This window comes from Dermacentor silvarum, chromosome 8 (assembly GCF_013339745.2).
Source record: "Dermacentor silvarum isolate Dsil-2018 chromosome 8, BIME_Dsil_1.4, whole genome shotgun sequence".
Lineage (NCBI taxonomy): Eukaryota > Metazoa > Arthropoda > Arachnida > Ixodida > Ixodidae > Dermacentor > Dermacentor silvarum.
Window position 1 is genome coordinate 120,700,915 of NC_051161.1, and position 72,089 is coordinate 120,773,003.

Below are 72,089 nucleotides of genomic sequence, written 5' to 3' on the forward strand. Positions count from 1 at the left end.
CGCCAATTTTGCGTCATGACGCGGAGAAGTGGTGAACTACGCTCCAGACGCGCCGGTCGGCACACCTACCCATCTAGCCACCGTAGCTAAAGTAAGCTCACACCGATGGCCGGCTACTACACGAAACGAAGATTCTTGGCAGGAAGAGTGAAGCACGAAGAATGTGCAAGGTGGCAATTACATTAAAGCATGCTTGAATATTGTGAACCTAGAAAGCATGGCCAAGCAACAAACAATGCGCGCGTCTCGGGCAGCTGCTTTGCGATCTGCCGCTTAGCGACCCATGTGATGACCGCAGCTTGCATTAAATACGGATTGGCACCACACAAAAGACTAATAACGTGCGGCCCCTTTAGTTGCCTGCACAACTAGGAATTTAAGTTGCAGCGTTTGAAAACGTATATGATTATCTTGAGCTCCTCTTTGCCGATCGCGAGTGAACGAACAGTACAACCAATAAATTCGCGGGTTTTACGTGCCAAAAGCACGAATCATTATAAGGCACACTGTAATGGAGGGTATCAGGAATAAATTTGACTACCGGGAGTTCTTTAACGTGCGCAAAAATCAAAGTACATGGTAAGAACTGTATTCTTGCATTTCGCCGCCATCGAAATGCGGCCGCCGTGGCCGGGAATCGAGCTCGCGTCGTCGAGCTTGGCGGCGCTACACGTATGCATTTACCGCTAAGCTAACACGGCGGATGTCACTGTACAATTCAACTACGCGACAAGTCTAAACGAACGGCCATGCGCTAAATACAGGCACATTACTATTGTGTTGTTATCGAGCGGCTGTGATATTGCACGCGAATGTGAAAGTACGTCACTTACTTGACTTGGCGCACCGCAGTTATCCACGCTTGTCGTCTGTCCTTCTCGTACTACCTCCCCGGAATTCTCTAGGACTTCACGGGCGGCTTTCGACCTTTCGAGGCTCTTGTGGCAATCAACAACACAGCAGTATTGCGTGCCACCGTTCCTGGTTGATAAGGTCGCGCTCGCCGTCGCTAAAACAACGCACGCGATCGCTCGCGCCGTAGAGAACACCGGCGCGCGCTGGCCCAGCGGCGACCTTCGACACTTCCATCCTTCCGCCAGGGGAGTATTGGCGCTGGTGCCGCGCGGGCAAACTTTAGGCTGCCTCGTCTAGGATTATTTGATCCATTGGTCCTATTGTCGCAACATAGGACCAATGGTTCCAGTGGTATCATGCGCTCAGTGGTTCTATGCGTATTACGAAGTAAAAGAAATGCCCATGCTAATGAGCGTCGCTCGCGTCCCTCACTCAATGCATGGCGGCACACGATTGGTGTTGTACAGTGGCGTAGCCAAGGGGCGGGTTGGGGGGGTTCAACCCCCCCCCCCCCCCGAAATTTTTTGCACCCCCCCCCCCCCCACTAACCCACCCTTTGCTCTCGTCGCTTCGCGCTTACATATTTCAAGAAACCGGTGCTACTTTCACACTTTCATTCCTGGGCGCTTCCGTTTGGGTTGGTAATTTACAGCGAATCATGTCTGCATATGGAAAAAAACTGTCACGGTGTTTGTCAAGGCCTTGACACTCTGTGAGGTTTTGGGCGCGATGGTGGCGGCCGCATTCTGAAACAACAAATGCGCAACAAATGCGCAACAAATGAAGCAACAAATGAAGCAACAAATGCGGCAACCGCATTTTAGATGAAGGCGAAAATGCTCGAGGCTCGTTTACTTAGATTTAGGTGCACGTTAAGTCCCCAGGTGGTCGAAATTTCCGGTATACACTTCCGCCGCTTCCCTTCAGGTGCCGGTTAGGCCGCGTTCGCGTAGGAACTTGGTCTCGAAGCTGGCGGAAGCGGCAAAATCTTGCAAAAATCCGCCCGCCTAGGCGGCAAAACAGGCAGAAAAACAGGCGGCGAGCCAAATTGGTCTCGGACCGATTTTTTCGCCATGGCGAAGCGGAAACGTGGCGGAAAGTCGTTCTGCTTGACCGGAAGCTACACTAGCATGTAAACTTCCGGTCGTAACATTGAACATGGCACCAAAAGTGTAGGCTGCAATGCTGATCGACGCGATCAAGAACCACCCCTTGCTCTACGACAAGAGAAGTACTAAAACGTACTGTCAGCAATAGTCGCGATAGAATTCAACGTCGCGCGACAGGAGGTGCGGCAACGAAGCCTTGGCGTGACCCAACTTCTTACACTTTAGCAAAGCCAGGCGAACCCACCACTGCCGTTTCCGAGGTTTTCTTGTCTTCCGTTTATTCATTGTCCATTTCTAGAAAACAATAGGTAGAAGTATAAAAGCCATTTCTTCTTCCACTTCCATGACAGACAATAGTTAGGCAGATTCCTCGTTGGCGCTCCATAATTCTCCTCGCACGTGCACGGTATGTTGCAGAAGTCGCGGGGTGCTTTTCTCGTCGCGACGATAGATTGGGAGCGTAGGTCTCACGTAGGACGCGCAGGCTTCGGCGAGCCTCAACACAAGGGCCAGCCCGGGTTTTAGCTTTGGTGTTCCCGTTGCCGCTTTCGTGTCCTGGAGGCGCCGAAAATAATACAAAATGATGAAATGTTATTACAACTTGTAAATAAAAGCTATTAAAGAAATATAATCACGCCTAGGCAGCAACCTGTGACACAGCGCTACCGCGCCCGTGTGAGGAGAATTACGGAACGCCAACGAGGAACTTACCGAAGGTCGCAGATGACACGCGAAATTGCGCAAGATGATCACTTTTGATGACGGGTGGGTCAGTGAATGAACATACCGCTCGAAATAATGCGATAATGAGCACCACCACGCCGACAAACGTACGCAGACTAGATGGATGTGGACGAAAGCGGCAGCGGCGGCCGCGGTGCCAGCAAAACAAATGTGAACTTGGACATGCGCGGAAAAGATTTTCCGGCCGCTTTGGCCTTTCCGGCCGCTTTGGCCTCTCCACCCGCTTGCCGCTTCCCAAGTGTGAACGTAGCCATAGTCTGCAGCGCAAAACGTCTCTCGTTTGCGATTGCGCCCCTACGGAAGGCTGGTAGTTACTGTCGTGTTGCTGAATCCCAAACCAGCAATTACGAAAGGCTGGTAGTTGCTGTTGTGTTGTGGAATCCCAAACCAGCAATGTACACACGAAAGGGTTGATGCCAGCAGTGAAATTCCACCGACTTGCAACAGAATGCACGAAACAGACAGCCGACAAGCATGGATTACAGCTGTGCGCAGTACAGCGTAAGTAAACTCTTGTTGCAGGCTCTGACAGTTCTCGTCGGAGTTCACGCGTCCTGAGAAATTGATTATGTGCACTATGCACTGAACAAGACCGGAGTTAATTCCTGCATCACTAGTACACCAATCAATCGAGATTCTGTGAGGTACAAGGCCGCTTCCTGTTTGCACCGGCCTAAGTGAAGCAGAAATGACTCGCACGCACTACTTAAAATGCGTACACATGCCATAACTATGCAGTGCGGTGAAATATTCTGTACAATTCTGAATCTGTTGACGTAAAGGCAAATGACGGCTGCACGCTCGCACACAGCGGAAGACACAGCGGCCCATGCACTTGCCGCAGGAAATGCAAGGCGACGAAAGCTTCGTAAAAAAAAGCATTACTCGTTTTTGCGCGTATTTAAGTTTTCTAGCGCAAAGACGCAGCGAACAAGCTATTGCTATGGGAGTAGGTATAGCCTGATAACACGTGCATTTTCACATGTATAGCCGTCCTTGACCTGTGAAACGCACTTCGCCCCGACGAGGACGACGCCATCTACGCTTAACGGAGATTAACAATTAATGATGTCTTCTCCGATCGGGCGGGTCGTCTCAATGATGCGTTTTCGAAGACTGGTCCATTCAGTGGCGCGATGAGAGACGGTTGCTCCAAACGCCCACTGTACCTGTCGTACTTACTGTATTTTACTGAGCGTACATTACTTTTTACTTAATTTCAGCACAAGCACACGCACACGCGAGGGGGGGGGGGGGGGGGGTCCCATGTCTTTGATATACATGTATAGAGTGTGCTTAAACTACCAACATTTATTATCGATCACGTGACCTAGAGGAAAGCAGAAGCTTGCCCCCCCCCCCCCCGGTCGGGCCGATGAACCCCCCCCCCCCCCCCCGAAAAAAATTTCTGGCTACGCCCCTGGTGTTGTACGCGCGCGAGATTCTGAGCACGCTTGCGAGCTAAAATTCCTTGTTCCAGCTCGCTCAGGTCTTCAAAAGACGATATTATTTGGAAATCAAAAGCGCACGCGTGGCTACGGCGACATGCCCGCATATAACGTGTAAAAGCGCCGTTTCACAGAACTTCGCTTGGCTAAAAAAACACCCTTAACTTGTTAATGCGAAAAGCTGTTAGATAGCAAATCGCGAAAGCACGTAGCTATTATATGTGGAAATAATTTAACACTTCAGGATACATGAATCGCAGGACCATCGGCTTGACAGACAAAAAAACTTTTCTCACAGCTGCAACCGCACTTCATCGTCTGCCTTCTAACAATGCCTGCGTACATGGAGGAAGGAAACATTTTCCTTCCTCCATGCCTGCGTATTGACCCTTTTCGCGGAGAAGTTTGTTTTAGAAAAACGAGATGGCGCTCACGGCGGCGCGCCATGACTCTCCTCAGCGACCGCGCACGAATGCGAAACCATTACCGCTTCTGCCTTGCTTCTGTGCGATCAGCTGTCGGAAATGCAACTGAGTTTTCGCTAACACACTGTGCTCCAATCATGCTAGATTGAATCATGTGGATTGAAGACGTGTGCAGTAGTTGGCTGCAAAAATAGTGACTGGCATGTTAAGTAATAGAATGAATCTGTGTGGCCGAGTTCGCGGACCGCTGCTGCAACTGTCCGAACGTGTTACCGGCACTTCGTGATGTACGGCTTTCCTCGAGGATATAGAAATTTGCTCATCCGCCAGCCTTGTATCGCTAACCTTCGAAGAAAGGGCTTCATCGCCAGAACGTCGGCAAGAGTGAGTACCACTCGTTAAACAATGACAAAGGGGTTAGCGCCGCTTCCTGTCATAGTAAGTTTCGCGCATGTTATCTGCACACATCTGTCCCAAATGGCAGGAAAACTTACGCCCACTCTATCGCCGACGATCAAGAATAAGTGAATGGGCGCACACTTGAATGCATGCGCACAGTATACGCACAATAAATGACGGATTACACCTATGGCACACGAATGGTCGAAGCTGAATGTTTCGTGACGGTCTACAAGAGTAAGCGAGTTACTAGCTGTAATATATATTTGCTACAAGGCATTACAATGTACAAAACAGCTACGTTTCAAGCCTTCTGCGCAGCAAGAACAAATCTAGCGGAACTGAGCACACCCGCGAGCGATTAGGCAGAACATAATCAGATAGTGGCCGCACCGAGGAACTTCACTGACTTAGAAACTGACAAGCCACTGCTTCAAAATATTTGCCGAATAAAGAACAAAGAGCAAAACACACTAATCCTGACTGAATTCATAATCGGAAAGCTTGGATAGCTTGGGAATACATATTTAGCCTCGCTTTTAGAACAAGCACCATATACGCTGCTTGCACCGTTTGTACATAGCTTAATCAGCTCCGAAAGTGCTTTTGCATGTTCTCTGAAGCTGTGATCAAAGCTTCGTGTCGTCCACCTAGTCACCGTCTACGATATCTCCGAAAACAGAGGTTTTCTAAACCGCGCCGGCGTCATACACTTCCATTGTAAACAAGGAGGCAACGGAGGCAGTTGAGGCAAGCAATGGACGCGTCACCACGTGATCAAACATGGCAGCGCCCACGGGATCGCCGCGAAAAGGGCCAATAATCGCTATCGCGCTCACCTATCATTGTTGCCAGCATGCTTCCAGTGAACGCCTACTTCCTCACTGCAGATCGAAAAACTCAGAGAAAAAATTCTACACGGCGTTGTCCGTGTTACCACTGCATGATTGAACACACTGACCAGTAAGCTTTCCATTACACTAAAAAAAAAATGCATACCATAAAAATTGCTTGTCAGTGCAAACGCTCAACGTAGCAAGTTTCGATAACGTTTTCAGTACATAAATGGCCCAAACACACGAAAGTACTTTGCAATATGTGATGTAACAATAGCGCACTAACTCCAAGGTTATATCTACCTTGCTAACGGACATGGAATTTTAAAAAAAATGGAATCTTTAGCCTTCATTTCCATTGCTAGTAACTCAACTTCATCTGCCAAAAAAATTCAACTGGAGTCTTGCAAGAATAATTCACTAGTCTAAAGCCAATTAGCGTTGCTCTTCTAGTTCCTTCAAAGTGATTCTTTCCGCACCGCGCCCATTGGGCATGGTTAGCCCTCTATCTATGGTTTGAAATGCCGCTTTCGAGACCTTCCGCGCCGCTCACGGACATACTGCGCTATTGGACATGAAGGAGAACTATGTTTTAGTTTTCTAAGCAGTTCGCTTTTTCTTTTTTTTTTTTTTTTTTCCCCGGGAGGCAGTGATTTTTAAACGCGCTCCGAAGTTTCGCGATCGTCATGGCAGAAAGCAAAAATGTCCGGCTCCGGAAACGGCGCGCGCGCTTCGGGAGATCGTAGATATCGCGATTCCGCTGCATTTGCGGCTGATTTTATCGAATCCGATACATCGAATAGCAGCGAGTCAGAGGACGCCGACTTTGAGTCTGAAAGCGACGACGACGCAAACCAGTCCGGAACATCGGCGGCCGCAGCTCGGCACGCCCAACTGTAGTGCTTGTAGTAAACTTTTTGTAGCAAAATACCTGTTCAATGAAAAAATTTCTATTTTTTCGGAGATAGTGCCTAATAGACGCCAATACGTTTTGTAAATCTTATAATTTCCGTAACATTTTTTTTCTTAGTAAGATACCCAAGCGTGTCTTTACAACCTTTAATTTTATCGCACAATCTCGGTTTAACAATTCATATCTTTTTTTATGACATACATCTCGTTAATAAAACTTTTATGCGTGAAAAGTGCATTCATTTTGCTTACTGTTTATGCATTACATTAAATATTAAGTGCAGCAGTTCCTTCAGAAAAAAACATCTGCTGTAACATACAAAAAACAGCTATTTTGTCCATGGTAGGGAAAGAGTTAAACAAGCATGCAGGCCTGTTTCATGCAGAAACTAGAGAGGTGCCTCATGGAACCGACTAGTACCCGTGAACAACTTGTGCATAATTTCATACCTGTCAGTCTTTGAACTTTCAAGTTCAGAAAATCCCACATCCACAATACCGAGAGGGAGGGAGAGAATAGCACACACTTTTTTTTTTAAGCTTGCCTTGAGCACACGCCTCTTGTGGGATACATATGTGCACTTTATTAACGATGATTTACCTTTGGATGCAGCACATAAGCAGCAGCACACTTGGAACAGTAAGGACTGACAAGCAGCCCATCGCTTTTTGGTCAGTGACCTTTTAGCGAACTTGCTGTGGCCAATTTAGCATGCTTCAGGAACTTGTACTTATGAACTGGCTCGCGGTAGGTGCCCCTCTTGTACCCTTTCACCAGCATAATACTTGCAATGGCCGGTTCGGAGACCGATAAGGTAAACTTTCATGTAAACAAAACTAATTTTTGTAAACATTGGTGCAACAAGGTCATAACAGTAACCCAAATGCATAAACTTTACGGCAAATTCGGGATAGTCGGCAGGTATGTAGTTTTCAGGCTTGTTTGTGCTTAGAGGTGCCGGGATATGGCATTTCACTTGTGGCAGTGCCACATATGCAGCAATGATGCAGCTTTCAAAAGTCAACACATTTATTGACGTGAAACTCTATGAGTTACATTATACTGACTTAGGATGATTGTAAGCCGCCCATGCAACACACAGCTCCTGCTGCCAGCATGCCAAAGCACGGGCAGTCACATGTTGCACAACAAAGTAAAGACAAATAATTCAGTGCACATCAGGAGGCAGTGCTTGTTCTTTGGCAATTCTGTACTGCCAGGCTTTCTGATAGCAGGCATTCCCATGCGTTCCCGTACACTTCATCCATCCACACATACGTAAATAAAACAACCAGCCCACCGGAGAACACAACCTAAACCCAATGCACTAGCAACCAAACCATATAAAAAAAGCACTGCCTAGGCTTCAAGACGCATACAAATAAAGAACAGCAAAATGCAGGCAAGCGACAATGTCCTTCTGCTACAAGCCAAATCTGACAGTGACAAACTTGCACTTCATTTTTTTTTTCGCTGTACCAGTGGCCCCACAGCCAATGGTTACTTACGGCATCGGGAGCAGAGAGCACTCACACAGTCATGCACTTAGGTGGTAATGAACAGCACTGGGGTTGTATTCTGAATTGATCATGTTTAGGGACATCACTTTGAGCGTTGCACTGAGTGGCTAAACAAGTGGGTGCCGTGTTGGGTGTCATCATCATCATCCCTTCGCAATTGAGTGATAGCCAACCATGCTGCATGTAGCAGAAACTGGATCGGAGCAGCCAACAGTGGTGGCGCTGGCTACCTCTCCATCGCAAAAAAAATACCACCAAGCACAACAGTGGGCAGAAGACCCACCACTTGAGTGAGGCATCACATCAGACATTACATCTTGCAAAAGTGAGAATATCCCTGCAATGGACCAATCTAGAAAAAGGCCTAGGCTTTCTGTACATTCAGTGCAGCTCGATGCAACATAAAGCTCATGCGCAGCCTGAAGAGGCTTGCAGCCAAATGCTTAAGTTCTGCAATATGTGTAAGCCCTTTGCAGTTTGCAATTCATGCACCTCAATCAGTAACAAGGAGCATCAGGGACACTGCTTGAAGTAACTTAGCAGTCCCAGAGTTCGTCACCGGGGGCCACGTTTGCTCACACTGGCACCTTCCCATTTTTTTTTCACGCCGATGAACTGTCGCAGGCACAGAGGCCAGGAATGAAGCGTGCAACGTCGGTGTTAATAACGGAATGACTTAGCTGCTCTACCATTACGGCAGGTCCACTTAACATGTGGCAGCTGTGAACATTCCTGGATAAAAGCACTTAAAACCGGATTTTAACTTGTACAACGGTTCCACAAAATTAAAAAGATATAACCACTGTAGGCGAGCTTAAAAAATGTTACGGCTAATGATCACTGAGGTTAGGATACTCTGTGCTAAGGCATGAAGTCATTAACAGAGTGTTGTGTCACAGCCATTTGACAGCGCAATCTGCCATCAAGGGGGGTCTCGTAAAATGCCATACATCAGCAATTGCTGAAGGTTCCCTGCGAGTATACGTGGCAGCAATGAGGAGCAGCACCCTCTGTGAGCCCCACTCCGTGACTGGCATTGCGTGGCATGCGATACAACAATTTGAACAGTACACATTTAAAAGTCACCAAATAGTATGTTACAGTGGTGAACGCGACGATGTAACAGTGGTTCCAGACTTGCTAGACATTGGTTGTTAGTGAGCAAAAGTGCTTCCAGGCGCTCGTAAAAAGCTGGTTAATGTGTAGGCTTATGTTGCACCACACAGGTATACCGACACAAAAAAAAAGCACGAAGGGCCCTGCCCATGTACAAATTGAGGACAAACATATATGTATACATAATATATATAGTATATATATTAACGATGAACACAACTAGACTCCCTGATGCATCAGCACCTGGTCCACACAATGCATGAAGCACAATAAAAACTTGTGCAAAGATTCCACGAGGCTGCCATGTCATTCAAGCGTCACAAAAAGATGAGCAAAACCAGAGACAAATGGACCCTCTTCATAAGAGTAAAGCTAGCTTTCCAGCGAGGCAGTCTGCCAAGCTAATGGTGGCATAGTCATCTTTGCAAACACCACAAACGAGCAGCTCACTTGTCTTATGACATGAAAAATGCAAACATGGCTCTCATGATAAAACCCTGCGTCAATTGAACTGTGACTGGTGCCGCCACTGCTTGGGCAAATGTGCAATGCCATGAAGCTTACTTGCAACTTGCGAAAAGGGTCAAATACAAATCTGCTGCAGAGTGCACGGCGTTTGCAGTTGGACTGAAGAAATCAATTCATCATTTCCTCTCCTATAGAGACACGAGTTGGCCTTCTGACTCAAATGTGTGCCTTCCTAAAATAAAAAAGGTTTACACAAGAAAGCAACAAATACAAGAAATGCCTACGCCACTCTCCAAGAACAAATGTAATCAAAAGTCCTTATGCGAGGGAGCCTGCCAACGACACTGAGCGCTTCAGTGCCCAGAGCTCACTCATCGTCTTGCTGAAGCATGATGCACACAGAGACAGAGAGAAAATATGAATTGAACACCTGTTGCATGTCCTTGTTCAGGTGACAAAAGTCTATTTTTGCCTGCAGAAGTCATCTTTGCTTTTCAAAGAAGAGGCGCAGAGGGAGAAGAACAGCGACAGGAGAATGCACTTGAAGGCTCCGCGAGATGCCGCTCACTGGCACGACCTGGTTGACGGCCACGGGTATGAACAACACACCTTGCAGGGCAAAACAAAAATTGGGGAGCCGGAACACCACACGGGAGAATGGGACAACAGGGCCAGAGTCGCCAGGGACAGAGCCCGGCCAGTGTATTTTTGTTTCTATCTCCTCACTCTTGCGATTCCCTGTAAAGCGCCAGCGGAGGACACACTTTCACGGCCAGCTGTGCTCCTGTTTCAGCTTAGCTAGGACTATAGCAGCCGTTGAGAAGACAACCACAACAAACAACTTGCACATAAACACTTCAGATATGTTACTTCTTAAGCTGCCTGTGCTGTCAACTTTCAGCACTTTTACATTATTTTGATGGCAATGAAGACAACCACATTTCCTTAACCTTCAGCTGAGTTTCACATTCTCTGCGACCATGCGTCTGCATGGTCTTCATGGTGAAATGGCAGTCTCATCTGTGCTGGGCCTTTGCAACCAGCTATGCTCCCATCTCAGCTCATCTTTGACAGTATTGACCACCAAGTACAAGTTCACGCCCTTGGGACAGCCTTCATTCGATACTGAGAATATTTGCATTTGTTTGCCTTCTGTCTATGCCATTCTTGCAATCTTTTACTTTACAGCAAGAAAGACAAGCAATAACTTCTATTGTATCTGATTGGCTTCGCTTGCCTTGCAAATGCGCGCACGCAGGGAGCTCCCATGCATCAAACTGATGGCCACCTCTCACACTTCTGCCTCAGTCTGACCTAAGCTGGACAGGAGTACAGGCTCAGTCACACCGTGAGAAAAAGATAGTCTAGTACTAAGGTGGGACATACGGTGGCGGCTGCCGGTAGGTCGGTGCAGCCTTGGGCCGACGGTCAGCGCGACCCGATGCGAATGGTGGCGTTGGATGCTGGTAAGGTGCAGCACTGTCTGCAACATCAACTCCTCGAGGAGTGATGGCACGGCGTCCCGTCTGTGGAGTGGCCCCACGTGGGTACTCAGGCGGTGGAAGAGGAGGTCGCTCTTCTTTCATTATTACCGGTGGCTTGGCCGGATCTGGCTTGTCTTCCAGTTCATCAGCAAATATGATAGGGATGCCTTTGTTGATGAATGTACTGCTGTCTTGCATGCTAAGCTTCCCTTTGCGCTTCTTGCGGTACAGTAGGCAGGCGATAAGTGCAGCCAGCAGAAGCATTGCTGCAATCACAGCTGCCGGAATGATGGTGGTTATGTACACATCATCGTCATCAGCTGGTGGAATCGTTTCCCCAGGAGGTGGTGCTGTGGGTGCTGCGGCTGTTCCCGCTCCCACGCCGATGGTGGGTGGAAGGCCTTTGTCCATGCACAGTCCCAGAGGCATGGTGTCTGCCTTGAGAACATGGAACTCTGGACGCATTTCTTCTATGAGCCGCTGTGTTAACGTCTGGTTGTCATGTACCAGACGTCGCATGAGCTGAAGGATAGTTTCTGTTGGGCATGGTTCATAACGAAGTGTGTTATTGGTCCAGGCATACACAACTGAGCCTTGACTAATGGTGTTGACTGTGATGAACCTGGGGTCAGGATCGCCATACAGCTGCGCCAACTTCCAGGCAACTAAGACCTTGCGGCTGATGTTGCGACTGAATGCTTCGAAGTCCTCTTTTAAGTGCAGGCTGAACTCAACAGCCCACTTCATTTGCGCACGGGGCTGCACCAGAACAACAAAGACATCCGTGACTGTTGAACCGCCACTGTCTTGGGCAACCATTTGGAACTCGTGCCTGGGAATGTCCACATCCAAAGGCAAGCCATACAGTTCCTGCGTCCGTGGGTTGAACTGTATCCATGAAGACTGGGGCAGTTGGAGACCATCAGCAGAAAGGAAACTCAGCGCCAAATACCGAGTGGTTCCGTCTTCGTAGTCATAAAAAGTGTCATCAGGAATGATGAAACGCAGGATTTCTCCTACAGTGGCATTGATCTGGCCAATAGGGTTGCGTTTAGTGGGCACTTGATTGTTTAGAGGAGGTGCAGCCGACGCTGGTGCCTGGCAGACACCAGAGTATTCTACATGCACAGACTGGAGTTTGAGGTTGCCTAGAGCTTTCTTGAATGCTGGCGTTGGTCCTCCAGAACTGTCAACCATCCGATCATACAGTGCTTCCAGCTGTTCTCGTGGGCAAGGGTGCTTTGGCAGCGAATCATTGGTCCATGCAAGTGTGAAAGGATCGCTAGTTGCTGCCTGCACGGTAATCTGTGATTCATCAGGGTCCCCAAAGAACTTTGCGAGCCTACGCACGGCAGCAATCTGCCAGTCCAGGCTGTTGACATACTCCCACCGCTTGGGTTTAAGAGTGGCATTGAACTTGTGATGGACTGCTCGTGCACTGGTGTGCTGCCACACATTGATCTCAACTAGGTCGTGCACAGTGTCTCCTTCAGCATCCATGGCTTCCAGGCGGAAGTAGTACTTGCCAATGTTGTCATCTAGTGGCAAAGCTGACAGCATCTGCTTCTCAGGGTCAAACTGGATCCATGAGCGGGGTTCAATGGCTGTACCTGCCGAGGTAACAAACATGAGCTTCAAGTTGCGTGTGTCCCCATCCTCCGCATCGTGGAAGGCATCTTCTGGGATCTCGTAGCTCCACACCTTGCCCGCTGTCACAACCAGCTTCTGGAGACGCTTGTTCAACGTGGGCCGTGAGTTGCCGGGCTTTCTGGTCACGGACGGCTGAATTGGCGGGCTCGCCGATGGCTCAGGCAGCCGGCTCGTGGGCTCCACAATGCCGGGCCCAAAGGTTGGCGTTGCCTCCAGCACACCACTTGCCTCCCAGCCAGTGACGGTGCGCGTTGGCCGAATTGGTGGCAGTGGTGGAGTGTGTCCTGGGGGCAGTGCTGTGGGCAGGGCCACCACGGAGAGCGTGGGCGATGGGGCAATGACCCCATGCCTAGCATGGTCACCGTGGTGGTGCCGGTGGGCATGGGAAGAAGGTCCGTTCATCACGGGCGATGCCATTGTAGGCACAATGCGCGTTTCAGGCGTGGCCATGGGCTGTTCGCTCACTTCCATGCTGCTGCTGCTGACCAAGGTGGGAAGCACTGCCGGCAGAACTGGAGTGCCCGCAACGTGATTGCTGTGGGCCCGCGTCTGTCGTGCCTGCACGCTTGACACATGCCAGCCGACAACTGGGTGTCCAAGGATTCTTGACAGCGTCCCGTCTCTCGCTGCAGTCTCCAGTCGGGCCAGTGCAGCTGCATGGGCTGCTTCAACGTCGCTACTGCAACCCACGCGCCACCGTAGTCTAAGACCCTGCGTGTGGCGTAATCGGCTGTCACCGGCTCCGGCCAGAAGAGCTGCTTCATCGTAAGCTGGCTCGCCGGGAGCCATCGGGGAGAGGGTTACTTCGTTGGTAGGAAAGCCAAGAAATCGAGCCAAGCCAGACAGCAGCTGAGCTCGTGCCAGCGGAGCTGCATGGCTGGCATCGGCATCGACTGTGAGTACTGCCACAGCCACGGGGTCTCCTGGCCCGCAGGGACCTCGCGTTGCGACTCGTTCTTCATCAAGCACTTCGACCGAGAAAACGTCCTGGGCTTGTGATTCACCTGTAAACAAAATCATGTTGTACAACTTCTATGAATAAAACCGAGCAAAAGGCACATGAAAAGAAATAAAAAATCACGATCAAGTACGTAACGAAAATTGGCATTCTACTGTTAGCGCATGAAGCAGGTGCACAGGAATGCACACTAACAAATGTTGAAGATGCCAAGGCACAGAAACATGCTTCCTTCTGATGTGCTAGTCAGCCTTTACTAAGATTCGTGCTTTTTTATGTGTTGGTGACCGTAGTTTGCATATATTTGCCAACAGAAATCTCAGGATAATGCATGAGCCTTTAAAACTGTGGAGGCTTTTATGAAAGTGGGTGTCCCAGAATATCCATCTTATATTTGTGACACATACCAAAGAACACTGCACACTGCACGAGGAGGCTGCTTTTACAGGCCACAAAACAATAAAAATATTTATGTTACTGCTTCCTGAGCACTTATAAATAGGTACAAAACCTACAAACTTCTGAAATCCTAGAGAGTTGCATGATGTTTGGTAACATTTAATAGCAATAGGTCAACTTCAAAGAAAAAAAATCAACTTTACAATTCTATATGTAGCTAAGAAAAGGTGCAAATGGAACAAATCTATACTTTTAAAAAGTAGCGTGATTTCCAATAATATGCCAGGTTACCTATATTTTTGAAACAGACTTATTGAAGACCTCCTGTAGTAGATATCACAATTCTGTTACATTAGCTGGATTATTTGAAGCAGACTTGGAAAGCAAACTACGGTTAGCCATTTAAAAAATATCCACGATTACCTTTGTCATTATTCACAGTAATGTACCTGTCCTAACTGTGCAACTTAACCTGAACAGCAATGACATATTATCTATTCAGCAGAAATCCCATGCTTAGATCTAGTTACGAGAAATTTGTCTTCAAAATTTGTGGTGTGCATTGATGTTAACACTTATCAGCACAGAAGATTTGAGTTCGTTGCATTGAGAGATAGCATAATTCATGATTTATTGTGGATCATGAAATTCAGGCCTCGTAACATGATCAAGGAGTCAGCAGCTAATAAAGGGAGAGAATAATGTTGTGATAGTATTAACGGTCAGGGACGGAACTGGGCAAAGCCATTAGGAGCACCTCTGGGAGCAGATAAATCTGACTGGTTGACTGATGAAGTTCAACACACCGCAGCAATGCTGGGGCTATGAAGGTTTTAACCACCTGTAAAAAGGATTTTCCATTGCATGTTCTGTTCTGCCAGGAATCACACCCACGGCCTGATGTTCACCAGCAGAACACCACATCCACTGAACCAGTACCGCACCCAGGATCTCTGCCAGGGGTGGGGGGTTGACCATACCATCTAAACAGCACAAATTTCAATTTCTTCACGGGAAATTGTCAAAAATGCACTTTTTACGAATGTGCAGACGATTGCGCGTCTTACATTTTAGTTGCAGTACTCAAATGCGCAAGGAAAGAAAAGGGGTTAAACAAAAGGGGGGGGGGGGTCAAGTCGGCCTCAGGGGGGTTACAACCCCCCCCCCCCCCACCTTCGGTGCGCCACTGCACTGAACCACCGTAGTCTGAGACTGTCTGAGACAGTCTCCCGAGATAGCGAAAAGCGGGAACTTACCAATTTGCTTCTCTAAAGCCATGTTATACAAACAATACTTAACTTACGATTTGCACACAAATGTCGCACACAAAGTCACTTGTGCTGTGGAATGGTCTTTGATCGCAACGCTAATCCTGAAGGCCTGTGCCATCCGGACTTGAGACCAGGGTGCACCTCTTGCGCTTGGAAGTGCTTTTTCCAAGCTTTTATTCAAGATAAGGTAGAAATGGTCACACCATGGAAGCAAACTCACCTGTATAGATACGTGCCATGCCGCCATCAGCACACTTATATTGCGAATCATGCATGAACATGCACTGCCGGGTGTCCGTTGCAATACCAATAAGACGTTGTTTAAACAGCAGAGTGTCATACATGGCCGTTGTTAACGAGCCAAATGCCAGGTTTCTGAACCAGTTGTCCTCGCTTCTCGACCGTCCTAAAAGGTCGGCGCGGCTACGCTACAACGCCCTTCTCCTCCGGCCTCTGCATCCGGCCTCCACCCTTCTCCTCCGGCCTCTGCAAAATGGCTATTTTTTGACTGCCGACACTACAAACACGCTGCTAGTTTGGAAAGTGGCTTTCAGCTTGCTGAACATACGAGTCCATTCTTACTCACGTGTAACTGTGCAAGCACGAATGAAACACATTCAGCGCAGACCTGTGAATTACACAGCGATGAGTCTGGCGTGCCGCTGCCAAAATGGTCTTTCTGCGAAGTGCGGATGTGGTGCATGGTGGTTTTGCTAAATTCTAACGGTAATGTAAAAATCTGTCTAAGTGGACGTTGAGGTCGGATTTGTCCAGGCCACTAGCTTAATCCTAAAATTCTGTTTGCGGAAAGCACTTCTCTACAAGATAAACACGGCGGCGCCACTCGGTGAACATATTGAGTCTCATCCACACTTTCTTGTGGAACGCGTGTCGGACTGGGACACTATTAGTGCACCTGAAGCAGAGTGCTGATCTACTCTTCCCGATAACGAATGGCAGCAGTTTGCACAAGCCATCCATGTGCGCAGCGAGCAAAACCGAGACGCTCACTTTTCCTCCATGGCATGTACTGCCCTTCAGATTCAATATCTTGTCTGACAGCATCTGCCAAAACAGTGCGATTTCAAATTCGTCAGCATTAAATATTTCAGACGGCACGCGAAGTGATCGCATCTCCGTTGGAAGCGCATTTGCAGGGGTGCGGAGTGGCGCAGTGTTCGATTCATCGAATGTGGCAGTGAACGGGAGTTCGATGTACACGTAGTACATCGCTATACTTTTGTATTGGAAGTTCAAGGGGATTTTTAAAACTTTTCGATAAGGACAATAATTTGATATATCAGAGTTTCATATATCTGGGATCGACTCTACAGCTCAGACCACTTATAATGTAACCACATATAGTGAAGGACCACATATAATGCAGTCTCTTATGACTGGTTTATCTTCCCATAGAACTCAACGTTTATCTATACAGCTTTTAATGGAGCCGCACGAAACAAAATACCAGTTTTATATAATGTGGTCACTGGAAAATCAGTCAAGCGAGGCGGCAGGTTTGAAAGACAGCTCTTGCTGTGTGGCTTAAAAAATGGCTATAAGAAATTGACAGACGTTTTTAAAGTCTGTAAATGAGAAAAGAATGTTTTAGCACACTGGTGGGCAAAGACCACGGTACACTGTTTGCTAAATCTCTCTAATAAAGAGTGATTGGCACCTGCAATACAGTATTCTTCTTGCATATACTTTTTTAGCAGTTTTGGTTTCCAAGTCCTGCAGAGCTTAATTGAGCTTGTAGCTTAATTGAAGCTCCTCACAGCCATAGCCTCCTATATACTTTCTGTGCCCGCGCAATCACTCCGGGAGCGCCGTTCAACCTCCTTGCCTGACCTTCTCACAGATCGCCCGCTAGGGGCGCTGATACCCGAGAATAGTTCGCTAGCCGCCGTGCATAGTTAAAGGCGCGAAAAATTGCGTGTTCGCGTCTCCATTAGTGTCAAATCGAGACAATATTCATTTGCCTTTCCTGCCGACAGTTCGCTGGTTTGCTGAGAGATCACCACCTTTCTGCAGCTGTCCACGGCTGAGAAAAAAACTTGTTTTCTGCCTTCGATTGAGGCGGTGAGCTGCGGCAAGGTATTGAAGGACTGTGGCTGTGGTGACACTGTCGGTGCCTCATTGAGGACGTCTAGCAGCAACACAAATGAGAGCCTTCCGGCCGAAAAGAAGACATCGTGGTCATGAGTGGGTTATGCTACTTTAAGTGATTTGACGGGGCGCTTTGCGAGTTGATACCCAGTGGTATGGCGTATTGTTGTGGACCTGGATGCACCTCGTACAGTAAGAGAAAGGTCCCGGGCATGTTATTTCATGAAATTCCGAGTGATGAAGTACTTCAAGAGAAGTGGCTCAAAGTTGGAATGCATCAAGCGTGGAATGCATCAGATACTTGCTGAGAGAGATGCACTTTTGATGTGTTCCGACTAGAAAGTTCTCGTCTGATGCCATTGAATCTTTTTTTGGGTGGTTTAGAAAGTCAGCTGGAAGCAACGACCAGACAGACGCACGAGCAGTTTTGTGCAGAAGAGAAAAGTCTTCAAAGAAAGGCATTGTGTCAACATCGAAAAGCAGCAATGTGATGGACACGGAATACAGCACATGCTCATCGCTACGCGGGCAATTGAGCGTAAGCAGCACTGGTCAACCATGTTACCCGGCACAAAGAAACACTTCGTTCGCCAGAATGTACAGCACTAGCGATGGTTTCCGGATACCTGTCGAGAGCTGTTAATGAGCGGGTGTCTTGCAAAGAATGCCTCACTTTGTTGACAAAGCCCAAGCCCTCGGCACCATCAGATTCTCTGATTAGGCTTCAAGACAGAGGCGGTCTTGTATCCGTCAGACGAACTCATAGTTGTGCTGAATTCTTTACACAAGTGTGTTGAAATAGTGCTCGCTAAGCGAAGAAATTTTAAGCAGCCGCTGAGGGAGGCTGTCGTGAATGCTGCTGAAGTGCTGCAAGAGCGTGAGCTATTCAAGTGTTCAGTGCCTGAGCATCACGAGAAGCTGTTGGAGATCATGCTGACAAAGTTCCTTCTGCCCTCTATTCACTAATTTTGCCCTGAAGATAACGGTCAAGAACGACATTGCAAAGTTATTTCATAGAAGCCCCTGTCACGAAAGCTCCACAAACTTTAAATCCAAATGATGGCTATAAAAGTGTTTGTTGAGCCGATATTGTTTTTTTTCCACACTGACATACAAAACATATGTAATAATAAGCAGAAGGAAAATGAAGCTTCATAGTAGTGCTGATGAGAGCTCTGGTTTTCCTTTTATCTTTTTTTTTGTCTGCGGCAGAGGCAATTCGCAGTTGCCTGTACGCGTCTGTGTCGACGCTAAACGCCCGCAGATGTTGTAAAATGATAGAATCGGCACCAACAAAAAAAAAAAAATAACGTGACATATAGTTATGCTACAGCGCACGCCGCGGTAGAGCGTCCTATATTTCTATTCTGTGGTAGCACCGCCAACTGGTGGTGAGTGATGGAACCAGGCGCGACGACCGATTCCCTGCGTTCTCTGCGACGATGGGCAGGCATGAAGTATATAGGAGGCTATGTTACAGCTGTTTCGCACGAAAATGTGTATTAAAGACATAAGTTATGTTGGTAGGATTATATGACACCTGGATTAAAGATATTTTCGTGTGGTTCCGAGAAAGTCATATAATCGGGATTCCACAGTAGTATTAAATGCGTAAGCATTTCTATGCCTACCCAACGAGGAAACCTGTCCCTCCGTCCGTGCCATAAGACTACAGCTTTCAAAATAGGGCCCGTAGCAGCAAGCCAATTGGCCTTCGTGCTGCCTCTCGCTTGAACGCAAACTAAGCGGCGAGAACACAGCACACACAAAGCTATCAGCACTTGGCACACTCTGTCCTCATCGCAGATCGCTTTCAAGATAGGGCCCGCACGGCCGCTCCATACACCGCCGGAGTACGATTGATCACGGTTCGACACGGATGCACAAAGCACTAAAGAGTGAGAACGGCTTATAATGATAGGAACGTCACCAGTGCACAGGACGCCGCCACTTGCAGTAGTTTGCTTGCGTCATCAATCCACCTTGCCCTGCCGTCCGCAGCAGTTCGTGTCGCCGCAGCACTGTCGTTTATACTTGTTGGATCAAGTTTCATAACATTGATAATGACACCGGGTTGCGGGGAGATGAGCAAGTGGCACAATGCTTACGCATACTTAGACAACTCCCAGAGGAGTTCCTGCGTGAATTTTTTATCCATCTACAAACCCACATACCCCACCATATCCCTGTCGTCCTTATTTCGTCTTCCAGGGCCGACGCTTTTCTGAAGACAGCAGTTGCCCCCATACTAGACGTGGCTGATCACTTTTGGTTGTAAACATCTTCAAATGAATCGTCTTTCCCACGTGGCAAGCCTGCTTCAACGACTGCTTTGCTTTCAGCAGCTGCCAATAGACGGCGCCACATGTATGTGCTCGCACTGCCTTGGCAACAGCTGGCTTCCCTATTGACAAAGGAAAATTCGCTTTTTTTTTTCTTGAAAACCAGGCAATTAAGAGTGCCAAGTGTTATAATGAACTATCCGGACAATAAAATATAACCTTTCGGCAAATTTTCAATACGGCAAAGCAGATGTAAACATAACATTACTTTTTTTCTAAGCTCGAAGTGAGGCGAGCAAATGCGGCTGCGAGTCCACTCCTTGCGTCCAATGAGGCACACGAAATCAGTCCACTTCTGCAGTTCAGGGCCAAAGCAAAAAACTAGGGGTGTGCAAATACCGAATAGTAAATTTCTAATCGAATATCAGAAAATTTAGCACAACTTTTTATGCTTCCAATTCGTTTGCAGAAAACACAGTGCTGCAGATGCTCAGGAGGCTGATCACATTACGTAACAAGAATCTTGCTTGCTATCAGTAACTTAGGTACCTATGAATCGAGATGCACAGTATGCTCTGCTCTACCAAGTAATATGCCAGCACTGATAACTCAGTGCATATACGAAGGTCCAGAAAATATTTTTTATTGACATAATGTCTGTCAAATAGAATTAATCTGCTTTTTTTCCCCTCTGAAGCTGAAGAATTAGTGAAGTTGTCCTAAATACCAATGGGCTTTTCAGTTTAATAATGGGCTATACTGTGCTTAATGGAAATCTTCTATTACTTAGAAAGTATTGATTCCCAGTTTGCTTCCAGAAAATAGGATGGTTCTTCAATCTTTATGGCAGGTGGTTTCTGTGAGTTATCATGAACTCATTAAGGTCAATGTGTGCAACAGACAAACACAGGAAATGCACATCACGTCACTCAGCACTGCGGGCATCAGCGCGTGCGGTCGGCACTAACAGACGGTAAAAAGTTCTCAAATGGGGAAGCTCATCGAAGCTTATTATGACGTCAGCACCCCTCCCTCCCCCCCTTTTTTTTTGTCCATGCCCATCTGTCGCTTGTGTAAATGCAACTGCAGCCGTGGGTCTGTGCACTGTCACATATTTTCAAGCCCGCCATGTAAATCCACACTTAGTCTTGTGATGGGTTGCTCGAAGCTATGAAAAGAGACCATAGTTCGCCTACAAATGGTGTTCAGTACGAGGAGCCACAGTACAGTGTTTTATTTTGCAAGGATGGCAGCCGCCGTGATCAACAGCCATCCCGTACACTCGCTTTCACTGACGAGGTGGTTTGTCAGCTTTCTGAGCGTCCTGCGACCAATGCAAATAGATCTGCGCTGATTCGGTATGAAGCCGTAACTTTAGTCACCGACATCCGACGAGGCAGCTCTGGTTAAGCCGAACTGGCTAGACAGTGCGGCCAATGGTGTGACCGTGACGAAAATTCGCCGCCGGACGATATGATAACGGACTGCAAAACATTGCGGAAAGCTTGTCACTAATATGTTCCTACAAGTGCTTCATTAGTTATTGGTCGCAACACTGATTGATGGCCATTGAAGTGCGTTCGGGTCTGTGCTCAACTACTGCAAGCACGTATGCATACTTTGCGTGTGGAGTCGTGGGGGGAAGACGACCCAGTGCCTTGCGCGCAGTGGAAGACTGCGCTTTCTCCATGCCTCCTCCCTTGCACGCGCGAAATCAAGCTATGATCCTTGGCTCCCCCTCGCACGCTTTCACTCCCACCTACAGCACACAGCGCGCGGCCACGGTGTCATCGCATCTAGACTCTCTGCGGAACATCACGGCAATGGCGGAAATGCGCCTGGAGTCTCCATATAATTGCTATCGCACTAAAAAATGGACGTTCTAAATAACACAACAGTACTCTTTCAAGACCTACTTGGCATTCCAGGGGTGTAATCTGCCAACCTAGCTTAACTGGGCGTCTTCCTGGAGTGTCTCTTCCATAGATACATAATTCAATATGCATAGAAGGAAGGCATGGTGCTTGTGATGACATAGACGAATGAGTGTTGCTGAACAGAACTAACCGTCGGTGCCTCCAATGGCCTTGACAGCCAGATAATGGGGGCCCACATCAGCGTGCAGGGGCACACCCACCAATCGCGGCAGTGCACCGCTGTCCTCGTCGTGCACCAGTGAAAGCCAGGATGGCAGCTGCTCCTCACCCGCCTCCACCACCTGCGCCAGTGACACAGCCGGACAATCGGGATGGGCAAATGCTTACTCGCCCAATGGCATAATCACAGTTCAACATCAAACACATGGCAAATACAAGGACACCAAAAGGAGGGGCACTGCATCCTGCCATACGTGACTGAAACCTGGAGGTTAAAAAAAATTATTTAAAAGGGAGATCAGGATAAGGAGCCCACAATCAGCGATGCAATGAAATATAATGGGTGTAATGTAAGAAACAGGAAGAAAGCAGCATGCAATAGATATGTAAGACCTGCAAGTGCACTTCTTCACACACTTCATTTCGTTTAACGTAAATGGTGGACCTTGAGCTCAAATCATAATTGAAGTGCCAGCAAATGGGCTGGTGACATCTTTCCTGCGACCTTCCGTTTTCCCACTGTCCAAGCTTTCATAACGTGTCTCAGCTTCAACACGGCTACTAGCGAGAATGTGACCATCTTGGTTAAGGTAAGTTAGATGTGTGGAAAAACCTGCTTAATAAATTTCAAGTGCCCATAGAGAATGAATGCAGCCAGATGATAATCTAGCTAAAGCAGACAAACAAATGGAGGTGGGACAGCTACCTGGAGCTTTATTATAGCAACAGAATGGCTGCCAACAGAAAGGAAATGCAAGGAGGGCAGCAGTGGATTATATGTAGCGATGCGATTAGAAACTTTGCAGACACAGGCTGAAGTCAGCTGGTTCAAGCCAAAGGTAACAGGGAGATTGCACTGTAACTGACCTTCACCCCACAGCTGTCCAAAGATTGATGATGAACAACAATATGATAATAATGGGGCTTTTGTTTAGTAGTACATACCACATACAATGTAGCAACGCTTTGTACCATCGTATACAACTGAAATGCGAACAGCCAAGCGCATTCCCAAAGCATAACTAAAGGTACAGTGCATGTCATCAGCCAATCATCCTTGTCCATATGCACCTGCATATTTCTTTCAGGCAGAGGGCGGGGCTGCCCACTCTACTGCAATAATGTCACCTACACTATATGTTCAATGCTCATTTCTTCACCCGACCTGCTGCAGCACGCGCCATTCCCACCTTGCCAAAGCGATTATGGAGGCTCGCACTGTCGCTTGTGCACTGTGATATATTCCTGGCGCTCCTCCCATTATGATGAGACACTGGAAGCTCCTTGATGGTGGGAGCAAAGCAATGCAGGAGAGGTACTATTCTGTAAGCGTCCACTAGACTGTCCATTTTGGCTGCTGCTGAAGTGCTGATTGGCTGGGTTGGGGTACGAGCGAGAAATGAGGCAGGCACCTTCAACCAGTCCCCTTCTCGCTCATACTGCTCCAGCCAATCAGCAGTGGCCAAAATGGACAGTCCACTAGGTGGACACTTACCGAATACCACCCCAGGTCAGGAAACAGAGCATGTGTCAGCACTACCATGCCGCATGTAGATATTTAAACGTTTGCCCTGATCCTGAGCAAACACATTTTTTGGGATACATACAGGCTTTCAGATGCTGTACACAAGCAGCAGCAAACTGGGAACAGTGGAGACTGACAAGCGTACAATGTTCTCACATCACAGTTACTTTTTCAGCGATTTCGCTGTTGCCAATTTTTTGCCTTCTTCAGAAACATGCCTGCACAAACTTTCTCAAAGCAAGTACTCCTTTTGTGCCCTTTTACCATCAGAAGAATTCCAACGGTACAGTCTGAGACTGACGAGCAAAACTGCATTCGAGCCTTATTTACAGTACTAAATATCAGTTTACATTCAGCCTTACTGTGAGACACTGACAGGATACCAAGTATTCTCACTGCGATCCTGTTGAACCCAGCAAATCTCTCCACCCCTCGTATTTGTCCTACCTGTGTCCACTGTATGTCGTAAACTGGTTCGTTCAATATGTTTCATAAATGTTTATGAGTTTGCAAGTTGAACTGAAGTATAATGCAACTTTTGTAAAACTTAATGTAGTATTCGTAAAATCATGGAATAAGCCCAAGCTTGTAAACATTAAAGGAAAATTTGGGAGCATTGGCAAGCATGCAAATGTATTATTTGTCCGACTGATAGTCTGAAGCAGTTGTTTTCAGCTTTGCAATGTCCTTCCCAGAAGCGAGCACTGTGAAGAGCAGTTAGGAGCCCCAGTCGCCTGGACACATTCAGAGAATTTCAAGTGGTCTTGTGGAAAAGCCACCATTCTCACAGGAAACCCCAGCGTCACTTGGAAAACTTCTGGAAACTTCTTGACAGTGGCTTCCCCACAACATTAAGAAACATGCAGCTTGTATGTAGCAGCAGACGTATGCTGGCAATGCATTTTCTTGAGCATTTGCTTTGTGAGTGCATAAATGTTGCACACAGCAAGTGGAGAGCAGTGCAAGTGCTGGGGGTAAGAAAGAAGAGCGCACTGCAATGCATGTTCTTCACCAACGTGGCAGGCAGGCACCCTTATCTTTATCAACATCGTGGTAAGGTGCATGAAGTGGGCCATACAGAAAACCATCTGTTTTGAATGATAGCATACTGCAATACCTTGTCAAAGGCTCAAGGACTCACTGTACAAAGAGAGCTAACCAGTGGATAAAGAAGCACTCCCCACCAGCATTGCTATTGCAACCAAAATTACTATTGTCTTTAGGAGAGATGACCAGAAGACCCCCGATGCCAAGAGAAAAGAAAGCTGATTCATGAAACCCGATGCATTGCACTGGTATGAAATACTTGCCTTCTGTGTTAACTATGTTGTATAAATAAAACCTCGTTAATACGTACTAATGGCTAAAATGTGGTTACGACAAATCCCTGACCAAGTCTGTATAGAGCTTATTGTATTGGCTAACTGCTTAAGGTGTAGTGGCTCATCGTATGCCCATCAGTTAGCGCATACGACAATCACTTTTAATGCGATTAGCATTCTTTGCCTACTTCAGCCATTTTGTTCTCTATCTATCTATCTGTCTGTCTGTCTAGCTATCTAGATAGCCTCTTAAGCCGACCATTGACCCAAGTTGTCTGTCTGCTTAGCCCTCAAGGTATATGTAGTGGTCACGATGCCATCGTGGTCATTCCGTTATTGTTATTGCAGCGTTGTGAGCTGACTCTTGTCATGCCGTCATCGTCCCGCCTTCTAACCTGACCCAGTGGCCCAAGTTGTATAATAGCTTGGGCCACTAGGTATGTTCATATGGTCATGATGCCATCATGGTCGTGGCATTGATGTCACTGCATATTTGTCATCCGACTCTCGTCATGCCGTCGTCCGTTTACAGTCATCATAAATTCGTTGTCCTACCACTGTCGTGATGGCATGTAGTCGTTCAATTATCATCATGCCAGCTTCATGATCTGACGCGAGAGGTATGCTAGCACGAAGGTCAATTTGCACACCACGCTTCGTCACTCCAGCGTTTTGACAGTTCGTTTCCGTGGTCAACGAACGAGATGTGTTCATGTTTGCTTGTGCATGCGTGACACCATGCTTGTTAATTTATTTAGTAAGCGAATGTTCGCAAGTTTATATGGCCGATAAAACTGCTATCCTTACTTCGTATAGTGGTCTACTAATTTGCTATCGCATTCGATGCTGGACCTTTCGGGCGAAACTACGACTTCTTTTATTCATCGCAACTTCAGTGCATCGGGAGGAAATCTGTTTTTTCAAATGAGAGAAAGTTGTACAGTAAAACCTCAATAATTCGAACTCAGTTAATTCAAAATTTCGGTTAATTCGAAGAATTTGAGCGGTCCCATCATTTTCAAGGCAAATTCTACCGCATAATTTGAATGGCCTGCGCGACTCTGTTCAGATAATTAGAAGTTTCCCGCTGGTAGCAAAGTGCGGCGTCAAGTTAGGGCGGTACAGTTGCCAACCGATTTTCCGAGCTCATGGAGAGTGAAAAATAGTCCGAAAACTCGTTCGGCCGAAAAAAAATCATTAGTGCGACTTAAAAAAAATCTCTAATAATGTCCTGCCTCATACTACGCTTGGAGGGAATTGACTTGCTTGGATTTGCACAGCAGTGACGTCTCCGTGTACAGTCGACACGAACGTCACCACGTTGGTGATCTCCGCCAACTGAGTTCACCATGGAGATCGAAGACACGAGCTTTGCACCGCTTAGCTCTCGCGAAGGCACAAGAGGTAGTGCCGATCACTCCGAGACACCTGCTCAGTGTACACGCCATGTTCAAAATAGCAACCGAAACTTTATAGAGAAAAAAAGAAACTCACTGAATTAACAAGCGCGGTGTCAGCGCACACGAGCGTGGCTGCCGCAGCAAGCGAAGGTTCGTGCGGTCTGTCGTTTCAACGGAAACTGAGCAGCGAAAGCACAGCGGATACAAAGGTCAGAGCCGTCTGGAGATCGCTTTCAAGAAACGGTGCGCGCGAGAACCCGCTCTGGCGCTAAGTACGCAGTTGTTAGAAGAGTAGAAGTCGCCCCCCCCTCCCTCCCTCCTTTCACGTGGGAGATTGTGTCGCCAATTCCCTTTCCGCCCGGTTGCAAGTTACGCATTTGCGTGCCCCCCCCTCCCTCCCTCACTGCCATACCCCCACGGCCTTTCGCATTTGCGCTTCGCCGTGCGTCCGCTCTGCATGAAAGCGCGCGTCCCCCGCGCGCTGTCACTCACACATATGGCGCGCGGCGATGATTTTATCGCCCGTGGACTTCATATGGAACCTCACGGCGGCAACGCCGACGGCAGAAAAAAAAGCATCCTACAATAAATGGTTATGATAGCGCTGAGCGCATATACTAGAAATAAAAAAGAAAGTGCAGTACTCTGGAGCGTTTTGTCAGCCAAGGAAGAGCGGGCATGGCCTCCGAGACTGGAGGATGGCGCGAGCTCTCTATTGATAGCGCGCGCCTTCCAATCTTGGAGGCTATACAGCGAGCCACTGGAATCCAAGCCAGTGCAAAATCCAACATGGCGGCCTCCAAGATTGGGTAGCGTGGCTCGGAAAGAGCAATTTAGTCCGGAAAATCGAACTTTGGCATCTCAATTTATCCAAAAAATTGGGTGCGAAAATGCATGAACTCAATGGGAACCCTGACGGTGCATTTTCGAAGTCCAGAATATCCAGCAAGTCCAAATTTTTGGAGTCAAGCACCGCCATGCTCGCTTTAGCGGCAGTTATCGATTCCGTGAACATCGTCCGCAACTTTGTTGAGTGCAGTGCCGGTGATACTTATATGCTACATGTTGCGAGCCAGCTGGAGAGCATGGCACTTGGGGCAGCGAACTACCGTGCCAAGTAATCTCCGGGATGCATCAGTGATTACTTCGAATAATCTTTCTCGGACATGGAAAATAAAAGTGACTTCTTTTTGCGGCAAGTTCTTGCTTGTTTTCTTTTTTTTATTCATTTTGGCTAATTTGAAAATCCGCTTAATTCGAATAATTTTCGTCGCCCGGCGACCTTCGAATTATTAAGGTTTTACTCTATTTAATTATGGGGTTTTACGTGCCAAAAAACACCATCTCATTATGAGGCATGCCGTAGAGGGGTTCTGTCTTTGCTGCTGCCGAATGTGCCGACGTCATTTGCAAATGTTGCATTCAAGCTCCTGGCAATAGGGCACATATCTACTCCAAATGATGCCTTTAAAATGTATTTGATTTCGTAAAGAAATTTTCAATGCCCATATAACCTCATAAAAAAGATCCAACTTTAACTGTGCAATGTTTCGCTCAAAATATTTATTCCCCCCTGCATATATAGACAATCCAAAATTATTTTTAGCAATTAGTTATGCCTCCCATATTAACCCATATAGCTGACATTTTCAACACCTTGGTGCGTTGCCAGTAACTTTTCAAAGTTTAGACCTTACATGACTGTTATTTATTATACAGCTGCCAATTTAGCCTGTCTGTGATCCCTGTGTCATGCTCCAATTAGAGAGACCTTGTACATTTTGTGTGGCTTACCCAACTGTCTTGCATTTTTGTAAATCATTTCGTGTGGTTTGCTAAGTGCCCACTGCTATTTCTTTGAAGTTTCACTCCAAGTTAATTTATAGAACATTTGCACAAATATCTTTAATACCCCAGTGGGTGTTAATTTGACACTTTGATAGTGCTTTCACTCCCACAATAAACTGAGATGTGCATACTTTGACCTGTGCATTATACACAACACAATTTTCAGAACCATTGCAAACAGGATAGTGGCCCAAGCTTAGACTAACCACATCCAGAAGTGGGAATGCCCTAAGTCATCTTGGAGCAATTTTTGGAGCAACTAAAATTGCGTTTTGGAGCAGTTTGGAGAAGACAAAACTGCATTTTGGAGCAGCTTATTTTAAATTTCATTTGCGAGCAATTTGGAACTGATAGAATTTCATTTTGAAGCAGTTTGGAGCAGGCCAATCTGAATTTTGGTGGAATAACGGAATATGGCAGCATACTCCGAAACCACGACAAAACACAAAATAAACCAACATGAAGCGCGTAGTAGAAGCACACTTTGTAGCTATAACGTACTAGAATATGGAAGACTGGGTCGAGTGGCGGCACACGGTGCATGCTTTCCTGTGAAGCCGAAAACATCGTTGGCACTACGATCAAACTATATGCTCTCGTGCCAATGCTCATGATGATAGCGGACAATGTTCTCAAATTATGCGGTCCAACGGCGCGGTAACATAATTTCTGTGTCCCCATATGTGTCACTGCAGACCCAGAGAGCTGCAATCAACCTTGGGTTCATATAACGTAAAACTATTCCAATCTGGTTTTATTACGATATCAATTATACGACACTCCAGGCACATTCCTGCTGTCTTGGTTGCCGCTATGTTCCGTGTAAAGTCCAGGGGCGATAACATCGTTGCCGCAAGCCGTATGTGCAAGTGAAAGCGTGCCAGGGTGAGCTGAGGATGGTGGCTCAGTTGCGCGTGCAAGGCACCGGTGGGGGAGGGGAGGGGGGTTCTACTTCAGCGGCTGCTGCGTATGGCATGGCCGCGCAGGCCCCATTGACAGTGATCTGCGATGGGGGATAGAGTGAGAGTGCGAATAGCTCCGTGTGCTCTGTTTTTGCCGCTTGGTTCGCGTTGAAGCGAGAGGTAGCACGAAGCTAAACTTGCTCACTGCTGCTGCATTTGCTCACTCGTCCTGCATTCTGACAAGTTTCCGCGGTCATCGAGTGAGGTGTGTTCATGTTTGCTTGTGCGCATGTGACACCATGCTTGTTAATTTAGTAAGCAAATGTTTACAAGTTTATACGGTCGATAAAACTACTACCCATACTTCGTATAGCTGTCTACTAGTTTGTTATCGCAATCGATGCTTCGATTTCGGGCAAAACTGCAACTTTTTACTCCCAATCCACGATCAGCCCTTCGTGATAAGTCAAAATGGCCCGGGCCTCGCCCATATGGGCATAAAGACAGATTGGAATAGTTTTACATTATACCGGCCCTGAGGACCGAGATGCCCACTGCAACCACTGCAACACACACCTCCCTAATGTCTAGTTCGCTCGCAGCGCCCTCAGCCTACCTTTTGTCGTTTTGCGCCTCAACTAGAGGGCACCGCACCACTCAGCCCACTCAACCGTGTTCTAGTACACTTTAAATACAGCCGCCCTATTCGTTCCAACAGCAGGGAGCGGCCGCACGCGCGCCGGCCACTTGCCGGAAGCACCAAAAAGTCCAGTGTTATAAGCGCGAAAATTACGAGAAAGAGTGCAGGAGGCGTCGTCGTGCGGTGTGCAGAATGTGAATGGCTGCACTTTAACAAGAATGAATCTGCTCACTGTTCGCTGCTACTGTCGGAGCGCACATGCCGAAGCCATTCTCGTGCAGCGTGGCACAATTTGGGTCAATTTTATGTGTTTGGCCCAGTTTGGTGCAAGAATTTGTATTTGTATCAAAATGGCGCAGTTGGCGCCGGAGTCCCACCTCTGCACATTGCCAGTTTGTCCTGCAATGCTTGCAAGCATTAAAACACCACAAACTTGTGAGGCTGTTCCGCTTTCACTAACTTCAAAATAACTTTTCAATAACCTTTTATAATGAAAGCAACATGTCATCGTTAACAGCCTAGACAGAAACGTGTTCTACCATTAATGTGACAATGGCGATGACAGTGGGCTGTTGCCAATGCCGGGAATGCGGCTTTATTAAGGCGACAGCCTTAAGTGGCTCGTTGCAATGGCTCCTACTCAAAAAAAGCAGCATGGTGTCCAGTGATGCAAAAAAAAAAGGAAGTGATGCAAGAAATATCATCACCAGCAATGGCTTATGCCCCCGTAAGCAAGCCTAGATGCAATGGCTGAATGTGAATGAAGAAATGAAAGAACGAAGGAAAGAAAGAAAAAAACGAAGGAAGAAACAAAACAAAGAACGAAAGGACAAAGCCAGAACAACGAAAGAAATAACGAAAGAAAGAAAGAAATGCGGAAAGAGAGAACGATAAAAAGAATGAAAGAACCTTTAGGTAGTGCATTAGGTACATGCATGTGTCGTGGAGGAGGTCGACCTACAGCGCTATATGTTTACTTCACACGGCAGCTCGTTATGCCTTACAAGAATTCTGAGCCCCGATCGTATAACCTAATGATTACCACATCTGCAACAGGCTTTTACCTTCATGTGTTACAGGAGTGTAACATGCTGCCAAACGTTTTTGTCTCCAGTTGTAATACACAGGCAATTTTAGTCTAATTTTCTTGGAAGAAGGCTGCCCTTCATAACTCAGTAAGTGTGGTAGTTTTTCAACACTCATCTGAAGGCCAAAAAACATGTAGCTTAATCCTAGCTACTACACAGACTTTTTAAACATTACAGCCCATATTGTGCATGCCTATCTGCGAGTGTGAATGTGCACATATATGTACTATCACAACACTGCTAACAAAAAGCAGCATACATGTGTCACATCATGTTTTTCTTTCTAACACACATGACATCACATTACATTTTGACCCAATGAAGGCGCCCTCCCAATACACGTATGATGCAGATGTCAAGGAACTGCCAGGTGGTTAACTGCTGCGGAAACTTGACCCTCATCTTCAATCAAAGTCGCACACAATCACAGCAATGCAAGGTTAACTTACCTGGAGTTTGGAGACATGTCCTTGGAAAGCATCTGCCGGAATTGAGTAGTTGAAGAGACGCCCTACAACCACGCTCGTGTCTGGTACACCCCATTGCCGCCGTACCTCCCCACTGGCTACAGCAAGGGCCACAGCAAAAGCCGCAGCCACGACTAGCCGCAGCAGCGACCCAGCCGCCATTCCTCACCACCTGAACAAAACAAAAGGCAAGACATCGAGAAAATCTGCAAGCACATGACAAGGGCAATCATGATATTGCTTATGTGTGCTTGTTTTGGCGAGTGTATCCGTGCATATGAATCCCAGATCTTGTGTTCCATTGAATTAAACCTTAAAAGAAACCCGCAACACTTTTAAGCATGGTAAATAAGACTTCTAGTCACTACACAATGCTCCATGAATATCTGAGCCAAGTATTAAAGCAATACACCCGGTAGGGAGCCCACAATTGCGCTTAAAACAATGTATGCTTTTTTATTTTTTTATTTCTTTGGATCCTCACCACTTTTTATGCTTTTGTGGAACTAAAAGGCCTCATTACTATTGGCTGGATTTCTTCAGACATCATGACAAAGCCGTACCTCTAGCATGACCAAGAATGGCTAAAACACGGAAGTAATGAGGAGGTGGCACCATCTGGTGGCAGCAAACAATACCACTGTGCCAATACCACAGTCTCTCAGATGGGGCGCCAATAAAACCCATATATCACGATCATCAGATGGTGTGGCTAGATAGATAAATCTCAGAGGCCTTGCCAATAACAAAGCTCAGTGTAATTGTGGGCAGAGCAATGTGGCCATCACTCTTTATCGGCACAACAGCATAGCTTCAAACACAGCAGAAACAATAGAATAGAGAAGAACGTCACAAAAGCACAACAGGGAGCAGCATTTCATTGCTGGTAAGTCTGCTCATTTCAGATGCATTCAAACAATTTTTTTTAAGAATCTTGAGGTGATGACCTTTATAATGTGAAGCATATCTATTCAGGGGCCCGAATGATGACACGAGCAAACTACTGCCCAAAATAACAAGAACCTTTATTGCTGTCCCAACTATCATGCACCAAGGTTTAAAAATATGCAAATGCCACGTAGCTGGACAGAACCAAGGTAATGTTGTTTGCCATTGCTTGGAGATATTCAGAGATTATTTTTTGTATTCGACCTAATTACATAATTAGCCTTAGTTATTCAACTTCTTAATTATTATAATTAGATTAAGTGTCAATGAGAAAATTGTAGAGCAACATGAAAAACTCCTGTTACAGCTTGCTGATGCTTAATGCGTGCTACATAAAAGTGCTTTTCCGAGCATGAAAGAAGCCTGCGAATACACAAAATTGCCGCATGACCGGCCGCTCGAGGAACTTTGCGTGTAACTAAACTCTATGCCATGGCTACATTTGCTGCCCTCTGTAACTTTGAGAAGTCTTCAAAGATAACATATTGCCTCGAGGTATAACAAAACACGTGATCTCGCATGCGTCTCACTTCACAAAATGAATTGCACCAAGGATGTCCTTCAGCTGAATGGCTTCCTAAATATAAGCCGTGTTGGGTCACCTGATATTTATCTCCAACTGCTGTGCTTCATTACTGCAGCCTTAAACTTTAACTCGGGGAACAGAATTGTTTTGATTCTTCCATTGCACTCCTATTAGGTGCCATTTCATTTGTGTTTCCGGGGATACTGTTTTATTTTTTATGGAGTAGGGGTTGCTCAAACAGTGGAAGAGTGGAAAAAGGCACTGTTTGCTGAGCTGCTACGAACGACATTTCTAGGTCATTACAAGGTGGGGAAGCAGGAGGAGAAGGAATGAAGCTGCAGGTGTATCTAGAACCAAAGTCGGCCTACTGGTTATTTCCTGCAAGCTATTCTGCATTTTTCACAACATGCAATCCTGTTATAAATGTTTTTTGACTCCAAAGCTGGCTTTTAAGGGGAATACCACAATGATTTTCGCGGGATAGAGATGAAGGCTCGGAGCGATGAAGGTCAACACGATGTGGCAGTCATGAAACATCAATAAAAGAACAGCCAGCAATGCAGCCTCCCTGCATTGGAGTCATGAAGCAGCCATATGTGAAAACGCGCAGTTAGATGCCGGTGTCAGTGATGAGCTATTGCCAAGAAAAGCTGGCAACGCAGCCCTATCAGGCCATTGGAACACACAACCAGATGCTGCCATCGGTAGTGCCAACGCAGCATACAGGAATATATGCTAAATGTTGCAGAGGCTATACAAGTACTAACCTGGGATATAATGAAGCAATTGAAAGGCTCAGCTATAGCCTGAGCCGTTCGAAGAAATTGCACCAAATATAAAAGCGTTTGCAATAATTTGCGTAACTTTTGGGCAGTGGCAAAACCGAACTCTTGGACCTCTGATGGATGCGAGAACTCCCTTATACAGCTTTGCTGCCTTTGATGTATGAGTTCCCCAGATCGGTATACATCTGTTAGTTTTTAAAAGTGAAGTTTTCCTTTGCGGAACCTCGCCAGGTTTCGTGACTGCAGCTGCAGCCTGGCTGTTCCCTTGCCGAATAGGCCAACCAATCACACCGGAGCATTCGCGCCGCTGGGTTCGTTGCAACACCAGCAGATGGCACTCACTAAATGACGCCTCACTAAATGACGAGTGCTAGATGCTCATTCACCTATAGGTCGTACTGTGAGCAATGAATAGGCGACGTGACAGTGTGTGCTACACTTGTGCATTTATTTTTTATGCTTTTATTTGTCTATTCGTACCAGGGTAACAGTTTACCCACCCATTACAAAGTTAAGTCACACATCATCATCATCATCTGCGCCAGCGGTGGCGCCAGCCTTGGGGGGGGGGGGGGGGGGGAAAGAAAAGTAATGAACCAGAAAACTCGCTTTCGCGCATCCACGGCTGCATGGTAATGAGGAAGTAAACACTTCTTGTAGATAGAATCGATTCGAATTGCGCTATGTACGTATGTGCATGCCACCTCCGACACTGTGATGCATTCTAGACGTCCATCATACTTGCTAGTTAGTCAGCAACTCTGCTTAACAAAAGGCTAGGTAAATTTATGTGCGCCTGCACTTGTGTGCGTATGTGAGTACTCGTGTTACGACTCTTTATGCACCCACACAAAGCTTTACTGTTTATAGATTCCAACCCGTTGGACAGTAGCACACCCAGGATCTGTGCCAGGGGAGGGTTGACAGTTTGCCAATACCATTTACACAGCACTAATTTCTATTTATTCACGGTAAATTGTCAAAAAATGTGCTTTTTGAGAGTGTGCAGACGATTGCGCGTCTTACATCTTAGTTGCAGTACTCAAATACGCAAGGAAAGAAAAAGGGTTAAACAAAAGGGGGGGGGTTAAGTCGGCCTCAGGGGGGGGGGGTTTACAAACCCCGAAACCCCCCCCCCCCCCCCCGTCGGTGCGCCACTGCCGTTGGATCTGCTGCATTTTTTCTTTCTTCATTTTTGCATACAATAGAGCCTTCACTTTTTGACAGTTTCTTGGATAGCTTCCTTGACATTTCTCTGTGTCTAAATATCCCTGACGATTCCAGGCTTTCCCTGCTTTTCACGTCGCCAGACCCTATGTAACATATATGTATTACATACAGTAATGCATGCCAGTGTCACAATTTGATAGGTATCTTCACTCGCACACAGGAGTGGTTATGATTTTTGTCTCATCTGAACAGCTGTTGACCTTGAGACTTTGCAAGAATAACCACTAGCACATTGATTAGAAACTGTCTTATGGTATATACTGCTAAACATTTGAAGAACCAAGATCAAGCAACAGAACTGTTTTTTACTTTTATCGAATTTGACTTTCTCTAGCAACTTTCGGGGCTGATTGCAGCTGCATCTTTCCGACTGATTCTAGCAGCTTTTGTTCCACAACACTGACTGAAACCGTGTGTATCTGTGTTCTCTTTCCTTTATTAAACTGTCTTGTCAGAGCGTCTAATCGATTCTGTAGTGTCCCCACCACCATGTACTTTTTTTTCTTCCCATATGTTTTTTCATTAAAGGGTTTCTGTCGGCGATTTAAGAGAAACGAAAATGAAATGCTTCTCTGTTTCCTGCCAACTAACACAGCAGCCGAAGAATTGAGTAAGGCCACTGGTTGAACAGGCAGGACAAACCTGATTTTTACAACTGTGCTTTGACTCCCACCACTACTCCTACCGTTGTTATCAATCGATAAGTGAACGCGACTAATATGACACATCAATTCAACTGGCCAGAAACAGACACAACACACTTTTTGAACAAACTTGAAACAGACACAACACACTTTTTGAACAAATCTACACCCACTTTTGAAGTCAACGAGTGCTGTACACGACTACCAGCGAGCGAGAACAACGGAAAAACCAATACAGCATGTACATCCGCACAGCCACTACAACTTGGAACTCCGCCAATAACGGCCTAGTACCATAAATAGAACAGTGGCTAGCTTTCTCAAGGACATTTCAAGCAGCAAAGCAAGATTTAACAAACAACTTCAGTTATTGAAGTGGCTGCTTCATTTGACACTTTTTGTTGAGCTTTCCTTTGCTGCAAATGCAATAAACAACCAGTAAAGTAAGGACACTGCCTTTAACTGCCATGTCAATGGTCAACAAAATTGTTCCAAGGCCTATTCCTTTAATAAACAATAAAGAAGAATGTTAAGCTGCATCAGTAAATTTATGCTAGTGCCACATGGGCACAGAAAATGACAACTGCTTCATGCCTTACAGTTCAATGTCATTCATGTGGTGGCATACAGACATGCTTAATTTCATTAAAACATAAAGCCATTTCAGAATTAACATGTCCTCGCAACTCATTCAGCGATTGAATGCACAATCTCACTCCAATTTCAGCAGTTACGGCTGCACTTAAGACATCTCTGAAGTAAACTGAAGTAATTTTGCATACAATAAGTGTGATATTGCTTTTGGTGTTATTTCTTGAACTTTTGCTCACAATATGTATTTATTTTTATTAGAAGTGTTAAACAAACTCTTTTCATTCACTGCAGCTATCACCATCATCGTAATGTTTCACATAATTAAGTGTGAGTGTGTAACAGCAACTTCAAATACAACAGATACAATGGCAGTAATTTCTCATATGTGGCATGGGCATAAACCTCTGGTATAGCAGGAACAGTCTTGGCAGGCCGCAACAGGTGCAAACTCTTATACCAAGATATCTTCTCGTAAAGTTAGAGATCTGCTAGGGACTAGTTAATAGTATGTCGATAAACGAGCAGTACATTGCATTCCAAAGGAACCAAAGTCGCAACCTAGTTAGCTTTGACAACTTTTTCTAAACAAGAATAACCTAATCATGTCAGAATACTTTGAAATCCACGATGTCATTCTAATGTGCCAGCACTGTCATATGGGCGCACATTTTGATAAATGAAAAACTTAGTCCTTTGTTTTTATTTTTTCCGTTTATAACCATTCCATCTTCTGTTAAATAAGTGCAAATAAATTCTTCACCAGACTAAACTAACGTAGTGTTTTTCCTTAGTGTCCCTTTAACTCACAACATTCAAGCTCCTTGTTCCCGATGAATTGGACACAGGCCTGTGAATTGAAGGTAAACATTCAACTGAAATCTGTCTAATTCAGGAAGACTTGAAGTTAGTCTAATTTAAGTGTAAAAGCTGCAATGTAAATGTAGATTTATGTGTAGCATGTTCAGTGCATCAATCAGACATTGTAAAATTTCTACTGCCTACGGTATTCCCGCCAGACTCACAGGTGCCTCTTAAGAGAGAGACAGGAGGGACCACAAACCACACTTATACAAATGTCACATGGGCACACATGAACTCCTTTTACTCCTTCCGACTTATCTCGATGCACTCCGTGTCCCACTGTTGTCCTTGCGCTACAGGAGCTTAAAGGGGTCCCCCACCAAGTTTGGGCATTGCAAACAGACCAGCATGGTGCAAAGATCATGCACTGATTATTTTGTGTGCAAAGCATCAAACCGCTGTACGGTGGGAAAACAGCCAAAATTTCAAATCAAAACCTGCGTGCCTTTCCTCTTGAGGCAGCACCGCTTATTGCTGAGGAATTAACGCCACACCCATAAATGCCTCCACATCAGATGCACTGCTCTCAATGGCAACAATTATGGTATGTGAATTCGATAAATACTCTAATGCAGGACATACACAGAACCACCAATGGAAGTGTGCCACGCATGAAGAAAGAGAATACTAAAAAAGAATACTTGTTGTCATTGTCATATGGTGCTCCCAGATAATTGAAAGCACTTGCTTATAATTTACAAGCTCCTCAGTTGTACAGATGTTATTTGAGAATGGTGTTACATGCATGTGTCTGTATATAAGCTTGGGTATTATTTTTACCAAACGAATTCTGGGCGACCATCATATTTCAGGTTGCTCTAAAAGTGAGGAAATATTCTATAGTTGGCGGTTGATTCTCTCAGATATTCGTATTGCCTCGATCATAAAACTTCCCTATCTGAACACTCCCAATTTTCATTGAAACAACAATAGGCAATAGCCTAAGGCATAATTAAAAGTGAAATTTTTGTGCTTACATAAACTGAACATCAATTAATGTGCCCCTGTGTCATTTGTTGAAAACACGCTAGTGGCAATGTGACATGATTGCAACTTCATACATGTCGAACTCCTTTAGGATGTCTTGCACTCCATAATATTAATGAAGTTCACTGGTGCCTTTGTAACACAGGTATTATTCATACTCATTAAGCCATGTCCTGCACCTTAAAGCAGATAAGGGCCTGCGCCCAACGCACTCTGACCTTAGCACTTCACAAACCTAGCTGATCGTGTCATTCCATCACCAACCCTCACAGTACTTCTAATTTCTCCATTTCTTTATCCCAATGTAAGGCCAGAATCATGATCCTCTATTTGACCTTTCTGTCTTTTTTTGCTATAAATGCTGTTCTCTCTCCCATGACTGATGAATCGATGCAGATTCCTTTTCACCAACATTGAGGACATCGTCACCTTGAAAATGTTTAACCGAATCAGCTACGAATGTCTGTAAAAAAATATATTCGGGCAAGAACATAGCGGATTTAAATTCCAAATAAGGGATGGGGGCATGTGGAATTCCACAAATGCTTTCTTCCAAAAATGTCTATACCGACCATGATGGCGGGCTGCGGTCTAGAACAGGAATAGACTGGTGTCACCACATTCAGAGAACGTTTACAGTTGCCTCGCCGGTGCCACGATGACAGCAGTCCTCAGCACTTTCCCACTTTACTTGGGTTCAAGGCAACATTTAGGGCGATGCCGATGACGCGTTAGTGACATTGTGAATTTTTCCAGTGAATTAGAGGGGGAAGCAGGGGGTTGCTTCACCTCAACCCCACATCTATTTTTATTTTCACCTCCCTGTCTTTTGATCTCGAAGCCTAAGCAGGTTTATCATGGCACAAACACAAAAAGCATTTTACCATAGTTGTCCTCCATCTCACCATGGACTACTATTACCGGCATGCTTTGCGGCAGCGTAGTGAAACTAGTTGAGAAATCAGTCTATTAAGAGGTTTCTTCACTTTGAGGTCACAGTGCCCAGAAGTGCCCAAGCTGCTGCTTTCAGCCAGTGAGGGTTGTCATATGCAACACCACGGGCAGTTCTGAATGACAAACTGATGAGACCCAAGGTATCAATAGCTACTGGCGGCACCGTTACAGCCTCTCTCTCAATTTCTCGCACCATCAACGCATTTAGAAGACGCCTCTCAGCTCTATCAGCAGTGCGTGTAAACGTTTATCATCGTCAGTGCCATAAGTTGGCAGGTGGTGCCCTCAGTGTTTTGTATATATGTATTGATTGAAAGCAATCAAGAGTAAAGGACAGTTAATTCCTAGCTGTCTCAGTGGTCGTATCAGTTGTCTGAGTTGCCGCAATGTGCTCACGCAGCCTAGGCCTGCTCGCTGTCAAGCACCAACATGGTGTAAGAAGCGAGATCCCATTTTCAAGCGACTGGCAACTAAAGCATATCTCTGTCAGCGGGACAAATGGAAGGTGTGACTATCTCGGCGCAAACGTGAACGGTGTGTTAAATACGCTTTTCGGAGATAGAGGGAAACTGGAACAGCGGTTACTTTAACGAAAACAACATTTATTTAGGTAAAAGTAAGACGGGGAGACTGGAATGCGGCGTCTCGCTCGGTGCGTAGCCGTCCCTCTTCTGCCCTTCTTTCCCGCGCACACCCACGCGCACGGGAGGGAGTTCACTCCGGGCACTCCGGGTTCAAGTTACACGGCCGCCGAAACCGCCGGCCGGCCCCACTCGCACAGAACAGGCACCATCTATGAGTGCCACGCACACCAGAAGCGCACACACTCGGCCGTCCTGCAACTACCGACCTCGGAATCACTGTCGGAACCTTCGGAGTCGATCTCGTCCTGGCCCCAACGCTTTAGCTTGTTCACTGGTGTGATGCTGCTGTATGCTTTCCTCCCGCGCTGTGCATTGGGCAGCGTTCCGATGCGATATCGGTCGTTGGGAAGTTTTTCCGTAATGATGTACGGCCCTTTGTATTTTTCCTTGAGTTTTCTTGACTCGCCACACACTGTCGGCTCTTGCTCGACCAAAACTACATCTCCCGGCTCGTAAGTCGGCGCTCCCGAACGCTTGTTATACCTTGCCTGCTGTTTCCGTTGATCTTCGCGAATTCTCTCTGCCGCAGATGTACGCTTGGCCTCTATTTCGCGGTCAAATTCCTCGGCATAAGCGTCATCCACGCAGTCGCCGTTGATGTTTCGTGGCTTAAAGTTGAACAGCAGCCCAAACGGTGTGGTCTTCGTAGCTTGGTGAAGCGTATTGTTGATTCCCCACTGCACCTGAGGTAAAGTCATGTCCCAGTCTTTGCCGTCCGTGTTCTTCGTCAAGCATGCGACCGCTGGGGTAATCATGCGATTGTATCGCTCGACTTGACCATTAGCTCGTGGTGTCGCAGTGGCGATTTTCACGTGCTTGATGCTGAAGGTTTCACAGGTTGCCTTGAATTTGGCGCTCGTGAAGGCAGTCCCGCGATCGGTGATCACCATGGTTGGTGGCCCAAAAATGCTAGCCACATCGCGAAGAAACTGGGCGGCCGGTCCTGCCGATGTGTTCCGGACTGCTCGTAGGAGCACAAACTTCGTGAAGCCGTCAACGGCCACCAGTATGTAGGCATTGCCGGACTTGCTTCTCACGAATGGACCGAGGTGATCGATGTGGATCATGTGAAAGGGCTTGCCGCCTTTGTCAATACTGTGCAGCTTGCCCGGTCTCTTTCCAGCAGGAATCTTGTGAAAGAGACATTCGATGCATGCGGCGATATATCGTCTGACATAGCGCTTCATGCCTGGAAACCAGTACGTTTCCTTCAATTTGGACATTGTTTTGTCCACAGCAAAGTGTCCGATGTCATCGTGGCAAGCTTTCACCACGCGCCAGCGCGCGTGCTTTGGCACCACCCAAAGAAGTCGTGGTGCCGAATCGCCCTCATTCACCTTTCTGAACACCTTGCCGTTGCTGAGATGGTATTCGCTTTGAACGAGCCGGTCTTCGTTGGACAGGTGCTGCTTTCTGCTCAGTCGCTCCTTTAGTAGTTGAATGTCGGTATCGTTCTGTTGAGCAATCGCGAGGCAGTCGTCGATCTCAATGCATGTTGCGAGGACGTGAAGGCCACCGACAACCTCTGTTTCCTCGGGAGGGTCGTATGGTGAGCGACTCAGCGCGTCAACGTGCGCCATCGTTGTTCCCTTCCGATACTCGATATCGAAGGCGAACTCTTGAAGACGGAGCCACCATCTGCCGATTCGTGGCAGGAGATCCCTCTTGCTCAACGTTGCTCGCACGGCATTGCAATCTGTGACTACCGTGAATTTCAGACCGATCAAATACGTCCGAAACTTTTCCAGGGCCCACACAACTGCTAGCGTTTCTAGCTCGTAGGAGTGGTACCTTTCTTCGCATTCTGTCGTTCGTCGGCTAGCGTAAACAACAGGATGAAACTCTCCGCTCGCTTGTTCTTGCAGCAGTATTGCTCCGAGCCCATCCTTACTGGCATCCGTATGGACTTCAGTTTTCGCTTCGAACGAAAAATGTGCCAAGACAGGCTTCTGAACCAACCGTTTCTTGAGCTCGACGAATGCGGCGTCGTGCTGCGTGGTCCATACCCAGGGCTCATCCTTGGCCGTCAACCTCGTCAGAGGTTTTGCAATACTAGCGTAAGCCTGAACAAACTTTCTGAAGTAGCTAGTGAGACCCAAAAATTGACGCAGTTGATGTACGTCAGCGGGCTTTGGAAAATCGCCGACGCATTGGATTTTGATACTTCCTGGTCTCACGCCTTCCGCAGAAATGTCGTATCCAAGGTAATCCACTCGGTCATAGAAGAAGTAGCACTTGCTCAATCGCAAGGTCAGTCCCGCTCCACGGAAAACATCCAAGACCATTCGCAGTGACTGGAGCCCTTCTTCCACAGTTATCGTCGGTAGCAAGATGTCATCCATGTGTGCAAGTGCCACTGTGTATCGCAGTGGACCAAGAACGGCGTTAATCATTCTCTGAAACACTGCCGGGCCGTTGGCCAAACCAAATGGCATACGGGTGAATTCGTAATGTCCGTCGGGTGTGATGAACGCAGTCTTGTGTCCGGGACTCCTTTGCAATAGGAATCTGATAATAGCCCGATGCGAGGTCGAGACTCGTGAAAAGACATTTTCCGCGCAGACGGTCGAGCTGATCATCAATTAACGGCAGTGGGTATCGGTCCTTTTTCATCACTCGGTTGAGTGCACGGTAGTCCACGCAAAGTCGTCGCTCTCCTGTCTTTTTCCGCACCAGGAGGATAGGGCTTGCATAGTCTGATTTTGAGTCAACGACGATGCCCGCTTGCTTTAGCTCTTCGATGACCACCTTCGTGTGCTCTCTATCCGCAAAGGAAAGCCGATACGGGCGAAACCTTACAGGTTCATCAGTCGTTACTTCAATCTTCATTTCCGCTACATTCGTGTAGCCAATCTCTGAAACGCTTTCGGCAAAACAGTCGCGATACTCGTCGATCAGTTGACCGAGTTTCTCACGGTGCTCCGGGGTGACACTTGAGCCCGTTTTGAAGTTAACGTTCGCCACTGGACAGGTTGAGTGGCACTGCAGCTTGGCCCCTCGTCCCGCATTGGCTCTTCGTCGTGGTAGCAGATTTCCGCTCGCGCTACCCGCTCATGTGCTTTGATGCTGAGTTCGTGATGTGATACGTTCATGACGAGAATGCATGTTTCGTTCGCCTCATCGACGTTGATGACGCAACGCGGAATACAATGTTCGCGTCCCTCTTGGCACCTGAGTTGGGTGTCCACGAATACATCCGCGTTGGGTTCGCTGCCTGTAACGTAGAGCTTAACAAATCCAACGTAGTTTGGTGGAACCACTGTGGATTCCCTGGCCCAAAGGCACACTGGGCGTTTAGGAAGATCTGGAATTTCGATGGACTGCAGTGTGTCGTCACTTTCGTCCACGTTCTTATGTTCCTCGAAGATCCTCAAAGTGTTCCCTCGCCATACAATTGTAACGTGAGGTTGCTCGGTGAAGGGCTGTCCCACGATGAGAGGTATCGCTTGTGACTTGTTCGGCACGATCAGCACGGGAACGTCAGCTGTTGCTTGATGACTGTGAGGTTAACGTTTGCCTCCCCGCACGGCGTCACACGCCCTGATCCGTAGCCTCCGATGGTGAGCGGCTTGTCTATTGCAGTGCATTTGACTCCGATTCGGTCTGCATCCTCTCGCCGAATAGTAACGCACTGGCTGCTGAGGTCAACATATGCTCTAACGTCGTGACCGTTAGCTTTAGCAAGCATGAAATATTTTTCGTTGGCCGCATCCGCTGCACGGATGTCAAGATTTACGACGCTCTGAAAGAGGCGCGGCCCGCTCTCCTTTTCTTTGCAGTTTCGAGCTTCGTGTCCAATTCGGTTGCAAACGCCGCACCTCGCCCTCCGCTGCGGACTCGGGCAGTTGAGAGAGAGATGGCCGTACTTGTTGCAGTTGAAACACCGCGGCCCTCCTTTTTCGTTGGAGAGGGTTTTCCTCCTCGGTTCGGACGGAGAGTTCTGTCGGCTCTCGTTCAAGGTCGTTTCCGGCGCTCGGTTTCCCCTGTTGCCATGACCCGCAAGATTTTGAATTCTGCTCGCCTTCGAATGGTTTGAATCCCAGGAGCCAACGGTTCCGACGCGCTCTTCGAGACGCTTCAGACATCGGAGAAGCTCCTCCGGCGAATCGTGCGTGCGAGTACTGATGGCTCTGATAGAGTCCTGATCATTGAGGCCGGTTATAAGATACTCAATGCAAGCTTCCTCGCTGAGGTTACAACGGCGTGCTTTGGCCAACTTGTCATAGTAGTATGATTCGATGGGCTCACCTCGCCTGTAAATACGGTCCTCCATGTCTCGGTGAAGTCGCTGCATTCCCCATGTCGTGGGGAAAGCGCGCGCTTGAGCTCCACCTTCCACTCAGGCCAGGTTTTGTTGACAGACTGGAGGGAATCGTACCACATCTTCGCCGGTTCATCCAACCTTGCGAGCACGTTACAAGATGTTAGTCTGTCCGACCAACAGTAGACTTCCGCTAGGTCGTCCACCCGTCGAATCCATGCGTCGACTGTTGGCGAGTCCGACGAAGTAGGGTCAAACAAAGGGACCAGGCGCGACGTCTCTCCCGCGCCGATCCCGTTGATTGCTTCCCTCACTGCTGCTTGCACGGTGGCTTGAAGGACTGCCGACATGTCAAACATTGGTCTGGGTGTCGAAGTGGTGCCGCTGGTCGATGCGCTGTCGGGCACGCCTCGGCTTGTGCTGCCTTCCCCGCCATCGGTGCTGCGCCGTTCGCCATCTTCTTCGCTTGTCGGAGCTGTCGAAGATGTTCCGTTGCGAGTGACAGGCATGGTAGGGCTCGATGGTTGACTTCTTACGTTCTGGGCATACGCTATCCCACTTCTGAAGTGTTAAATACGCTTTTCAGAGATAGAGGGAAACTGGAACAGCGGTTACTTTAACGAAAACAACATTTATTAGGTAAAAGTAAGACGGGGAGACTGGAATGTGGCGTCTCGCTCGGTGCGCAGCTGTCCCTCTTCTGCCCTTCTTTCCCGCGCACACCCACGCGCACAGGAGGGGGTTCACTCCGGGCACTCCTGGTTCAAGTTACACGGCCGCCGAAACCGCCGGCTGGCCCCACTCGCACAGAACTGGCGCCATCTATGAGCGCCACGCACACCAGAAGCGCACACAGGTGCAAGAGCCTAAGGAAGCACAGTCCTAGAGAGGCTTAGCACTTCCTCAGCCTCACAAGTTCAATTTTTCCCGCACGAGCTTAGCCACCTTGGATGGGGCAAGATAGATTTGCCGGGAAATCTCCTTCAATATTTCCGATGTCACAGCAGAAGTGCTGCTGTGCAAGGCGAGATAGTTGGCAGACGTTTACCTTCGATGGTAAGTGCAACAAATTAAAAGCAGACAAGTAATATACAATAAAAGTGCTTGAAACTTACTACTCAAATAATTCCCATTGAATATGCATCATGAGAGAAATGTGGCACATTTAATCCACGCGAAGTAATAATGGAACTCGCATGTTTCATCCCATACACTACTACTAAATTCCAATTAGTGATTATCTAATGGATTCTTGTGTTATCCATTTGGATCATGTGACACTGACCTGCGTATTTTACATTTGTGCACTACCTGTTTTTTTTAATATATATAATTGGAGATCACAGGGAGAGGCCTTTGTCCTGCAGTGGACATAAAATATAGGCTGATGATGATGTTCTTATTATCTTATCATACTTAGGCTAAAGCATGAATGCACTGTTATTGCCCTTGTGGTGCTGTTATGTAGTAGTATCGCTGTGGCAATGGACAAGCTTTACTTATTTCACCTATATTCTGTGTTCTATATGTATATTGTTCTCATATCTGTATATTTATGTATGGCTATATATTTAAGGGAGTTTGACTATGTCATGCCAAATTAGTGCTTTTTCTATGTCCTCCCGCCGTCAAACTTGTGGTAAAAGTGCAGTGTTGTTCCACTTACTTTTTAAGAAAACACTATTTTATTGAAGTGTTTATTTTATTGAAGTGCATTGAAGCACAAAACTAGAACACCAATGCGTTTTGTAAAACAATTTGAAAATTAATATCATGAAACTGACATAGTCATGGGAATTAGTTACAAGTGGATACAATCGCCTTGCAAACTCACCGGGTACAATTGGTAAATTGAAATATGTGCCATAAAGTAAGCAAGCAAAAAATATTAGTGCAATTATGTTTATTTAATTAATACCCCTGTCACACGGGCACCCGAAAGTCTTTTGACCAAAAAGACTTCTCCCCAAAAAGAGTTTCGCCCGCAGACATATGACAAGGAGCGATTTCTTTTTCAGAAGCGGTCTCTTCTGGAAGTGAAGTTCGTCGATCTCTTTTTCGACCGAAAAGAAGTAGCCTCGAAACCAGTGGGTGCCAGCAATTATCATATATTAAAAGAAAATAAGCAAGTGCATATTTTCTGTCGTAAAAAAAATTATTTTTTGTCTCGCAGAAGGTGTAGTAAACCCAGTAACGCCAGAAAAAGAAGCCCAGTCAGACAAACAGGTGCACTTCGCTATAGTTCCGGAAACGCTCTTTCAACTACAACAATGAGTCTTTACATTAACATTTCTTAATCTGGCGTTGTTAAATTTATTTGAAAAAGGTGTAATACATCAAGTTCTCACTTTATATTTCGAGGTACATCAGTTTATTTTGGCCGATTTCGGTTTTGAACACTAGCGCCACGCTTTGGGTAGCGCTTACAGAAAGAAACACTAAAAGGAGATTGTCGGTGCCGTGTGTAGTGTTTCCTTCTGGACACACTACCGAAAGCATGGCGCTATCGTTCGAAACAAAATCAGCCAAAATACACTGATGTATCTCGAAATATAAAGTGAAAACTTAATGTATTACACGTTTTTCAAATAAATTTAACAACGCCAGACTAAGAAACATTATTATAAATATTTAGTGTAGTAGTTTGCAGAACTAGCGAAGTGCACATGCATATCTGGCAACACTGGGCTTCTTTTTCTAGCGTACTGGGTTTACTACACCTTCAGTGAGACATACAATTATTTTTTATGATGAGTCATGGCAACAGAAAAATGCACGTTTGCTTATTTTCTTTAATGCATAATAACTGCTGGCGCCCACTGGTTTGGAGGCTACTCCTTTTCGCCGTAAAGGAGATCGACGAACTCCGCTTCCAGAAAAGACTGCTTCTGAAGAAGAGATCGCTCCCTATCGTGTGTCTGCGGGCGAAACTCTTTTTTGGGAGCAGTCTTCTTACTCAAAAGACTTTCGAGTGCCCGTGTGACAGGGGTATCAGCCTCATCGATTAATTTAGTTCAAGGGTTGCAATTGTGCAGTCTGCCACAGGCAATTAAAAAAAATTTAGTGCAGCAAAAAAATAAAAAAGGACACTCAGTATATGCGGTCGAAAGAGGCAGGGATGCTCACAGCAGATAGCTCAATGTCAACTCTTTGAAGATAAGACTGCAGAGATGCTGTCTGCCCCCCCTTCTTTCAACAAAGGCATCGAAGACGCTGTAAACACGTTGCAAAGCGTTGAAAATTGACACGTAAGCCACGACTGCTGCTCTCAACATATGCAGTTTCTGGCAGGCGTCACAGGGGCTGATGTGCACTGACACATCCACTTGATATACGAGAATTCTCATCGAAACACACACACACCCCTGCAAACCAACACATTTTATACCACAGGCGATTCACCTCCGTGGTCACAGCAAGCACCCAAACTGCTTTGCAAAGTCGTCATACCGCTCAGTGATGGAGTGCTCAAACGCGCACACACTCCATGTCAAAAGTTGCACTAAGGCTCCTGAACTTTGGTGGAAGGGCAAGCTCCACTCCTTCACAGTCTCATCCTTTTCACAAATTTTAACTCCAAATGATAAAACGTCAAAGCAGCAAGCACTGAAATCCAAGTCAACGACAGCCGAGGAAACTTCGGACCCATGCACCTCATGTCCGATTATCTCGGTTTTTGAATACCATTTGTACCATTTGAATACTAAAGCGCGCAAAAGGGTGCACGTGCTATGCTGTAACATAATCAATAAAAAGAAGCGCCGATGGCAGAGGCAATGCCCCGCTTAGTGGTTGCGGCCACGGTATCGGTCGCGATAAGCAGAGAGGCGCGGCCCCAACACAGGAGAACTGGAGGCGACGCAATGGCGAAGAGATCTTCCGGCGGCCCCACACACAGGCGCGCCCACGCCTTCGCTCTCGTCCGCCCCCACGACTGTTTATGCCGCGGTCGCAGTGCAGGCCTAAGCTGCGGCGAGCAGCTGGCGTACACTACGGGGCTTCGGGTTTCCGAGGCGCCGGGCGCGACGCCTCCCCCACAATCCGCTCGCTGCCTGCCGAAACAAATTCGCCGGGGCATTCCTCGGCCCCGGAGGTCGTTCGCTCAGGCGTATTCCCAAGAAGCGGCACCGGACTCCACCGTGGCGCCGAACCCGGCGGCGGGTAGGCAGTTCACACGACGACGTTTGGAAAGCCGATCGCATTCCTAGCGTCGAAGCAAGCCTAACCCTGAGGCACGCCGACGGCGGCGAATGCCCCCCGCGCGTGCATCGGCGGCGGTTTGCGCGCTCGTGCGTCCGGACAAACGCGGAACCGGCGCGTTCTCCACGTGCGACAAAGCTCGCGGTCCTCCAAGGTCTCGCTGCGACACTTACCAGCGCTGCCGCAGCTGCTGCCTCAATCCAACGCCGTTCGATCCGCCATGAAGTGAGCGTTCGAGCAAGCGACACAGTTCGGAGATGCACAAGCGAGCCGCCCAAGGGACGGGTGACGGCGGGGGAGGGCCGGCCGGAAGGGATCCCCGTCCTCTCTGTGCGGAGTCGCCCGAGACGCTGCTGAACGACGCCTACCCCGCTTCGCGGAGATCGCTCGCACCAACGCGCGGTTTCTCCACTAGCTAGCCCTGGGTGGCGCTGTAGGCGCGAACTTTCTCCGTAAATTGAGGCGGCTTCAGGCAACTTCGGGGGCTTTAGGAGAATGCGACGTTTATATTTTTAGGTGCGGTTGAGGCGCGGCGATGTACTGGCGCGTTCGCGTGGTTTGTCATCGATTTGGTTAGTACCTGACTGTACCTCTTTTAGCGCTAATTTAGCTGGGTGTGGCTTTCCGGCTGCCATGTTCTCCGAAAGAATGTCTCCAGCGCACTCAGCTCACAATCACGAGGAGGTCCTTTTCAATGTTTCACAAGCATAAACCAAATCAAAGTTTATTTTTATTCTGAATGAGAGATAGATTTAAGGATTTTGAAACTTTTTTGTTTTTGGCTTAGCCAGTTGGAATAGTTCAGAACCCTTGAATAGATTTCGAAGTGGTGCCAGTCTACATATAATAAAATTTTTGTTAAAAAATTAAGGAATACGAATATGGGCCGGTCGTATCCCAGTTAGCAGGCAGTACTGAAGATAGAAATGGACAAGGGCAGAGGGCGCCGACAACGGGGGGGGGGGGGGGGGGGGCGTTGCCGAAGCGTATCCCCCCCCCCCCCCAACGTGTCATTACTATAGATCTGTTAATTACCGACATCATTAGTGGTTAATTTCCTTTGCCTCTACCTTTTCACTTAAAAATTTATTGTGGCTAAAAGCTGCTGCATCATTGTTGTGCACAGTTATTAACTGTTACTTTCGTTTTACTTCTGCAAATCCGGACAATAGAAGGACAAGCGCATTAGAAGCACCAGCGGCGGCTCCCTCATTCGTATTTTTTCCCTTCTACATTTTTTTTAAGGGGCCTCGTGTCGCAGAACATAGGCGGAATGTTTTAATTTTACCAGGGGGGGGGGGGGGGGAGGCTAATGAGCTTTCCGAACCCCACCCATGTATGCGCACGCACACACACACACACACACACACACACACACACACACACACACACACACACACACACACACACATATATATATATATATATATATATATATATATATATATATATATTACCTTTACTAACAATTACACTGGAAACTTCGTGTGACCTCGAATGATTGTTTACGGAAGCGACGAACTTATATTTGCAAGACCTCAGAGTAGGAGACAATTCAATTTTACAGCCTGACTCCCCTCGCACCGCCACGAGACTCGCGTCTCTTAATTGAGCCATGCGACAAGCGGATTCAGTTAAACACGCTAGGGAGATATAATTGTTATGTGTTTTGGGCGTATTAAGTCGCACAAGTACACATCTATGAAAGAAGCAAAGTTTCCGCCTTGTAAAAGTTTTAGTACAAAAGATACAATCAAGAAATACTCTCCTGACGAACGGTCAGTTATTGAGAAGATATGACATAGCATATAAAAATTAAACGATATATAACCATTTCTGAACACAACTTATGACTACAATTATTACCATAACTATAATGTAATTCCATAACTCCATAGTTTCATTACTTGTCAAAGCATGCATTATGCCACTGGTTTCGTTTACTTTCCATAGGAAGAATAAAGGATTACAGATTAAAAATTATCAGGTGCTCAAGTAAATAAACATATTAACAAATAAATAAGACAGCGATATCGCAAGAGCACGAAATGACTCGATAGGAATTATAGGAACAGCATGGATTGCGTTATTGAGCGTCAAATGCAGCATATATATATGTATATATATATATATATATGACGAATAAAAATTAATAAGGTAAATGCACAGATAGACTTGGGAGTTTCATAAATAGCACAACCACGCGTCTTTTCTTTCCCAAATGGCATCACTCTGCTTGCGCTGTTATGTACCCCATTTTCATTCCTTCGTATAACTTTTTTAGTTTTTTTTTTTTTTTTCTAGGTCGGGTGGTTTGCTTTGACTTGTGAGTTGGTGCCTTTCTCTCTCCTATTAAAGACATCCAATCGTTGTCTGATGCGATGATTTTACCATCATTGAAAAAGTGTTCGTTCGGGCACTTGATCTGGAAATGAAGTCGTCGGCAATCTTATTCAAAGTGATTTTGCGGGAGAGTTCTTTGTGGGCGTGCAAAATTTGCAGATGGTTCAAACGGGTTTGTCGAGTCGTCGACCACAAGTGCATTTTCAGTCGCCGAAGGCAAGAGAAGGACCTCTCGGATGTGGTTGACGAAACCGGTATGGCCAACGCAATTTTTTTTTTTTAGCTTGGCTGTTTCCGGCACAGGTATTCGCCCTTGCCCCGCGTAAACATGTGCAAGACGTTCCCGAATGTGCGCAATGATGCCGACCTTTGCTGGCTCAACATGTCAATCAGCACATCTCTGTGCATATCTCTGTGTCCCGTACTTCGTCTATTACAGGGGTACCGAATATAGGTGCTACCTGCACAGAAAGAAAGACGAGATCTGCGGAGCATGTGGCAGACTAGGTCACAGATCTGACGTCTGCCCGGCGCCGGAAAACAAAATATGCACGGACTGCGGATACAAGAATCCACCGGAGAGCCATATAGCTGTGACCCCAAGTGCGCCCTATGTAGTAAGGACCACCGCACAGGAGACAAGAGATGCAGCCAGCGCTACCAGGTCCCATTTCTCTTGAAGAAACGGCAACTCGAGAAGAAGAAAGCACAAGAACGCCTCGCCGAGGGAAAACCCAACAATCCAGGCATATTAAAGACAGGAAGGGAACGATCGGAATCCTTCCCCCGCCTACCCATTTCGGAGAGCGCGCTAAAAGCACAAAACGACAACAACAAGAAAACGACCTCCGACCTCAAAGGGCCGAGCTGCGACGGAACCCCTGCCAACACACGGGCGTCGAGATCACCGCGGAGACAGCAGTCCAGGTCCAGATCCGGGTCAAGATCCAGGTCAAGATCGAGGTCCAAGTCCCAATCAAGGAACGGGACAACCGAGGCACCTCATGGAGAAGACCAACCAAATAAGGTGAGCTGGGCAAACACGGTCTCCCAGAGCTCCACACAGCATACAGAAAACGATGCACTAGCCGAAGTACAAGCAGAATTGGGCAAACTTAAAGAGCTTTTACATCTTTCGTTAGAAGAAAACAAATTACTTAAGGAAGAGGTCACCAAGCTTAGAAACAAGAAGCAGATAAGATGGATCTTATGGATGGATCTTAGATGGATTTTAGATCTTAGATGGATCTTAGATGGATCTTAGATAAGATGGATAAGATAAGATGGAAGAACAATAAGATGGATACCACACAGATTCAAGAAAGTCAAGAGAAGAGGCCTGTAGCTAACGCTAACCAAGATTCCGCATCCCCTCCCATGAAAAGGAGGGCTACTGCCGAAATAACACAGAAAGAACAAGTAGTAGCCAAGCCGCCACAACCACAGTACATAGACGAAAAGTTTCTTAATGAAAAGTTACAATTACTTAGTGAGGAGACGGAGCGCAAACTAGAAATTCTTAGTAGCTCCATTAGTGAAGGGATAAATGCAAGCATAGAAAGAATGATGGCCAAATACATGGGCAATATTAATGCCAGACTTGCTGTATTAGAAAATGCTACGCATACGGAAGGCATGGGGGGACAAGCCGGTCCCATTAAGACCCAAAAACCGTACTCTAGGCCAACCGCAGCTGACGTAAACAGGGCTACAGAGGATAGCCAATAACGTCACCATGGCTACTAATAACACTTATACAATATGGCAGTGGAACTGTCGCGGGTTTCGTAGGAAACGAGGAAACCTGCAACAGTTTGTAGATAATAAAGTTATGGGGCCAGTGCCTGACGCAATCTGCCTACAAGAAACCGGATGCACTGCCAAATTATCGGGATATAAAACATTCTGTCAAGGAACAACAAGCCTGTGGTTGCGACACTGGTCCGACGCAATCTGCCGGTCGTCCGACATGAGATAGGCACAGAATGCATCGACCACGTTTTCTTTGAAATTATATCGGCGAAAAACAGAAACAAGAACGGTCTCTTCGTACTAAACGTATACAGCAATCCTAAGAAAAAACATAGCTTCGCGAATCTTTTCCGGAAGGCACTAGATATAGCAAAAAAGCACACTTTAATAATAACAGGAGATTTCAATGCGCGCCACCCCTCCTGGGGCTACAGGTTGGAAACGGTGAAGGGAAGACGTCTATGGCAGGAAGTTCAGCGAGAGGGTCTTACTCTGATTACCGACACAGCACATCCCACCAGGCTGGGGAACAGCGTGTGTACGGACACAACGCCAGATTTGACATTTGTAAAAAATGCTAAAGCTGATGCGGGATGGCTAAATCTACAGGAAAACCTAGGAAGTGACCACTACATAGTGGCCACCACACTAGTTGCAGGAACAACCAAGCCCAGAGAAGGCAACCAAATTAGAATCACCGAATGGGATGAATTCAGGAAAATAAGAACAGCTGAACGCGAATCCGAAGAAAACAGCAGCAACCCAAAGGACATTGAAGACATTGAATCCTGGGTTGAACAGCTGCACAAATGTGTCGACCAGGCAACTAAGACCATACCAGAGAAAGCAGAGATAAAGAAAGCCGACGCCAAGCTCCTACACATGTGGGAAGCGAAACAAGGCCTGCAAAGACGATTGAGCAAACAAAAGCTAAATCGTAACCTACGAAGACGCATTGCAAGGCTAAATCAGGACATAGAAAATTACGCGCACCAACTAACCAGACAAAACTGGTACAGCACGTGCGAAGAAATGGATCTACAGATTGGTCTCGCCACAACATGAAATATTCTTAGACATCTAATGGATCCAGATAAGAGCAAGACGACGCAAAAGCACAGCCTAAGCAAGATAATACATAATTACCCTGGTACAGACAAGGAGTTAAAGAAATCCAAGACAAATACATAGGATCCAATCCCAAATAAAATCTATAAAAGGCATACGCAGGGGCATACAACGAAGCACTCGATCGTCCTTTTACCGTGGCAGAGGTACGAGGGACTATTCAAAACCTCCGCACAAAGTCTGCTCCGGGCCCAGACGGAGTTACCAACAAGATGCTTCGTAACCTGGATGGTCAGTCTATTGAAGCTCTCACAAAATACATGACCATCTGCTGGGAAAGAGGCAAAATCCCGAAACAGTGAAAAACAGCAAAAATCGTAATGATCCCGAAGCTAGGCAAAAAACTACAGCTTGACAACCTCAGACCAATCTCGCTGACCTCGTGCATTGGGAAACTGATGGAACACGTGGTCCTCGACAGATTAAACAGATACACGGAGAACAAAGAAGCCTTTCCACACACAATGGTGGGCTTCCGCCCGAAATTATCGACGCAAGACATAATGCTGAGAATTAAGCACCAAATAATAGACGGAAATGGCTGCTCCCGGATGGATACCAGGGCCATACTGGGACTAGACCTAACCAAGGCCTTTGACAATGTGAAACATGAAGCAATATTGGAAAACCTGGAAAAATTAGGAGTTGGGCGTAAGACGTACGAATACACCAAAGACTTTCTATCTGACAGAAGAGCAATTTTAACAATAGGAGGAGTGGCGTCAGACGAACTAGAGATTGGAAGCAGAGGTACGCCGCAAGGCTCTGTCCTCTCGCCTTTTCTCTTCAATGTCGCCATGATAGGCCTCCCAGAAATACTTAATAACATTGAAGATCTAAATCATAGCCTATAGGCCGATGATATTACGCTATGGATAGCGGGAGGCAGTGATGGTCATATTCAGGACACACTGAAAAAGGCGATTGATGCGGTAGAAGCATACGTTGGGTCGAGAGGTCTGGGATGCTCCCCGCAGAAATCCGAGCTCCTGCTATACCAGCCAACGTCAAGAGGGAAAAAGAAAACCGAAGTCCCCAATATACAGCTCTTCGCAAACCAAGACAACCCATACCGCTGGTTACAAGTATAAAAATCCTCGGTATGCGGATTCAGAACAACGGCTACAATATTGAAACCATCAGACATTTAGAGAGCAATACATATCAGACAACGTGTCTTATTTCGCGCATAGCAAATAAACACCACGGTATGAAAGAAAATAGCTTGATCAGACTAATTCAAACCTTTGTTCTCAGCCGGATCGTCTACGTAGCGCCATTCTTAGACCTTAAAACTGAAGAAAAGAAAAGAATCAACGTCATGATCAGGAAAACCTACAAACAAGCTCTGGGGATCCCGGTCTCCACTTCGAATGAACGTTTTGAAGCGCTGGGGCTCTATAACACCATAGAAAAATTGATAGAAGCTCACAGAACTGCCCACTTGGAGAGGCTCTCCAAAAGTCAAACCGGGAGACATATTCTGGAATCACTGCGCATCAACTATGAACCCAGAACTGACATCAAAACAGATATACCTGCGGACATTAGGAGACACCTATATATCCCCCCGTTACCCAAACACATGCATCCTTCGCACAACGAAGAACGAAGAAAAGAAAGAGTCAAAGCATTAGGAAGAAGGTTTGATAATTCTAAAGATGTGCTCTATGTAGACGCAGCCGACTACGAACATCAAGATGCCATGACAGTGGCAGTAGTCAATAATCAAGGACATGCAATTGCGTCAGCCACAATCCTAACAACAACGCCAGAGGTAGGAGAAGAGGTCGCCATTGCACTAGCAATGACATCTTCTCCCAAATATAAAATTATGATAAGTGATTCCAAGACCGCCATATTAAATTACGCTAAAGGACGCATCTCGCCAAAGGCGCAAAAAATCCTCCAGGCTGGTTTCCACGGAGACCGAGCTAGGGGAATACAAATCATCTGGGCACCAGCCCACTCTGGCCTGCCAGGCAACGTGAATGCGCATGACGCGGCTCGAGGTTTCGCAGACCAAGACGACGTCACCAACACCAACACGGACGCATTCGCAATCCGCCGGTCGGGCAGAGATATAGGCTGGTTTCCTTTAGGGAAATCATTGATCATTACAGACTAGCCAGGGCTAGATATCCAGCAGCACATTGTTCATTAAACAAGTGGCAATCAGTGGCTTGGCGGCTAATACAAACCAACACTTTCCCCAACCCCATTGCCTTGCAGTCACTATCACCCAGATGTATACACAGACATATACACACAGAGATGTATACACAGACAGATCGGCATTGTAACAACCGAGCAGATCTTCAACACATAATCTGGGCATGCCCAAAGAAACAATATAACAATAACTGTTCAAAACCACAACAACCCAGTTTAATAATAAGAAATGAGCAGCAATGGGAGACCGTGTTGCTCAGCTCGGACCCAGATGTTCAAGCAAGAGTAGTCCAAATGGCTGAAGACGCCGCCGCGGCTCAGGGGCTGCCGGCCGCCGTCTAAAGGGGGGACGGGGGAGGCGTCTAGTCATTACCCCCGCCTCTAACCACATTTTGGGCAAAATAAAGTTATCTCTCTCTCTCTCTCTCTCTCTCTGTGCAAAATCAGGCATTCTGGTTCAAGGTCGTCACCGTAGAACTATGTTGTATATGCTTCGTCTTCCTTCCCTATGGCGAGCTGCTCAATTTGGGACTTATGCTGCCACATATCAGGTGGGTACCTCTTGTTTAACGAAGACAGCACTAGCTGTGTCAAGTACTTCATAGAACCTCTGGCGGTACATGTCACTCGCTGATGGAAACACGTGAGCTGAGGAACCTTCTTGATAGCGGCGTGGAGTCTTCTTTCGACTAGCAGCTAGAACCCACGGGTCCTCAACTCCTACTTTTCCTGCCTCTGCCATACATACGCGGGTCACGCGCTTTATTTAGGAGTTAATCTGCGCCGAGTTCAAGCTTGGGTCATCCGAGATGGCTGGTCCCTTCGCGTGCGCTGTCTCCCCGCGCGCCTAGTGTTATGTTCCTGCTGGTGCTTATACGGTGGATAATACGCAGACGGGCTCTGGCGAAGTACCGATAAGCGAGGTGCCCACCGTTGCTTTTGCCGTTGGTGCTTACCCGCCGTGGTTGCTCAGTGGCTATGGTGTTGGGCTGCTGAGCACGAGGTCGCGGGATCGAATCCCGGCCACGGCGGCCGCATTTCGATGGGGGCGAAATGCGAAAACACCCGTGTACTTAGATTTAGGTGCACGTTAAAGAACCCCAGGTGGTCAAAATTTCCGGAGTCCCCCACTACGGCGTGCCTCATAATCAGAACTGGTTTTGGCACGTAAAACCCCATAATTTAATTTTTTAAATTTTTTGCCGTTGGTGCTCATGCGGTGTTTGTAGCCGGTGCACATAGCAACGTCCGCAGCCGCGGTAGAAGCGAGCTCCACGCCTGTTTAAATTGCTCCTTTTATTGCGACAGCAATTGTATCGACACTCCAGGCAAATTTTCACTGTCGTCGTCGCCGTGATATTCCGTATAAAGTCCAAAAGTCATATGAGTGAGCGACCCATACACTGTGCACATGGGTGCGAGAAAAAGCGCGTAACACTAAGCCGAAAAGGATTGCGGCTTGATAGACATTATCTTCCCACGTGCTCAATATTCGGGTTAGGTGGAGGTCACATGATCAAATTATCGGATGGAGAGGAGAGCACGCGTCTTCTCATCTAGCTAGCCCTGTCGCAGCTGCGAATGACTGTGCGCAGTTGACGCTTACGCGGCCCGCGTGCCGTATCCAATGGTTGGTAATCATTGGGGGGGTGCAATGATAAAGGGCGAGCAGTCATCCCTGCTCGCCCTTGAACATTGCACCCACAATGATCGCTGACAGAGGCCGTCCTGTAGTGGACATAAAAATATGCAGATGATGAATGTAATTTTCGGAGTCGCGGTGAATCCCATGACTGTACGAACCGTTCGCCCTCGCTGCTGGCGTTCTTCATAATGTCAGCGTTGGGACAGTGACGGTTCGTTGTCATCCAGATATATCTATGACGGTTCGTTGTCATCCAGCATCGCCGGTGGGGGCAAAGCCACGGAGCCCCCCCCCCCCCCCCCCCCCGTAGTCGACGCCTATGTAGCCATGTACCAACTAGCCCGACCGCAGACGTTGAGGGATATGGGTCGCAGGTTCTGAACTCTGTTGGGTTTAGGACTCATGGTTACCTCGGCATGTTTCCATTCCGGCGGTATATATTTACCCTCTTTCGATCGCTCGTTGATGTATTTTAGAGTGCGTCTACAGAGGGTTCGTCTAGGTTCCGGAGTGTCTTGTTTATATGGTCGTAGCGCATCGCCGTGTTGCAGGTGAGCTTGCTCAGGGCCCTCTCGATCGCTGCTACCGTGAAGGGTCGATCGAGTTCTATGTTTCGGTTGCCCCGATACTCATCAAAGTGCGAATGTACAGTGCTCAGCGATTGAAACGCGATACTCGGACAACATGGCAGCCGGCACTTTTTTTGCGCCACCGACGGGCGCTGGTGACAATGAGATGACGCATTTTTGTGTCACATGAACGCGAGAATCTTTTTGATGCATCGTAACTGCATTCGACCCCCTCAGAGATCACCGGTGGCGCAAAAAGCGCCGGCCGCCATGCGGTCGGAATATCGTGTTTCAATCGCTGAGCACTGTGCAGTTACGTTCCGCTCCATACCGAGCAACTTCTCCTTCACTTCTACAATAATGTCTTTCTTTTTCCCATGGTGTATATGAATCTCTCCACTTTCTGCCTTGCGATACCCTTGTCACCCTTCTTCGCTAGGAGAGTCTTGAGTACCACCCAGGTGCGCTTGGTGCATGCTTAGGGTCCCTTGAAGCTTATTACATGTTTCGTACCAGTTCTTCCTTTCGAGTTGTTCGGAGTACTCTTGCGCCTCCTTGACCAGCTTGGAGATTCGAATTTTGAGTCTGCGGTTGCACTAGTGGCGTTGCCAGAGTTTCGCGAGTTTCCTCCGCGCTTCCCACAGGTGGAGTAAATGTGGGTCGACCGCGGGGGTCTCTTGCGACAGTTGGATTGTCCTCGTGTGCTTCTCCGAATTTTCCACGACTCCCCTGATCCACATTTCTATGTCGTCTGTCGTCGCATAAACGGCGCTCTCGTCTTTGCGGGTGGCTTGCCAGTCCATGATCTTGCATTTACCGATTTTCGCCGTCCCCTTGTGGTGCAGGACGATCGTTTGAACACCACGGCCGGCTTTATGTTTTGCACTATATAATCGTCGCTGCCCAGGTTCTTGTCCATGTAGCTCCTCTCGTAAGGTTTGAGTCCTTGTACGAACGTGAGATCGGGACTGTTGTTCTGGATACACTGTTGCCGATGCGCGTGGGTGTCTGCGGGTCGTTTAGGAGGGTGAGGAGGTGTTGCTGGGCCGCGTTTAGTCCATCTCCTTTTTTTATTTGAGGCCGCGTAAACCCAGGTCACACGGGTCAGCGTTCTGCTCTACGCAGTTGTCGCATAGTTCGTCGTTTGGCTTAGGGCAGACGTTTTGTCAGTGTCCTATCTCCACGCAGGATCTGCAGTACTGGACTGACTTTCTGTAGGATCTGCAGCGGGTGAGCGCGCATCCCTCTTTAACGTAGAACAGCAAGTGCGGGCCCTCAAAGGTAATCCCTGCCTACGACGATCTTCCGAGCATTCTAGCCTATAAGTCTTGGCAGTTGTTAGTCATTGCTAATAGATACACTAGCTGCTCGTCAGCGGTGGCTTCCTCTATTCCGTGAACAACGCCGCGTCCGGTACCTGGAATCGGCTTCAGGTACGGTGAGACTTCGTATGCTGCTTGTCCTGTTTGGATGCTTTTTATTTCTGCAAGTTTAAGTGCGCAGTACGCTCTTTCGGTACTCGCCAGAATTAAGTTTTGTTGCCACTGTATCTGCACGATTTGCCTAATCCTCTTGCTATCACTCCGTCTTTCCAGTTTTATACTTTCATACCTGTTTTAGTTCTGTAAAGGATCTTGTAATGGTTTTCTGGTAGCGGTGCACTCGTTGGTCAGTAAGGGCGTGGCTTGCTTGTGTTGTTGCTCATCGTACAGCTCAAGGCTGTCCAGAGGGCCCGAGCCGTCGCCGAAGGACTCTGTCTACCGGCCCCGACCTGGGTGGAGCCACCGAATTGATTGGCGGGGCCTCCGGCCCCGCTTTATTTCTTTCTCCTCAGGACCTCAATAAAGTTCGTGCTCACTCACTCACTGTTGTGGCGCCATAGTTCTTGAGGCGCTGCTTACGCTTTTCCATCATTCGTATTCTGTCCCTTGCTGTTCTTATGTGAGAGCTCCCTCTGCGTCTTGGGCGTTGCGATGGAATTGTTCTTCTGGTGTCGTGCCAGAAGCATCATCCACGGTTCGTTCTTTCGTAGTGTTTTTCAGCTGCTGCTGTCGAAGGTCGGTTCCATGTTGTTCATCTGTGGTTCAGTATTTGTCATTACTGCTGTGAAGCTCGTTCCGTCAACATCCATAACGCTAAGTTCGCCTACGTTTGAAGAGAGAAAACAAAAATATTAAAATGCCCACGATCGGGCGGCACGGCGTGCACTTGGATTTCGAGGCGCCAGGCCTCGGGGAGCGGCGCTCGTCAATCCTCAGTAGGCTTAACTCCATGGGTGCGGCTGTCGCCTCACAACATTCAGGATTAGCACTTGCGTGAAAAATAAACTCACGTACTTGCGCGTGGTCTGTCTGAATGGCGCTTCTTGAGCTGAGTCGAATGCTACAGTCAGGCGTTTAGAGGTGGCGATCTGCAGCGATTTCACGCTGAATCGAGAGCACATGATGTTGTTGTTGTGATAAAATTTTATTTTTGCTCTATTTACAGAGGTGTTGCGTGGCTTCCCGCCGGGAACTTCAGTCTTGATGCTGCTGTTCCCAGGTGGGCTCAGCAGGGTTGGTTCCCTTTGTCCAGGGCTCCGTTTGCCTTAGCCGCCTTGCGAGCTCGCTACACTAGACGAATTTCCGCTCGGTTGGCCCCCTTACGGCAATTTTTCAATCAGAGAGAAAAAAAAAAGACCAATGACTGCTACTTAATTGGTTCTGTGACAAAACGCACGTTCAGAGAGACGGCTGTGAGCGGACACGTTCCAGCCTTTAAATCAAACAACGATCAGTTTCGATAAACCCGCATCTCCTGTTGGACCCCAAAGGCAACATACCAACCCGCCAAGCGAGAAATAAAGTGCCTGCGCTGCCTATAGACAGCGTTTTAAAACTCGGTTTGAGACTAGCCACTACCACGCCGAGAGAACTCGCCGGAAAGAGAGATAAATACAACGGAAGGCCACTCACCGCAGCAGTAGCATCAATATCGCACGCTGTTCCTGTAACAATTCACCTTTACGCTGACGACAAATTGCTATCTATGCACTGCAATTGCCCCACCGGATGATCACAACGGTCTTAATAAATTTTTTTGCAAGTTTTTGCAAATGGTACGAGCGATGGCAAATGAACATTAATTTGCAGAAAATGCGTGGTACACGGCCCTTTTCGTATTTCGACCCCGTAGAAAGGCGGCCACCGCGGCCGGGATTCGATTCCGCGCTCTCGGGTTTAGCAGCGCAACACCGAAGCCACTACGCCACCACGGCGGATGAAACAGGTTTCGAAACCAACCGTCGGTCCAACTTGGGTGGCAACGGGTACGTGCCGCTATTCAATGAACCACTGTTCCGCCCCCTTTGGTCACTGCAGGTATTGCAGTTGAGTATGTGCGTATCTGCACTAACAAAAAAAAAAACTTTAAAATTTATCCGGTGTGGGGAGGAATCGAACTGGCGTCATATATAATTGAACAATCTTGCCTGGATATCCATGCAGACACGCGCATGCGTGGACTTCGCGGCGGCACTGCTAGACGGCGCAGCATGACCACAGGGACGCGCGAGAGAGGCCTCGTATGCGTGAGGCAGTTTCGGGGGTGACATTACGGTTTGTCGCTGCATTGCTTCAAGGTTAATCGCGTCAACGTCGGCAGTGACCCTGAAATTTTCTACCGGAAAATTTTAATGAGGGAGTGTACAGTAGGAGAGGGAAAGCTGGCCTTTCGCACGTAAAGAGAGCTGTATTTCCGCCTCTGTCTCTCCCTCTTTTGTAGTTTTGTAAATGCTACAAAACCAATGGTTACAGCCACGGTGGGAGGAGAATGACTAGAACGAATTCTTGCGTGAGAATTTTGAAGGATGTACATAAAAATATAAGGAAAGTTTCAGGGAAAATAGGCCCTCACCACGTGGTAGACGAGCGGCAATATTTAACGACCGAGCGCATAGAGAGCGTGAGAGTGTAGAGCGGAAGGCGAGTGGCGAGGGCCGACCGTGACGGTGGGTGTCGCTAAGAGCTGCCACAAACCAAATAATGCCTTTTAAAGTCATGTAACTACGTTGGGCCTATTTACACAAAGTCAACGCGCGGGAGAGCATAGAAAGAAAAAAAGTTGTCGCAGTTTCACCTGAAAGGTGAAGCATCAATTGCGATAGCAAATTTCTAGAGAGCTATACGGAGTAATGATAGTAGCTTTATCAGCTGTATAAACTCGGACATGCAGCAACACCGGCTACACGCAGAACTGTTGTCGACGCCGTCGGCGTTTTGCTCGCGTTCGCACAAAATACATGCGGCGTTGGTGACTGTTGCCGGAGCCTCTGATATAAATAGGCACTTGGTGCCGCAGCTAAACGTCGCCCACCCCCCACGGCCTTTCGCGCGTCGGAAGAAGGCGCGTTTGCTCTACATCTATTGTAAAGGAGAAAAGAGACACCTACTTCTGCAGCCCTTAAGGGAGCACGGCTCAGAACGCGCGTTGGTTCTCTGCCGTGAGTTCACTCCCCGTGAAAGCGCGCGTCCCTCGCGCCCTTTCAGTCGCACATACAGCGTTCGGCGGCGCGCGGCGACGATTTCATCTCCATTGACGTCATACTGAACATCACGGCGACGACGACGGCGACGCCGACGGCAGAAATATGCTTTGGAGTGTCCATATAATTGCTATCGCAATAAAAAAAAGTGGGGGGGGGGGGTGTTGCTTATGTTCGCTCCAAGACTTTTCCTTCCTCCTTGGGTATAGTAATATGGATTGGCGAAAAGGAATGTAGACGCAACTTTTAAAGGGTGAATTGACTATAGCATACGCTTTGCCTGCTTAAAAGAACGCTTAAGTATCACTGACAGCAGAGGGCTCAAAGGTAATTTACCTGAAGTTTAAAGTCTAGAAGTGAAACGTGGCTCCCTTCTCCGCATTCGCCGCCATAAGAATCATGAAAATGTCACTGTTTAGAGCAAAATGGTGTGACTTCAAAGACGCCGATGGCGACGACACTTTCGCAGAGACTGCAAGTGTGTTTGCCGAAACATGAACGGGAGACGCAAGGGCGCTTCTCCCACCTAGCTCCGGCTATAGTGCCTAGAATATACTTAAGTATATTCTTAAGTATATTCTAGTATATACTTAAGTATATTCTAGGCACTGTACTCCGGCGTCGACGAACGTGGGCGCTCGTATGAAATCGAGAAGACGACGCATGAGGTCGTTGTCGTCAATGCTTTATGGTGGTTCACGTGAGCGCCGTGACGTCGGGCACTCCAGATTTACGTCACACAAAGGTTATCCGCCCCTGCTGGCGGGAATCTTGAAATATGGAACTGGGTGATGGAACTTATGTGATATTAAAAAAAGTTGTCGCAGTTTCACCTGAAAGGCGAAGCATCAATTGCGATAGCAAATTTGTAGAGAGCTATACGGAGTAATGATATTAGCTTTATCAGCTGTATAAACTTGGACATGCAGCAGCACCGGCAACGCGCAGAACTGTTGTCGACGCCGTCGGCGTTTAGCCCGCGTTCGCTCAAAATGCCTGCGGCGTTGGTGACTGTTGCCGGAGCCTCTGATATAAATAGGCACTTGGTGCCGCAGCCAAACGTCGCCTCCCTTCCCTCCCCCTCCCCCACGGCCTCTCGCGCGTCGGAAGAAGGTGCGTTTGCTCTACATATATGGTGATTGTAAAGGAGGAAAGAGACGCCTACTTCTGCAGCCCTTAAGGAAGCACGGCGCAGAACGCGCGTTTGTTCTTCGCCGTGCGTTCACTCTCCGTGAAAGAGCGCGTCCCTCGCGCCCTTTCACTCGCACATACAGCGTTCGGCGGCGCGCGGCGACGATTTCATCTGCATTGACGTCATACGGAACCTCACGGCGACGGCGACGGCGACGGCAACGGCGACGGCGACGGCGACGCCGACGGCAGAAATCTGCTTTTGAGTGTCCATATAATTGCTATCGCAATAATATTTGAAAGGGATCGTGCTTATGACGGCCTATATTATGGTCCCCTAGATGCCGTGCATTACCCTAGATAAAAAAAAAAAAACATTATCACTGTAGAGTTTGGTGACTTTGCAAATTGATGCTCTTTTTCAACACAATGCTGCGTTATAAATGCAAAACTCAGCTTTGATTATTGATATGTGGTAAACTTAATACCTTCATGGCGTTTACGAAGATAAGTTTCCGGTATATTGTAAGAATTCCTTTCGGTGGATTCTATTGTTTTATTATCATCTACCGTTGACGGCCGGGTTATCCCGGAGATAACGTGGCCCCGAGGACCGCCGCTTCAACCACTGAGAAAGTGCCAAATGGAATATCATTGGAATATAATCGTTACAATAACCCGGCCCTCGATTGGTTAGTTACATAGTTCGGGAATGGCACAAACGTTAGTCTCATGTGAGCGGGGCCTGAATACAATAATATCTAGCGCGAAAACAAAAGACGGCCTTGGAAATTCCCGGGCTAACTCCTCCTGACATTATGATTTTGGATAGCGGCTGTTCCAGGCTAATTAATCTAGTATCGATAAACAAGAATCAATGCATTGCATTCTAGACGAACTTTAGATTCATACTATATAGTTAGTTTCTAGAAATGTCCGGCAACTAAAACGGTCCCGCACGCGTGTTTGGTTGTCGTATGGCTAACGCCCTCATGTTTATGGTGTTAGGTCGAATCCTAGGTTGGTGCAAATTAAATTTCCTAGTTTGCCGACATTTTACGGCAAGTAGAAATGATGGTAGCTGTGACAAATGACATGAAAGGTGCATTAAGTACGTTTATGAAGCGAGCACTGTCAAATTCTCGTGTCACATATGACTGTGCTTCCCAGGTACGGAATGGAAAACGTTTATTGAGGTCCTTCGGACCGTGCACTAGCACGTGGATGGCCACTCCTACGTCGGGACAGAAAAGCCTAGCCTCTCCGCCACATCGTGGGCCCGTTGGACGGTCCATAGTTGTGCTTGAAAATCCGGACTGCGTAGAGCAACTTCCCACTTAGACGACGTAACGTCTTCGTCACCCCGTAACGCGGGGCACCGCCAAAGCATGTGTTCTAAGTTGCCAAAGTCTGAGCAAAGCTCGCAAGTGTTTGACGTTTGAATTTCGGGACAGATCCTGTCTAAGAGTGCGGGGCTAGGGTATGCCCCGACCTGCAAGGCTCCCCAGGTGGCCAAAAATAATAACCAGTTTTGAACTCCCACTTTTCTCATCGTAGGTATAGCTTGGGCAATAAAAATTGTTGTGTGCAATAAAATTATTATAGCCCTAAACGGTAAGCCACGGGAAAACCGAACACCATTAAGGATGTAAAATACTTAGGAGTGTATAGTAGAGATGTCTCTACAGCCATCGTTTCGATTTTTCGAAACGCTGGCTCCGCAACATCCCTTGTTCGACCACGTCCGTCAATAATCTTACAAGGCACACACACAGACATACCTCTGCGAAATTTGGCGACACTTACACTCACTCGCTCACCAACACTCTGCACCGCTACACAACTGCGACGCCGTTCTCTCACACTCAAGTCCACACATGTGACCCCTGCGTTGGACTACTGCGATCTTTCATAAGCGAAACACGGGTTACTTGTTGCGAATTTTTGTAGAAACGTGTTCTACTAAGCTGCTTTATTGATTGCTGCCAAGTGATCAAGGATGTCTAGCTAATCAAGCTGCTTAATCTGCAATTGTTTGCCTCGCCTTCCTCAGCACACACTGCAGAGTTGTGAAAAATAAAACACGCAGATCCAGCGCAGTGCTGGAATCTGAATGACGCGAAGGTTGTTTCAGTTAGCGAGGTGGCAGCAGTAGCGGATGACACAAGCTCAGTCTCGTCGCATGTACTACGCCTTCATCACGAAGACGAAGGCGATGCATAATGCCAGAATGGTACGAATGCATTGTTGCACTTAGTACGGACAACAAACCTGCACGAGCGATTCAAGCACTGACAAGTGTTAACGGTTATCCTGTGTTGTAAAGAACAGTGATTGTGTACACGTGTTCTGCTTCTCTGTATTTCTTTCCTCCTTATCTTCCTAAGTACACTTTCCCCACTCTCAGTGTAGGGTAGCAAACCGACTTTTCGTTCATGTTAACCTCCCTGCCTTTCCATTTTTTTATTTCTCTCTCCCTTTCCGAGAGAAGAATGTTGATGACCGGTGTGTGCACAGGTAAGGACGACGCATACTTCAGTGTATTTAAGGCTACATACCATTTGTTTCACTTTTGCACATTCATTCTGGGGAACTGGTCAAATGGGCAAATAATAGAATATCACACACGCAGTGCTGAAGTTGTTTGTTCGGGCACATGTGCATTAGAACATGCCCAGAGACCCGTATGTTGTTTAGGCCATACAGCAGCCAGCGACAAGTTGTCCATTCGGGCACATATACCGAGTGGCCCGTGTTGTCTGCTCGGCAAGACAGCAGCCCGCACATACACGGTGGCCCAAGTTTGTTTAAATATTTCCACAAACATATCCAGCGAGGAAACGACCACGAATGCCGAACCCCGGGGAAGAGGCAACGAAAGCTTCGCTTTAACATTAGTCGAATTTAGTAGTCGCAGAGCAATAAGATAAACACGCGAACAACAATGGGTAAATGCAGATTCACATAATTCGCAGGTTTCCACAGCCACTGTCCATTCCGTGCTTCCTTGTCATTGTGGTATACCATTAGTTCATTCACCTCTGCCCATAACCTTGGCTCTCTCGGAACTGAATCTCGCCTCAGAAAAAGGCAGCTCACTCCTTTAGCCTAAACCTAAAAAGAGAGAGGAAGAAAAAAAAAGGAGCAGCTTTACGAAGCACAATAAAGAATATAAACAAGAAAGAAGTTTTAACTCGCGCAGGATGACGAAGCCTGCGACACCAGCGCCAACTCTGCTTGCAGCCTATAAAAAATACATTAGGCAGCAGGCATGTGCGGAATCGCGAAGACAGTGCTGCCCGTTATAGCTGGTGAAGGTAACCACTCTTGCCTTTCACTACTATTCAGTTGGAGGGACACGCGTCGGTCGTGCCAAGAAGCAGCCCCGAGGGAAAGGAGGGCGGGGAAACCTTGCGATAAGCACCAAAAAACTTGAAACCGCCTCCTTCGTTCACGGCTGGCAAAACGGCGATGTAGCAAAATCTATTTCGTGGAGCTGGGCCAGCTTGGTCGAACCAAATGGAAGACCTGGTTTTCTAACTGGTATCATCACCATGCCAAGTGGTTAACAGCGTTTTAGGGCTGCGAAACGGTGGCAAGCACTTTTTTTTTTTACTAAACATCAGTCAAAGTTCTGCGTGTAAAGCAGTGAACAGTCTGGTGGGTCGAAAGCCAAGAATAGGCAGAATGATAGTTTGCGAATAAAACGTCTCTTGTGGACCATGCGATGTCCTTTTCCTCGCTTCCTCTCGCACTGACAGCTCGATGGACTGGCGTTTTCGCACTTCGCATCTCATGAAAGGTACGCTAGAGTACTGGCAGAGGGAGCCTGCTAGATCCGTACGCAAGCCACAGCATTAGTACTTTATAAAGGCAACGGCTCGGGTACGCGCACTTCTGCGGCGTCAAGGCACTCCATCGCTCCATCTGGCTTACCGGCATCGTTGGTGAACCGCGACCACGAGAGCTACGCTCACGTAAGGTGTCGCGAACTTCCCACGCTGCGCGATAGATCGCGGTCTGCCCGACCCCGCGAGGGATTCGGCCGGAACCACGGGCCTTGCACCCGTGGCGAGGGCAGACTCGAGACGCGGCGGCCTTGCAGCCTCGAGCCTCGTCCGGCCCGGGGCGCGGCGAGCGTAGGAGCCCAGTTTAGACGGTGGACGCGAATAGCTCCAGCACCAGCCCGTCAGGCAGCGGGACGGTGCTGAGCGGAAGGGGGCCGAAGAAGCATGGCGCCGGCGAATTCGGTGCTGCTGCTGCTGCTTGCCGTACTGTGGGCGGCGGGTGGTTCGCAGGCAGCCTTCCCGGAGGTGATCAAGATCGGTGAGTGCGTGTGTGTTATGCATGCATGGTTGTGCCCTCTGGCCGCTCGGCGCCTGGATAGTTTTCGTCGTTGGAAGCAGTTCGGTCTTCAGTCTTGACCGCACGACATTCCAGACATCACGTGCAGAACGCGAATGTGCATGGGCAGGGAAAAAAAAAAGATTTGCGAAGCTAGCGTCATTCGTTTAAAAGGTGGGAGATTCACCAAGCGGATATCTGGAGTTCTCCGTGAAAAAAAGGGGACTTTAAAGTGCAAAAGTTGCTTATTTACTCGACAAACCATGGCTGACCTCGAAATTCCCATGAGGGGATTGTGATTTTTAAGAAAAAAAATCAACAAACAAGTTGTTTCTTCACTGCCGCATCGCACGGTATTAGGTGCGGTACGATTGTACCGTGCGTCCGACTCGGAAAGCTTGCGGCTGCCACCGTGTTTCGATGGAAATACGTTAGCGCACGGAAGGTCAAGAATGGCCAGCCAATGCGGGACGTGATGGGAATGATAGCACGTACCACCACAATGCTTTGCAACCAACAGGCCGCTTCGCAAATCTATCGTTTGCATTTTTTTTGTTCACACTGACGATCGTAGACATGAATACCGACGACAGTGAACTCGTGACTGGCAATGAAGCTTGGCGCATGTCACTATTTCGCATTAGTAGCCACTCTCGTTCCGAGACATGCGAAATATGAAAGTTTTGCATTTGTACGTGCCAGACTCCATTCGAACAAGGCGAATGGACTTATTTACTTGAACTACAGTGACAACTTACACGACCTTTTGGGACAAGCTGCGACGTCATATACTACTGGTGCTGGTAGCAAAAACAGTGTCACACTCGCTCACGCTAAGATAACTTTCGAAATATTTGACTTTCTTCGGAACCATGGGGCTCTTGTAAAATCTAAATACTTGTAATATGTCCCAACGTTAAATAATAAATTCTGAGTATGATTCTGATTCTTAGCCATGTAGTCCTTTGTTAAGCTAATAATACAGTCTAGTAGTATCCTATAGTACAAATAAATGATTCGGGTTATTCCCTCACATCTCAGCGACGGTAGCCCTGATGAGTGTCCAAAAAATGATAGCCGACCATCCCAGTGCTTTAGTGACAACAGGATTTCAATTTCCTCAGCATTTGAATATTGTCAGAGTTCAGTCAAACTGAACGCTGAGAAGCCTTGGACACTGGGTGCTCAATTGTGACGTTAAAATGCAACCGTAATGGTTATTCGCTGAACGCTGTCATCAAAAGCGTGAAAAATGGCACTTGTATTTTATCATGTTCTTATATCCCTAATCTAAATTTGGGCCTCAAGCGACGCCGCCAGAGGCTTTCCTATGCTAATTAAGTTATTAGTTGTAACGCAACTTATTCCTTAACGTGTCCTTTTTTTAGCGTGCATCCAGAACTCCGTGCACAAATGCTTTTGCATTTTTCGCTATCACATTGTGGCTGTCACTGCATGGAAATTGAAGCATCCTGTTTTATACGTTTACGCGACAAATGTAGGCTTATAGACGTGGTGCTAACTTCACATTGCGAACACCCTCCTACCCCTTTCTCCTTCTCACACAAACAAAACATAGACAGACGTCATGTTTTTCATCCGGTCTCCCGAAATGTGTCGCGACTTGGAAAGGGGGCTCTACTCGTACTCCAATTAAACGACCTCGGGGACACTTCTAGAAATAGTCGTGCGATATTCGTTTTCTATCGCATTTTTCTTGCCCCTCATGCCGCCTCATTGGCTGCGGCTTTCTACTGCTCAGTGCAAGGTCGCGCGTTCAATTCATGGTCACGGCGCCTGCGTTCCAACGACGGGGGCTGAGTGCAAAAAAAAAAGAAAAAAAAAAGAAAAGCTCCGGCACGCAGAACTGGGTGCACCTTAAAGAACCATCAAGGACATCAAAATTATTCCCGAGCTTTCGAATGCCACACTTCTTGAAGCCCGTATGTCGCACTGTGACTTGAAAGCATATCCGACAGGGGAACAGCGCAAAAACCACTAAAGATAGGAAGGGAAACACACACCAGCGCTGACTGACGACCGAATTATTTATTCAGAAAGGAACACAAATATATGCCTAAAGAAAACAGAGGGACATCACTGCGCATGGCCAAGAAGAGTGAGACACCGATGAGATTTCGCCCGAATTACTGCGGTTGTTAAGATACGTTAGTTCTGCCTCAGCCAAGGCTAAAGACGCACCATTCCATGACGCAAGACGCACCATTCCTTGCGATAGCAGCAGCCTCAAAGATTTCCCGTGTACAAGCCTCACCGTAGCGTTTGCGGATCGCGCACCGTGAGAAGTCAAGCCCCGTAGTACGGTACGCATCACATTCACTATAGTGTTAGGCCAAGTTACCCCCCATACCGGAGCGAAGGCTATAGGTATGCATATACATATCACTCCATTTTTTTTTCTTTTTTGAGGGACTATGGATGCCGAAGGGAGAACTGTGTAGCGTTAATTGCAATAACTAAGTTAAGGTTGCTATAATTGCTACAAAAATATTTTGGCACAGACCGTTTCAGCGTGACTGTCGACGTTATTCCGATTAGTACTGAAGCGATGCAGCGACGCACAGTGTTGCCACCGCCGAAACGCATCGTGTAAGACGCATGTATTGGAGCTGGGCTTCTCTATCGCGCGTCCCTCTGGTCAAGCTGCGGTATCTAACAGACATACCGCAAGAAGGGTGAAGTTCCCAGAGAAGGCTAATCACATTAAGATAAACGCACGAATAGGATAGGATAACTGGAGGAACCACTACTACTGAAACCTGGCCGTACATTCAGGATGGCCTGACTGGGTGCTGTGATGTTTCTGCCACGCAGGTGCTCTGCTGACGGGCGACGACGATGCGCTGGCCGAGAGTGCCCTGCGCTACGCCGTGGACCGCGTCAACACGGACCCGGTGCTGCTGCCCGACGCAAAGCTGTCGTTGCAGGTGGAGCGGCTCGACGAGCACGCTGGCACGTTGCAAGCGTACCGCAAAGGTGAGCACACCGTGACCATGGAATACACCGCACGGGGCAAAAGGGTATGCACTGAAACAGCGCAGAACGAATCAGGACTACACAGAAGCGAGCGCAGTGGTGCAGGCGCTCACTACCTATGAAATTTACAGAAACACAGGTGCTGTGTACCGAGTTCATGACCGGTCACCGCCACTAGGACATATATAGTGCACCGGTGACTAATGCATATAGTGCGCAAGTTGATGCTTGAAAAATATTTTACCTGGTTAATGTCCCAAGTCGTGGCCTTAACTGACAAGATACTACATACATTGTTTATTTTGGTGGGAGTCAAATGAGAAGAACGAGAGCCTGGTCACAAGTGGTCATCCGGATCGTTAGTTAGCATTCCTGCGATGTACGGGAACATAGTGACGTGAGCCGCCTCAGAATGTTGTGCGCCGATTTCCGTTTTACTACTCATCTTTGTCTTTTCGTATCTCCTTTTACTCCTTTTCCTTTTTCTCCCGTGTGGGGCAACAAAATGAACTTTTTTTTTCTGTCGGATCTCCACGCCCTTCTTCTACCTCAAAGCGATTCGTTTTCATTGGATTTCATCCAAAACTCGTGGTGGTCGGTGGTTGCTGGTCGTACTTTCAACGCCAATACAAAGGTGCCGAAGCAAAAGGCGCGTGCTCTGGCGCAGCCGAGTTTCTAGGCGCATTTGTCAATGATTCTGCACAAAATTAAAATGTATGTAGGCAGTTCTTGTGCACAGTAATAAAAATTTTATCCAGCATATTCACGTTAAAGATTTCATGGTAGCTGTTACATATCACCGTGTGGTGCAGTGAAGCTGCCCTGAAAAGTGAGACGGACACCTTTCACTATTCATCAAAGGGTAGATAGAATCAAAAAACAGTATTTTGATCTTTCGCAATCGTAATCGGTGGTCAAGTTTTCAGGCAAACAGCATTCACTCTTCTCAAGATCTGTTATTTTAATCGGAAACAAAAATAGAAACGCCAAATACGGTCAGCGTAGCTTAGTAGAATTTAAAGTCCCTAGAGTTTCTGCTCGAAAAGCAAAAAAAAAAATATATCTAGAGTCTTTAGTAGAATTTAACCATCTAATCGAATAATCAGTTTAGGACCGTTTCAGCAGCATGTCTTCCAGATCTTAGGCATATACTGAAATGTGCACGAAAATATAAAATTAACATTATGATTTTAAATTTCTACTGCAGTGAACTTTTGGACTGCATCAAAAGCCTAGCTTCAGATTTTCTAGACATAGAGCAGGCCTCAGTGCAAAACCCTAATTTCGAAATACGAGAGGCTGCGTCTAGCACATCTCCCACAAATAGATGTTTTTCATACGGAAACTAAAAACAAGTGCAGCCAATACTCCTCGCTGGAAATGACGGGAGTGCCCTGACGAGAACCCTCAATGTCGAGAACCAGCGCGACCGCCTGGGCGCGACCTGCGAGATCAGAAATTTAACTGCGAAGCTGTTACTGCGACTGAAAACAACCGACAATAAAACCTTATATGCGGGTTTTCATTTGTTACCCGAGATAACTATATAATTCACCTGGTGTACATTTTAAACGTATA

At 47.3% G+C, this 72,089-nt stretch overlaps 1 protein-coding gene across 1 annotated transcript; it reads right to left on the reverse strand.

Annotated features, from left to right (window-relative positions):
* Positions 1-7,740: 7,740 nt before the first annotated feature.
* Positions 7,741-48,241, reverse strand: LOC119461646 (dystroglycan 1-like). The gene is made up of 4 exons (XM_037723010.2): positions 48,082-48,241; positions 31,257-31,446; positions 22,054-22,204; positions 7,741-13,971 (listed from the first exon to the last, which is right to left on the reverse strand). The coding sequence occupies exons 2-4, from the start codon at positions 31,434-31,436 to the stop codon at positions 11,204-11,206; spliced, it is 3,099 nt and encodes a 1,032-aa protein (XP_037578938.1). The 5' UTR covers positions 31,437-31,446; positions 48,082-48,241; the 3' UTR covers positions 7,741-11,203.
* Positions 48,242-72,089: the final 23,848 nt, after the last annotated feature.

What these genes read in the sequence shown, in the direction of transcription:
- LOC119461646 (XM_037723010.2), bottom strand. Translation starts at nt 31,436, where the DNA reads ATGGCGGCTGGGTCGCTGCTGCGGCTAGTCGTGGCTGCGGCTTTTGCT. An exon ending in GACATGTCTCCAAACTCCAG is followed by an intron (nt 22,205 to 31,256) that starts GTAAGTTAACCT and finishes TCACTGGCGCAG; the next exon opens with GTGGTGGAGGCGGGTGAGGA. An exon ending in GGCCATTGGAGGCACCGACG is followed by an intron (nt 13,972 to 22,053) that starts GTTAGTTCTGTT and finishes TTTTGTTTACAG; the next exon opens with GTGAATCACAAGCCCAGGAC.